This window comes from Rutidosis leptorrhynchoides, chromosome 10, assembly GCF_046630445.1.
Source record: "Rutidosis leptorrhynchoides isolate AG116_Rl617_1_P2 chromosome 10, CSIRO_AGI_Rlap_v1, whole genome shotgun sequence".
In the NCBI taxonomy this organism is placed as follows: Eukaryota; Viridiplantae; Streptophyta; class Magnoliopsida; order Asterales; family Asteraceae; genus Rutidosis; species Rutidosis leptorrhynchoides.
Genome location: NC_092342.1, coordinates 236,498,450 through 236,570,538, shown reverse-complemented (window position 1 = coordinate 236,570,538; position 72,089 = coordinate 236,498,450). Strand labels below are relative to the sequence as shown.

The following is a 72,089-nucleotide window of genomic DNA, read 5'->3' as shown; positions in this document are numbered from 1 at the left end:
TCGTCGGGACACGTATACAATGTTTTGACATATCATATTGACATCATCTATATATATTATTTGGAATAACCAAAGACACTCTATATGCGGTAATGTTCGAGTTAGCTATACAGGGTTGAGGTTGATTCTAAAATAATATATATACCTTGAGTTGTGATCGAGTCTGAGACGTATATACAATGGGTCACGACACGTATTAATTAATTCGAATATTATATATTAAACTACATATGAATTATTGAATTTCTAAATGTAGACTACTAACAGTGAACTACTAACATTAGACAATTAAAATTAATTAAAATATTGATTATAAGATATGAAACTAAACATTTCTTCAAGTTTACCACTTGATTTCATCTTAAACCTCATTTGTATCTTCACGATTACGATCTGTGTTCAAACCTTTCATGAATCTTGAAGACACCTCAATCAGGAGGATGAACCAACCACACTTCATCTACGGAAGACAAGATTGATGCATATAGTTATGCACTTGAAAACACTCGGAACCTGAGTAAATGTTTAACACGTATCTATGCTAGCTCCTTTGGCATTGTTATTACCGAAAATAACACTGCATTTTTTTTCAAATTAGCCAATTTTGTCACAGCTCCAGCAAGTCAACTGTGACGTCCTCCAGATAGGGTCTGGAAGAAAACATCACTAATATCAAATAAACTAACATATTATAATATGAGAACAATTCTATGTGATAAAAATAAACTTTATTGAGTATGCAGTGAAAAATAGAATGTCGTTACAAGAATTGAAAGTACAATAAAGTAAATGTTTCAAATGCAAGAATAATAAATGCGATTGTTCTTTGAGATCATATGTCCAAGTAAGCATCACATAAGCAGTATAATATTCTTAATCAATCGGCACCTGAGACAAACATGTTAAAGTGTCAACCAAAAAGGTTGAGTGAAATCATAGGTTTAACAAAAGTAGTTATCGTTGTTTTTAGACCACAAGATTTTTGTTTTCAAAAGTAGATCACACAGATCTTTAGTTGTCAAAGAAAATCACAAAGATCTTAAAAGTTGATCTCGCAGGGATCAAAAAGTTATGCCAATTCGTGATATTTAGACTGAACGTTCAAAGTTTTCCCCGATGACAAGTTGTGTCTATACTTCTCGGTTTAATTTAATTATTAAGTAATACAAATACTTAGTCAAATGTATCGGGGACGTTACTCCCGATAGGCCTACCCCCAATAATTAAGAATGCATTTAATGAGCAATTAAAAATATCATTGTAGGGACTTAGTCGGACATAGCCGGGTATAGCATAGTTTAACAGTTGATACTTGTGTCTAAATTGTAAATAGTAAAAGTAGCATGTGTCTCACCCCAAAAAGTTAAATAAGTTGCATGCAAATAAAGAGTGGGGCTATGAGTTCACCTTAGTAAGCAGATGAGAGAGTTATTCCTTGGAAGAGAAAGATAAATGAGTTGGATGATCATGAGCCGAATGTCAACCTAATGACATTAAGAATAGTTTAGATGATTTGCCCGCGTTAAAGATAAGTTTAAGTATGTATGTACTTAAGTATAGTTCGTTTTGCTAAGTTTCTATTCTTAGTAAGTTTCCATTTTTAGAAAGTTTCCATATTTAGAAAGTTGCCATGTCTAGAAAGTTTTCCACTTTTAGTAAGTTCCCTCTTTCAGTAAGTTTCAATGTTTAGATAGTTTCTATGTTTAGAAAGTTTTCCATTTATAGTAAGTTAGTGTTGAACACTAGTGAATTGTCCTTAATAAGTCTACCACTTATTAAGTGTGAAAGTAACTAAGTGTTTGATTACTATAGTCGGGTTGATATTGTGCACCATACCCAAACATCTATGCCACCGTCGAGTCACTAGAATGACCAATTGTTACCGGTTGGCCCAGGATTTCTCGACCAAAATATAAGTTTGGCATTCGAAATCCACAAGAGTCCCATAGTGGTACCAAGGATCACCCTAGGCCTTAAGCAACGTCAATGTTCAAGTAATTTTACGCTATCGTGAATGACTATGGAAATCGTGTGTTATACTATAAGTAGTATATTATAAGTATTAGTAATAGCGTAAGTGTTAAGTAGTAGTATAAGTGTATAAGTGTTATATAGTAGTGTAAGTATATGTTGTAGTATTTAATTAAGTAGGTTTAGATTAGGGTTTTAATTAATGTAGTAGTAATAATTAATTAATGATTAGGGTTTACTAGTATTAGGGTTTTAATTAACTAACGTTTATGTATATGTATATATATATTTCGTGTATATATGTATATATAGTATATATTTATATTTTATATATATATATATATATATACATATATATATATATAGTCGTTTATGTATATATATATATATATATATATATATATATATATATATTTTTTCTTAAATAATAAATATATGTATATGTGGTATATATTTTGTTTCCATTTTTAAACCATTAACAAATCTTAACCAAATCTTTAGGGTTTTAAAGATCAAAAATAAAAATCTTTTTTTCTTTTCTTCCAAAACCGTATGTATGTATATGTGTATATGCATATTTTTTTTTAACAATATGAATATGATTAGGAATAAGATCAAGAACACGAATTTTGTATTGAATGAATTAAAAAGATAAGATTTAGGGTTATACCTTTATTGATGATGATGAAGAATAATAACAAGAAAAAGATGAAGTTAGCTTGAAGATGAAGATCAAAACACTTGAATATTGAAGAACACACTTGAAGATCTTGATGAACACGAAGAACACGATGAAGATCCCTGAAGATTGCTTGAAGATGATGGTGGTGTGGTGGTGGCTATAATTGCCGAAATCAAGAAGAGAGAGGGAGAGTGATTTAGGGTTTTTGTGTGATGAATGAGATGAGAAAAACCTAAACCCTTGCACCTTCTTTTATACTTGAGCTAGGAAGGATATAGAATTAGTATTTAGTTAGGTTTTCTTAGGGAATAAGTTAGTTTTAGGGTTAGGTTTAAGGTGGCTAAATTTTTGAGGGCAAAAGGGTCTTTTTACCCTTTAAATTTCGGCTAGGGTTTCATGGGAGGAGGTGGAACCTTTTTCACTTTAGTCCTTGTACTTTTGGTTGTTTAAAATAGCTCCTTAATTGTTCCAAATTAATTATTTAAACACCTTAGGTTTTGAGTTATTACTTTTTGTACACCATGTTTGTAAGAACATTTTTATTACATCTTTTATTAGTTGTCATTTGTTGCACAAAGTTATTTAGTGCGTTTTATAACTTTTTAAAGTTGACAGTTAAGGATCAAAGTTAACTCATTAAGTTATAATTATTCATTTGGGCAAAATAAATAATGAAAGGATATATAAATGTTGGAAATTTGAGGGTCGTTATAGTACCTCCCCGTTATTAGAAACTTCGTCCCGAAGTTTTAGGTAGAGCTCTCGTTTGCATCAGCAGTTGAGAAGAGATGGAAGTATTTTCGTATCATTTGGTCTTTGCGTTCCTAGGTATATTTGGGGCCTCTACACGAATTCCAATATATTTTAAGAATAGAGTTTGATTTTCACATTCCCTGGTACAATCGGGGCCCTTACGTGAATACGAATGAGTGTTAACAATAAGTATATTGTTTTGTTTACACGTTTGATCTCATGATCCTTAACCTTAATAGGTCGTTTACAAAGTGCATTAAATGCGGAGATTTTTCAAGGAATAACAAGAGTGTCGTTTGGCTAGTTTTCCTTTAAAATGAAAGTTGATGCTATATCAGCATGAAATGTATTATTGATTTCGTTAAGATTTTGAGTGTTTATGCCGCCATAGTAGGGCAGATAAAATAGAGTAGAGTACGTAAAGATTTCAGTTACGTAGTTTGATGTATGGCTGGTGTTTGTTAGAGATAGTACCAGCTTCAAGTTTCGAAAGGTAATCATAATACCATTAGTTTTCAAGAGATGTCTAATAGACAAATGAGATGTTAGTTGAGGATTCATTGACCTCGGGATAATATGAGCAATTAAATGTAAGACATCTTTAAGTATACATGAGAACTTGTCCTTAGAAATAGTTTCAGAATGTAGCTTTAAGATTTATGATTTCAGTTTCATGTCGAATCATAGATTAAAACTTGACTAGAATAATATCTAGTTGCAAACCAAAAAGGGAGAAATGTTTTAGGGTATCTTCATAAATGTTTAAGTAACTCCTTCAGAGTAGGAAAAGTGTTTTCGCGCCATTGGAGAGTCAGTTTATTATTTACTTACGAGTTTAAACACGGATTCAAATAAATGTGAATCATTGTTTATAAGATATTGTTTCTATCATGAAGGAACCTCTGCTTCCTTGTTCAAAAGATCGTAGAATTGATGTTTACGAAAGCGTTGTGGTTTAGCCATGAAATACCGGAAGTAGAAACTTCTTAATGACTAACATAGAAAGGAAGATATGATATTTGTAGGGAGATATGTTTCGTTCTTGCACAGAGAAAGAAAATAAAGGTGATCCAAACATATTGGAGAGCAATACGAAAGTTTTAATAATAAGTCAAAGTAATTTTTGAAAAGTTGTGAAGTTTGATGTGTCAATATAAATGAAGCGAAGCTATTAGTAAGACTTGAGTTATGTACAACACGTATTATTTTACGTGAGATAATTTGAACATTACGAAAAAGATTTGATTAAAAGAATGTTTAATTTGATAAAACAAAGGTAAATTGATAAAAATGCGAAAGTGTTTATATAATTAGTGAAAGTAATCTTAGAGGAGGTGACAAAATGATGTTCATAGTAAAACTAGGGTTACGTAAAATTTTGTAAAGTAATTTCGATTTAATCAAAGTGGGAATTCGTAGAAGCGAAGGTATAATTTGATATGTACTAGTCAAAATATGTATAGGTAAATTTATGTATAAGATTTTATAGATCGCATAAGTGAAAAATTATTTTCTTTATAATTTCTGGGATAATTTGAAAATAAAGACACGTGTAAGAAATATTTGAAAAATAGGATATTTGTATTTAAGAGTTTATTTGTTTGTGAAAAATTGATTGAAGATTTTAAAAATTTCAGAGGATAATTGTGTAATAATTGTTTCAAGGTAGTGAAAACTAATGAATTGACTTTTATCAGGGCATGAGTTCTTGGACTCAAAATGTTAACATTAAAGTAAGAAAGAAGATAATGTGATTATCATCAAATGAGTAAATCCCTCGGATTTAGAGTTATGTATGAAAGAACTTCAAATAAGATTTGTAACTTTGAATCGTTCGAGTGATAGTGAGAGTTCGAGAACTCGGCATGAATAATCTGGCAGTCGCATAGACAAGTATAAATAAATGTTAAAGCAGTGACTTTCAACTATGTAATGATCGTTTGAATTCAGCCTTAGTTGGCTTGAGAGGAGGTTACGTTAAAGTATGATGGACTCATTTCAGTTGTTACAGCAGTTTTTCAGATGTGATGAGTTTAGCTCAAGCCACAACTTGAGATAGTGTATTTCACCTTTTTCGAGTTGACAATAATCGATTATCATTTGAGTATCACACCATTACCCGCATGGTGCCAAGTAGTCTATTATAAGTAGATGTACGAGTACAGAAGTTTCTTGACTATGCAAGTCAAAACGTTACACGTATGAAGGTTCCATTCTTCAAAAGATTATGCATATGAGATATTTATCATCTCGACATAGATAATGCAATATTGGACATGGTGTTTGTAATATCGACGTTTGAGGGTTCAAATGACATGGGTTTTTGAAAGTCATATGAAAATTTACACCGAAAGTGTAATAACAGAGAGGATTTGGATATAACAAGTGATGATTAAGTATCAATGATCAGGAGATATCCATGAATGTAAAATTTCAAGATTCGATTGTTTACAACTTTTATGGTACATGAAAGTTTGTTAAATGAGTATGAGATAGATATATATATTTTGATTAGAATGAATTCTTCGTATCTACTAATATGAAGATGATCATTTTTCTCCTTTCATACCCTTGCATTTGGGTTTTTGAACAGAGAGCTTGAGAGTTTTCTTTGATTCACTTTCTATTCCATACGTCATGATATTGGAATATTTTTTTGAATTACCGTAATATAATCACGTTGACCACCGTCATTATATTTCACTAATTCATATTTCCATTCCAAGGTCACTCCATAAGGTCAGGATATGTGATCAATGATGATTTCTAATATAGTGTGTTAAGGATAGCAGTAATCTTAGCTGGATCGACAACATGTCGGTTTTAAGCCAAAACTTGCACTTGGAAAAGTTTGCGTAGAGTTGTTTTTTTTCTTAAGAGTTCAAGAATAAATTTGCAAATGTTGCTCATGTTCTTTCTTACTCTTGGAGAAGATCGAAATGTCATCCATGAAAACAGTTACAAACTTGTCGAGTCATTGTTAGCTAGTTTTAAGTTGCAGTCTTTATAGACTTGGTCAACTTTCATATCTTTGAAAGTTATGGAAATCATGAAATGGACGTGGTCAAATAAGAAAGTTATGTAACGTCGTGGTAAGAGTTGGTGCGGTTGGACGAACCATGATTCTTCACTACATAAGGGTGTATAGAAGTTTGATAAATCGGATGGGTCATAAGTTTGAAAAATTTTAAGCGGGATAAAGATGAATGTGATATAAATGTAACACTTTATATTATTAAGATCGAGGCATTAAATAAGCCTTTATTACACGAGTTGGAAATAGGAATAGTTTAAGGCATAGCCTTTACATAGATAGGAAAATGGAAAATAAATAAATAGGAAAACAAAGAACAAGATACGCTTCATTTCTTCTCTTTCTCAGCCATCACTTTCTCCATCACTTTGTCCATGTTATTCTTCACAAGTTTCTCTAGCCTTTCGGTTTGAGAGTCAAAGGACTCTTTGATGATTTCCTTCAAGATTTTGTTTTCTTTTTCTAGGTTGTTTAGACGCACTTCTATCCGAGCAACATGGCTTCTGCTATACTCTCTATTCTTCTCATAACTACTCTGAAGGTTGATGATATCACGCTTCACCATTACGTGCTCCATTTTATTAAAAAATGATGGACTGGTTTCACCAGTAGTAGCGGGTTCGGGTTGCTTTATCTTTAGAGTTGAGTTTTCAGATGATTCTTCAATAGGCTCTTCTTCCGGCTCATAATTTGAGAAGTCACTGTTATAGTTAGGGAGATCTTGAAGAGCATCCCATTCAGGAGTACTCATCAGTTTATATACCAGTGAGTGATAAGAGCCAGAGTCAGTAGAATTAGCCGGGCTTTTTCCTTTGCTTTTAGATCCTTGAGTCGAGTGAAAATCAGGAGAAGTAGGTAGAGTATCCAGGCTATAATTTGGTGAGGGAGGACTACCAATGCCATAAGGTGGAGTTTGGACTGGTCTTTCAGTGGAAGACCTTTCAGCTCCTTTTTCAGTTAGCTTGAAAAGATTCATTTTGTTCGCTTGATGAGAGTTAGGCATCCTAACATTAGGAAATAGGTTTCGATCAGTTTTATGATAAGATTGTAACGCATATGTTTTAAGATTACAAGGCAATCCTAAGTGCTTTAAAGTCTAAGGCAGGAAAGATTATAGTTTTCTAGATTGCTAAGGCACCCTAGCTAACAAGTAAGGCACACATAAAATTGCAATCCTGGTTCTCTATAATAGCCTGGTTATGCTCTGATACCACTTTGTGACGTCCTCCAGATAGGGTCTGGAAGAAAACGTCACTAATATCAAATAAACCAATATATTATAATACGAGAACAATTCTATATGATAAAAATAAACTTTATTGAGTACGCAGCGAAAAATAGAATGTTGTTTCAAGAATTGAAAGTACAATAAAGTAAATGTTTCAAATGCAAGAATAATAAATGCGATTGTTCTTTGAGATCCTATGTCCAAGTAAGCATCACATAAGCAGTATAATATTCTTAATCAATCGGCACCTGAGACAAACATGCTAAAGTGTCAACCAAAAAGGTTGAGTGAAATCATAGGTTTAATAAAAGTAGTTATCGTTGTTTTTAGACCACAAGATTTTTGTTTTCAATAGTAGATCGCACAGATCTTTAGTTGTCAAAGAAGATCACAAAGATCTTAAAAGTTGATCTCGCAGGGATCAAAAAGTTATGCTAATTCGTGATATTTAGACTAAACGTTCAAAGTTAGCCCCGATGATAAGTTGTGTCTATACTTGTCGATTTAATTTCATTATTAAGTAATACAAAGACTTAGTCAAATGTATCGGGGACGTTACTCCCGATAGGCCTACCCCCAATAATTAAGAATGTATTTAACGAGCAATTAAAAATATCACTGTAGGGACTTAATCGGACATAGCCGGGTATAGCATAGTTTAACAGTAGGTACTTGTATCTAAATTGTAAATAGTAAAAGTAGCATGTGTCTCACTCCAAAAAGTTAAATAAGTTGCACGCAAATAAAGAGTGGGGCTATGAGTTTACCTTAGTAAGCAGATGAGAGAGTTATTCCTTGGAAGAGAAAGATAAATGAGTTAGATGATCCTGAGCCGAATGTCAACCTAATGACATTAAGAATAGTTTAGATATTTTGCCCACGTTAAAGATAAGTTTAAGTATGTATGTACTTAAGTATAGTTCGTTTTGCTAAGTTTCTATTCTTAGTAAGTTTTCATTTTTAGAAAGTTTCCATATTTAGAAAGTTGCCATGTCTAGAAACTTTTCGATTTTTAGTAAGTTCCCTCTTTTAGTAAGTTTCCATGTTTAGATAGTTTCCATGTTTAGAAAGTTTTCCATTTATAGTAAGTTAGTGTTGAACACTAGTGAATTGTCCTTAATAAGTCTACCACTTATTATAACTAAGTGTTTGATTACTATAGTCAGGTTGATATTGTGCACCATACTCAAACATCTATGCCACCGCCGAGTCACTAGAATGACCAATTGTTACCGGTTGGCCCAGGATTTCTCGACCAAAATCTAATTTTGGAATTCGAAATCCACAAGTGTCCCATAGTGGTACCAAGGATAGCCCTAGGCCTTAAGCAACGTCAATGTTCAAGTAATTTCACGCTATCGTGAATGACTATGGAAATCGTGTGTTATACTATAAGTAGTATATTATAAGTATTAGTAATAGCGTAAATGTTAAGTAGTAGTATAAGTGTATAAGTGTTATATAGTAGTATAAGTTGTAGTATTTAATTAAGTAGGTTTAGATTAGGGTTTTAATTAATGTAGTATTAATAATTAATTAATGATTAGGGTTTAGTAGTATTACGGTTTTAATTAACTAACGTTTATGTATATGTATATATATATTTCATGTATATATGTATATATATATATATATATATATATATATATATATATATATATATATATATATATATATATATATATATATATATCTTAAATAATAAATATATGTATATGTGGTATATATCTTGTTTCCATTTTTAAACCATTAACAAATCTTGACCAAATCTTTAGGGTTTTAAAGATCAAAAATAAAAATATTTTTTTTTCCAAAACCGTATGTATGTATATGTGTATATGCATTTTTTTTTTAAATATGAATATGATTATGAATAAGATCAAGAACAAGAATTATGTATTGAATGAATTAAAAAGATAAGATTTAGGGTTATACCTTTATCGATGATGATGAAGAATAATAACAAGAAAAATATGAAGTTAGCATGAATATAAAGATTAAAACACTTGAATATTGAAGAACACACTTGAAGATCTTGATGAACACGAAGAACACGATGAAGATCCCTTGAAGATTACTTGAAGATTGCTTGAAGATGATGGTGGTGTGGTGGTGGCTATAATTGCCGAAATCAAGAAGAGAGAGGGAGAGGGGTTTAGGGTTTTTATGTGATGAATGAGATGAGAAAAACCTAAACCCTTGCACCTCCTTTTATACTTGAGCTAGGAAGGATCTAGAATTAGGGTTTAGTTAGGTTTTCTTAGAGAATAAGTTAGGTTTAGGGTTAGGTTTAAGGTGGCCGAAATTTTGAGGGCAAAAGGGTCTTTTTACCCTTTAAATTTTGGCTAGGTTTTCATGGGAGGAGGTGGAACCTTTTTCACTTTAGTCCTTGTACTTTTGGTTGTTTAAAATAGCTCATTAATTGTTCCAAATTAATTATTTAAACACCTTAGGTTTTGAGTTATTACTTTTTGTACACCATGTTTGTAAGAACATTTTTATTACATCTCTTATTAGTTGTCATTTGTTGCACAAAGTTATTTAGTGCGTTTTATAACTTTTTAAAGTTGACAGTTAAGGATCAAAGTTAACTCATTAAGTTTTAATTATTCGTTTGGGCAAAATAAATGATGAAAGGATATATAAATGTTGGAAATTTGAGGGTCGTTATATCAACTTCTACTTTTCATTCGGATTAGTCTTATTATAACCTTGATATATAAGTTTGCCTTTTGTCATCATTACCGAAGAACCGATTATATCCCACCACATTAGCAGTAAACTTACCAGCAACTTCATTACTCATTGGCTTAAGTCTCTCCGAAAAACCATTATATCTGTTCATTAAAACTCTATCATATACTCATCCGCATCTTATAACGAGAATTGCCTTACCAATTACCAGGAATCAGCAATCAGTATTTTGAATCTCGCAGCGTTTCTACATCAATAAGTTATATGTATACATATAACATTTATCTCTTAGAATTATGATTTTCCATTCTGAAATTCTGAAAAAAAAGCACCCAGTCTGCGAATCAGTTCTCGAAATTTTAAAAAATGCTGATAAAGCAGCAAAAACTGTAAACGACCACTATAAGAAATATGATTATATAAGACCCCCATAAGTGTCCTAAAATGTGCCGTTTAAGGACCTTTCACTTGAAAGGACGCACCGAAATGGCGTCTCCTATAAGACGGTTGTATAAAGGGAAAAGGGTCCTAAAACGCAAATCACATTATGAAACCTATGTAAGAGTCTCATTAGTAGCATTGATAGGGTCCTTATAGATGTACATATTAGGACACTTTATTTATGGTTTAATTATCTTATAGTATTTTGAGACACACAAAATGGTATTTAAAAAGTACTTTATAGGACACTCACTACAAGAAAAATGTTATCTTAGGACACGCATAAGGGTCCTAAAATGTGCTTTCTTGGGACCTTTCACTTGAAAGGACCCTCTTCCTATTAACGGAAAAAGGTCCTAAAACTCATATATGATTATAAGACCTTTGTTTGAGTCATATAAACAACATCGAAATAGTCCTTATAGAATGACATATGATGACACTTTATAATATTTTGAGACGCACAAAAGGGTCATTAAAACACTACATGACACAAAATATGTATTGTTAGACCATAGGAGTTTCGAATATCCGGTTCTGCTAATAGGGCCCTTTGGGCTGAGTTCCGCTAATTGGGCCCGGTTGGACTTTTCGGCCCGATTCGGCTAATTGGGCTTCGAATATGAATATGAAATATATTACAAAACAAATATGAAATAAAATATAATTATATTTCAATAAAGTATTCTAGAAACATAACATCATTAAACATAAAAAAATTCATAAATAATCCTACATATAAAGACTTCGAATAACATTTAACAAGATTGTAAAATCAACAACAAGCAACGTATAACGTCTTGGGTCAGCATTTATCTTTATCAATCATCACGTACCACCTAAAAAACCATCCGTGTAACACACTAAGATATAAACATGTAAAGATATAAACAATAAGAATCTAATGGTTATAATATATACCACAACCAAGATGAAGAAATATAAACAACAATTTATATATCCCTGTATAACATTAATTTCATGTAATAGTTTGAAGTTGGATGAGCTACTGCAGGAGAGATACAAAAGGTTCTATTTTTGTTAGGACTTGGTCTTTCACAATAAACAATCGAAGAAATGATTTTGGATTGTGATGTTTCTTACATTTTGAAATAGCCGTTGTGGACTTAGAGTCGAAACCCATAATCAGGGTAAGCATGGGCATGGATATAACATTGCCTCCAACTCCACCAATACTCCCAAACGCTGCTCCGCCTAAACCAATGAAGCTGGTCACTACAATTTTCTACCCAAGTTCCATTTCCTGTGATCCATACTAATTACTAATCAATGACCTTTCATATTAATTTTTCATTTCATAAATATGTAGCGTGAATATATTCTTTCAGTTGTGTTTCATACGCATATACATCATAGTCTCAAACACTATCATATGACCTAATTCAAATTATATCAAAAAAATCAAAGCTAGAGTTCATGTTTACTTTGAATCTGTTTCACATTTATCTCCATGCGTAATTTATGACAACTAAAGTAAAAGAGACACCATTTCTTTTACATGTTCGTAAAAGTTATTTTCTAGTGTTATGTAGTACTCCTTAATTTTTATTGCATAAGGTTATAAAAATAGAGAAGACTGTTTTTGAAACAAATAATTTACAAAGTACAGTAATTTTTGTCAAAAGGATGCGATGATATGCTGCAAAGTACCAGTAGTCAAAATATAAGAGTAAACATTATGTGATCCCTAGATCGTAGGTTACTTGTTTCCGTCGATGAACATATAGTCACAATTGTATGATGCATGTGTATTTGAAGTTAAAAGCATAATCATAAAAACTTAAAAGAGTAACTAATAAAGTAGAGCAAATAATTCAAATATGTGCAAGATTCAGCTAACATTTGAAGCACCAAATGACTATCATGAAAACTGCATATAGAAACATGCTAAGTATGAGAGATGTTAGTAACTTACTTTAAGTAGACAATGTTGTTGACCCGATGTATCTTTTGATTACTGTTACCATCACTATAGTCTTTGAGATCACCAACATGCTATATGCATGCTATCTAGCCTACATATTAAAATTTGTTTGTATAAGCAACTGAAGTGTAAAGGCTACGCTACTGTGTAATTAGGATAGCTGTAAGAATTAGGTTTTTGTTCATAATTTGGTCATGTAGCTGATTGGAGGAAATGAGACTAAAGAAAATGGTTTGGGAATCCTTCAACTGCGATGGTTTCGAATTAGGTGTATCTGCCAAATCCTTGATCTGCAACCGCTATTTTGCTGCAGAACGCTATAAAAATATTTTTAATCATTGTTGTTCATTTTATGACAAGAATTGTAAGGAGTGTAATGAAAATACCTGCTCATCCATGAATATATAGTAATAACCTGTTAGGGTAGAATCTGGTGAAAATTAGTAATTGTAAAAGAGAACATAAGAACATTATGACCAATTCTGTTTCTAAAGAGCTGAGAATATAACAACAGTATGACCAATTCTGTTTCTAAAGAGCTTAAGCATAAGCATATGTCAATTCAATTTCATTCTACTCATTTTCAGCTATAAAAAATTCTTTTTTGTTATGCTGACACCGAGACGATCATAAAACCCACAAATACACACAAAATCCCCGCAAAAAGGAATATCACAACAAAAATCTAACGCATTTGAAAAAACCCAAACCCAATTAACTAACCCTAATTAAGTACATAAGAAATCAAAAAATTGCAAAAGACAACATAAAAGGTAGAAAAATAAGTTTCGAACGTCCAAAAGAGGAAAATACCTGTCGCAAAAACGGTTGTGAACGAATAACATTGACACGCTACATCACTGTAATTAGGGTTTAGTTTACCTGGTGATGGAGACCAAAATCAAGAGTCCATGAAATCTGGCTGAAGGCTGTGCGGTTTAGATTAGGAATCATTGAGACGAGATTCCAGTATTTGCGATAGCAGAGCTTGAGATATCTTCGTGGTTTGAAGAGTGTCTTTGGTAATCTGTAGCATATGAACCCTACAAAATTAAATTAAATATATATTCAAAGGAATTGAGAGTCAAATAATATACAGTAACCAATTAAAAGATGGAGTTCAAATAATTTGAAAAGTAGATTTGGTGGAAAAATATTCATCTTCAAAATTTTTGAACTGCTAATGAAAAAATAAAGCTTTTAAAAATATTTGAAGCCTGAAAATTTTGAAACTTATCAACTATTGGATCTATCCCATAATTAAAGAAAATAAATTTTAATATTAATAGAAAATAATCATAAGTATTAGTGAATTTTATTTGTAAATAATATAAATATAAACTATGGTAATAATAAAAAAAATATATCAAAATTGATGACCCATGTTGAGGGTTTTGAGGATTTGAGTTTAGAGTATAGGGACAATGGTTTAGAGTTTATATTTTTTGGTTTATGAGGTTTGGGGTATAAGTATTAGGGTGTACTATTTGGGGTTTCGGAGAAATTTATAAATTTTATGAATGGTTATGGTTTCGCTGATGGCTCTTCGTATAAAATTTGTGGTTTGGTGGTTTTCAGATGCGTTTGTGGTGGTCGAACGTTTTTTAGTCTTATTGTTTATCTGATTTAGTTTTAGGGGTGTAAATGAGCTAATGATGATGGTGTTGGTGGTACTGGATGTTGGTGGTGGGTGGTAGTAGTGGTGGTGAGCGGTAATGGTGATGGTATGCATGGTGGTAGTGGTAATGAGCATCGTCACACCACTTTGTAAACGTATCTCGTAGTGCAACTCAGTTTTCAAATGTCCTATAAAAACATAGTATAATATGACCCTTATAAATCATGTGTCATATCAAATAGGACTTTAGGACATAATTGTGTAAGCGTATCTCATAATGGGGCTTAATTTCTAAGTGTCCTATTAAAACCTAGGATAATATGACCATAAAAACTCATGTGTCACATTAAATAGCTTTTTAGGACACCACTGTAAAACCGTATAGCTCTTTAGGACACCATTGAAAAAGCGTAAAGCTTTTAAGGACATCACTTTATAAGCGTATAGGTTTTTAGGACATCTTATAGCTTATTAGAACACTTCATTACAAGCGTATCTCATAATGGGACCTCAAATATTTAACCGTCCCAATAAATGGCTCGTTAGGACCTTAATTTACGAGGGTCCTAGGGAAAGGGTCCTATAAACTGACTTTTCTTGTAGTGTAGGGACAATGGTTTAGAGTTTATATTTTTTGGTTTATGAGGTTTGGGGTATAAGTATTAGGGTGTACTATTTGGGGTTTCGGAGAAATTTATAAATTTTATGAATGGTTATGGTTTTGCTGATGGCTCTTCGTATAAAATTTGTGGTTTGGTGGTTTTCCGATGCGTTTGTGGTGGTCGAACGTTTTTTAGTCTTATTGTTTATCTGATTTAGTTTTAGGGGTGTAAATGAGCCAATGATGATGGTGTTGGTGGTACTGGATGTTGGTGGTGGGTGGTAATAGTGGTGGTGAGCGGTAATGGTGATGGTATACATGGTGGTAGTGGTAATGAGCATCGTCACACCACTTTGTAAACGTATCTCGTAGTGCAACCCAGTTTTCAAATGTCCTATAAAAACATAGTATAATATGACCCTTATAAATCATGTGTCATATCAAATAAGACTTTAGGACATAACTGTGTAAGCGTTTCTCATAATGGGGCTTAATTTCTAAGTGTCCTATTAAAACCTAGGATAATATGACCATAAAAACTCATGTGTCACATTAAATAGCTTTTTAGGACACCACTGTAAAACCGTATAGCTCTTTAGGACACCATTGAAAAAGCGTAAAGCTTTTAAGGACATCACTTTATAAGCGTATAGGTTTTTAGGACATCTTATAGCTTATTGGAACACTTCATTACAAGCGTATCTCATAATGGGACCTCAAATATTTAACCATCCCAATAAATGGCTCGTTAGGACCTTAATTTACGAGGGTCCTAGGGAAAGGGTCCTATAAACTGACTTTTCTTGTAGTGGACGTTAACAGCCAAAAGTTTGATGATAAAGAATGAAGTGTTGAAAACACTCAATGGAAAAAATTTAATGGAAAACGGATTGAGCAAACCATGAAGGAGGCTGTAGACAAATCACAGAGACTAAATCTGCCTTCAAAGAATCCAAATGATTCAGTATCTGCTGAAATCATTAACGAATACCTTGTTCCTGATTCTTCACATTTACGGAAAAAATTTCCTCATCATTCTAGAAATCAGAAATTCAAAAATATCATCGTATTTTTCATTATAAATATCCTCGATATTTCTGAAGATACTTTCATAACTATTCTTATCTGACATTATTTATCTCTAGGGATGGCAATGGGTGAGAAAAAACCCGTGACCCGATCCGTGATGGGCGGGTAAAATTATTAAATCCTACCCGCGGGCACGGGTACGTACTACTCGTCGCGGGTAAAACCCGATCCGCTAATTCATGAGACTTTTTTTTAATTTACCCACGAGTTTATACATACAATTATTAAATTTAAAAAAGATTTTACTTGTAATGCAATAATGATTAAAAATATAATATTATATATAAGTAAAAAACTTAAATTTCACGTCATTTTACACATGTAGCTTTTACATATAGGTCATAATTAATAAAATTATATAACTTTTCTAAAAGAAATTTAACCAAGTTGTATACTATTATTACCCGCGGGTTTACCCGCGGGTCATGGGTATCCGCGGGTTACGGGTATGGGCGAATATTTTTAACCCGCGGGCGGGTAACGGGTTTCAAAAAGGAAAAAAAACAACCCGATGGGCGGGTCGCGGGTATATAGAACCCGTGCTCGTTACCCGCGGGTGCCATCCCTATTTATATCCTCGCGATATCAGTGTTATATCAGAAAGGAAACTATATTAGTTTCTAAATTCTGAAAAATTCGAATTTAAAATTTGAATGTTTTGAAGTAGTGTTGGGAACTGAAGCATGAGTTAGTATAATATAATGACACTTGATCAACGTGATTATATTACAGTAAGTCATGCTGAGTTTCTAATGGAACGTGATGATTCACAGACCATACCGTTATCATGTGCCATGTTACACGACTCTCACATTTTACTTGATCTCTAATTATACCAAGAACATATTTCTTGATAGTTCTATCCTTCCTCTTGAATTATGGTAATTTAACCAATCAAAATCGTGCTAATACAATCTCTCTCTTAGAACATTAGTTATGTTCATTCAAAACTTCATACCTACGTATTCTGGATCATTATTCATTTGACTTAAAGTCAGGAAGAGAAAACAAAAGGATAGAACTCTAAAATATAAAGGAAATAATGAGGGTGAATTTATAGTGAAGTATCAGACCGAGAAATTGAGACAGATTATCGCATTTAACCAAAGAGAGTTCTAATTTCCTTATTTACCGAAAAAATCAAATCTTATAGATTACAAAGATTTCCTTTAATCCCTTGAATTCCGGAATTCAACCCTGACTCCGTCAAAAGTTAAGATGAATCTTTACTTTTCCTATTTCAATCTTTTATGACAGCTTCACTCGTACGCTGCACATAATTGAATTATTTTATCCATATTATTTACTGATGATAAAACTCTAATATCCAACTCATATGAGTCATGAAAACATACTTATTTTCAGCCATGACGATCCCAATCAAATTTCGGGACGAAATTTCTTTAACGGGTAGGTACTGTGATGACCCAGAAATTTCCGATCAAATTTAAACTTAAACCTTTTATTATTTCGACACGATAAGCAAAGTATGTAATGTTGAGTCTCAAAAATTTTGAACTGTTTCATATATTCAATTGACCTTCGACCATTCCCGAGGATTCAAGAACGTTTATTTGTAAATACAGATGTATATATTTAAATATATATTAAATGGTAATTTGTAATATTACAAAAATTTAGTTATTTGAATTAATAAAGTAATATATGATATTATAACTTAAATGTATCTATATATATAAATAAAACATATTGAATATATATATATCTGATTTCGAAAATGATATTAACACTCTTTTGTCATTCAATTGATGGTATACAAGTTAAAAATGAACTTATGTGATTCTAAAAATAAACGGTGATTCGAAAATGAGTTATATAATTTATAGACTTATTAAAAATGTATTGAGGAACTAATTGTTAAATTTGTCATTCAATGAGCGCGGACAGTGATGTAATTTTTATTTAGTAGGTAATAACCAAATTTTATACCATTATGACCAAAATAAATAAAGATAATTTCTATAAAAATTTGGAATTTTTCCGAAGACTTTTATCCGCCACTAAGTAACAACGGATTACGAAATCCAGTCCGTGAAAGAAATACTAAACTAATAATTGAAGGTTGCTAACTTAATGCACGTTTAAATTCTTTAATTATATTATAATTATTATTATATTAAATATTACTGTGTTTTTGTTGAAATTCATTTCAACTCTCTTTCTTTATATACATGTATGCATATACATTCACGGCACACATATACTTATGCTTAATCACACCCATCGCTATCACTACTACACCGGATAACTACTATCACCTCCGGACCACCATCAACCCATCAAGACCCTACAACCACCGGTTACCACCATAGATAATCCACCACCTTCACCTTAGTAACCACTGCCACCACAATCTCTCTCTCTTTTCCCATTTTTTTATTAACTAGACATAATTGCTTGTTTAAAACCACCAACGAAACCACAAAAACTGCTGCAATGTTACCTGGTTCTTTTTCTGTTTTAAACCATCAAGAAGCCCACACGAAATCATGAAACCATTACTCGAGCTGTCTTCTACTTCATTGTTGTTACATCCAACAAACTTCACCAACTGTTGTAGCAACTGCTGCGCGTAACTGCATTCTGTGAATACCCTCTTATTTTATTTCCTTCTGCATTTTTCCACTGCTTCTGTCTTCCTTCCTAACTAATTCGCTATTCTAAATTGCATGAATTATTCTTTCTATTCTTATGGCCAATAAATTACTAAACAACTAACCCTTTTGTGAGATGTTAAACAATAAAGTCATGTGAACTCCTTTCCTTTTCTTTTTTTTTTTGGCCGACAACTTCACCTCACCCAATTGATTTATTTTATACTTGCAACGAATCTTTTCAAACCCACTTATGCAACTTGCAAATTTAATAAAACGTTTGTTATCATTCCTATCTCCAGCTTCTATTCGTTTCCTTTCTTTGCAAACTGAAAACTCCATTGGGCTGTAATTATTACTTGGGCCATTGATTTAGGTTGTTTTTTGGCCATAGCAAAAACTCACTTGTTTACTCATTTGAAAGTGATACGAATAGATGAATGATGATGATTAGGTTAAGGATGATATTAGATGATGAATTGATGATATTACCGTGTCACGATATGATGATGGTCGTTGTTTTAGTCTATTAGTTTTAGGAAGAAGAAGAAGATAATGGTAGTGAACGAAGACGAACACGATCGAGATCTCCATGAATTCGTAAGTGTTATTAGAATCCGAATGATCTCGAGTGTTCTTAGAGGTGTAAGGATCACGAATTTGCACTCCATTTTAATTGATAAGCTTCCATGATGACGGTCTAAATCGATTTCAGCTTGTGAGGTTGAAGAAGAAAAAGGGAAACAGAAAATATAGAATAAATAAAATTGGTATTGGTAATTAAACAGAAATGAACGATTAGAGGAACGGTTAGAGGGGTGTTTGGGTTATCGAGAGGTCACAGGTTCAATCCTGGTATGTGGCATATTTTTTTTTTAAAGAAGAAGGAGAAATAGAAACAGAAGGAACATGTTTAAGTATGCTTGGGTTATGATTAAATACAAGAAAACATAATCAGACGAGTGGTAGAGGGTGTTGCGGGTTAGCGGGACGTCGCGGGTTCAAACCTGGACATGGGCATTTTTTTAGGGCTACTCCTTTGAGGTAGTTTTCAAAACCAAAAATTATTATTATTATTTTTATTGTTATTATTACTTGTATATTAAATATTAACTAGTATCATGATTATTACTATGGTTTTGAGATTATTATAAATTTTAGTATTATTATTATTATAATTACTAGTATTATAATTATTATTAGTATTATTATTATTATAAGTATCATTATTTTTAATATATTATTATTATCATTATTGTTATTACAATAAAAATTAATCATATAAAAACATACATAATAAAACTATATTATAATTATTTATTTAAAGTATACAAAATAAATGAAATTATGTAATTTCCATTTTATGTGTTAATAGATATATAATTGATATAGGTTCGTGTATCCGAGGCCAACCTTGCACTTGTTCAGTGCCGTCATATGCATATTTTTACTACAAAATATCGTACTGTGAGTTCATTTGATCCCTTTTACTCTTTACATTTTTGGGACTGAGAATACATGCACTGCTTTATAACTGTTTTACAACTGCTTTATTAAATGCATTTGAAATCTATATTTTTAGACTGAGATGCTTTTATAAATGTTTGACGAGATAGACACAAGCAAAACATTCCTCGAATAAATTATTATGCAGACAAAAGTTCTGTGGATTATTATTGAATTAGTTGGACGTTATAATTGCCACTAATTGTTGTGAATATTTTCCCCTGATTATTATTGCTTGGTAACCTAAGAATTAGAAACGGGTATGGCCCTAATTCACACGAATCCTAAAGGTAGCTACCGGGTTTAACACCCCCACCCAGAATGTTCACTAGACGGAAGAGCTAGTGGGCGTGGTGTTTAGTACTTCGAAGTTTATATATTATACAGACGAGATGTTCTGTTTTGGGGATATTATTGATGCGCATTATATGTTAAGGTCGGTTACCATGTTGAGCAATGAAATCAAATTGAATGTTATGTATCGAGAGAATGATTTTTATACACAGTTTATGTGTATTATTTTTGTGCACGAGATATGTGTACGGTTATTAAAAATCGCGAGGCAACCTACGGGGGAGAAAAGGATACGAACCTACTCTGCCAAGCATTATAAAAGAAATGGTTTTGTACACGAGATAGGTGTACTGTGTTTAAATCTTGTGATCTATCGAAATGATGAATTTTATTGTTTATGATAAACTTATGAACTCACCAACCTTTGGGTTGACAGTTGAAAGCATGTTTATTCTCAAGTATGAAAGAAATCTTCCGCTGTGCATTTTCTCATTTTAGAGATATTACTTGGAGTCATTCATGACATATTTCAAAATACGTTGCATTTGAGTCGTTGAGTTTATCAAGAATATTATTAAGTCATTTATAGTTGGATATATTATGAAATGGTATGCATGCCGTCAAATTTTGATGTCATGAAAGTTTGTCTTTTAAAAACGAATGCAATGTTTGTAAAATGTATCATTTAGAGGTCAAATACCTCGCAATGAAATCAACTATTGTGAATTGTTTATAATGTATATGAACGGGTCCTTTCAACGATAGAAGGCCATTGCGTATGCATCTCGTCAACTGAAGAACCATGAGCAGAATTATACAACTCATGATTTGGAGTTAGGAGCCGTTGTGTTTGCATTGAAAATATGGAGACATTATTTATATGGGACCAAGTATACCATATATACAGATCATAAAAGTCTTCAACATATTTTCAATCAGAAACAGTTAAACATGCGACAAAGATGTTGGGTAGAACTTATAACTGATTACGATTGTGATATTCGATATCATCCAGGGAAAGCGAACATTGTAGCTGATGCATTGAGTCGCAAAGAAAGGGTTAAACCTCTGAGAGTTAGGTAATTGAATATGACTATTCAGACAAATCTTGTGTCTCGTATTGAAGATGCACAATTGGAAGCTATGAAGGAAGATAACGTGAAGAATGAAGGAATTAGTGAGAAGGATAAGAACTTTGAAGTTAAGAGTGACGGAACCCGATATTTAAGAACAGAATATGGATTTCGAAGTTTGGTGGATTGAGAGAGCTTGTGATGGATGAAGCACACAAGACAAGATATTCAATTCATCCAGGGTCTAGGAAAATGTACCATGACTTAAAGGAATTCTATTAGTGGCTGAACATGAAAGCTGAGATTGCAACTTATGTTGGGAAGTGTTTGACATGTTCAAAGGTCAAGGCTGAGAATCAGAAACCATCATGATTACTGCAGCAACTTGAAATTCCCGAATGGAAATAGGAAGGAATTACGATGGATTTCATTACGAAATTGCCAAAGACTGCGAAGGGTTATGACACTATTCGGGTAATAGTGGGTCAACTTACGAAATCTGCACATTTCTTACCCATGAAAGAAACCGACAAGATGGAAAACTTGGCAGATTTATATATCAAGGAGATTGTCTCTAGACATGGAGTTCCAGTTTCTATTATCTGTGACCGAGATAGCAGATTTACTTTAAGATTTTGGCAATCTTTGCAAAAAGTCTTAGGTACTCGTTTGGACATGAGTACGGCTTATCATCCTCAAATCGATGGGCAGAGTGAGAGAACTATTCTGACATTTGAAGACATGCTCTGAGCATGTGTAATTGATTTTGGAAGTGGTTGGGATCAGTATTTACCTTTAGCTGAGTTCTCATATAACAATAGTTATCACTCGAGTATAAAGGATGTTCCATTTGAAGCTTTGTATGGAAGAAAATGTAGATCACCATTGTGTTGGAGTGAGATTGGTGATTCACAATTAACAGGACCAGATATTATCCAAGAAACAACTGAGAAGATCTTTCAGATTCAAGAAAGACTAAAGATGACGAGAAGTAGGCAGAAGAGTTATGCCGATGTCCGAAGAAAAATTTTAGAATTTCAAGTGGGTGAGAAAGTTATGTTAAAAGTTTCTCCATGGAAAGGAGTAATAAGGATTGGGAAGTAAGGAAAGTTGAGCCCAAGATATGTAGGATCTTTTGAAGTTATTGAAAGGATTGGTCCAGTTACATATAGATTGAAACTACCACAGGAGCTTAGTGGTATTCATAACGCTTTTCATGTTTCGAACTTGAAAAAGTGTTTGTCAGATTAGAATTTATTGATTCCTTTGGAAGAACTAAGTATCGATGACAAGTTTCATTTTGTTGAGGAGCCAGTAGAGGTATTGGATCGTGAGGTGAAGAAGTCAAAGCATAGTAGGATTTCAATTGTTAAAGTTCGTTGGAATGCACGGAGGGGTCCAGAATTCACGTGGGAACGTGAGGACCATATAAGGTAGAAATATCCCTATTTGTTTGATAATTGAAGTACCTCCTAAATTTTGAGGACGAAATTTTTCTTAACGGGTAGGTATTGTCACAACTCTAGCTTTTCGACTTAAGATGTCTAGTTTGACTTCTTTAAGTTACCTTTTCCGACATGACGAGTAAATTTATTAATCTATGTCTTGGTTTATTTTAGGGTTTGTATAGCCCTAAGGATACATTTTAAGCTTTACTTGATTGGGTGTTACTTCACACATTTTGCATAAAGTCATAAACCCTACCCTATCATCATAAACCCTAGTTTACTACTATGAACCCTAGTTCATTACCATAAACCCTAAAGTTGTAAATTATACTTTTATATATACATTAACCTAATAACTAAACTTAATAGCTAAGTACTTAAATTAAAGACTTGAAACATTTTCATTTGAACATAAGATAGAAACATTTCTACACTTCATCATTTCCACAACTAGTCTTGATTACTTTGTACTTAGCCATTTCTTTTACTTAACCAACCTTGATCTATCTTGATTAGAACCAAACCTTAGCTTACTTTCAAAACCCTAAACATACAAGTAAACATCTTAGAATTATACATTAGAAAGCCTACATAAGTACATGTACACTTGCAAAACCAAAAATTAACTAGAACACCTACATTATCATCATCACCATCGTTTTTTATCATCATCATGTACATCATCAAATTAACTCCCCTAATACTTCCTCCCTAAGATAAGCATCATGCAAAACATTATCATTTCTTTCATTAATGACCCATGGTGAGTCATTCCCTCCCCTCCTTCTACCTTTGCCACGTCCCAACACCACTACCACCATCACCTCTATATAAACTCACTTCTATCCTCCATTCTCCCATTTCTTCATTCTCTCTTCTTCTCTCACACTTCTCCACTCTAAAATACAGATCATAAGCTATCATTTGATCATCTTCTTTAAGCATTAGGAATATATTTCATCAAGGTATAACTAGCTAAACTAAATCTATTCATCATTTCTAGTCAAAATCAAGAACTTTCATGGTGTAAAAGCTAGATCTAGAGTGTTAAATCACTCAATGATGACTATATGGATAACCTTGATTTTGATGCTAGATCAGTATACTTAAGATCTCTATATTTCCAATGTCTTAAAATGAAGTTAAAGTAAGAACTAAAGTGGTTAAACTATGTAAAACTATTTTGTCTTTGAGTTGTCCAAATTTCTACTTGAAGTCTATGACATAAACACCAACATATGGTTTCTCTCTGGAACTCATGAATTTATATGATGTTCGTATATGTGTTTGAGACTTCTAGTAAAGATTTCATGATTTAACTCAAAGTGAAAGTCATTTTAAAATTTTATTTGTTGAAACATGTTCAGATTCATGGCAATCTGACCAAGTTTCAAAGATTCATGTATAGCTCAAATATAAAACAGATCTTGAGCCAAAGTCTTCTGATCTAAGAATTACACTTAATAATGAAACCAAGGACAGTAAAATCACCAAAATCCATTAAGAAATCATCAAAATATAGTCCTATCTATTTGACATAAGACTTTATTGTAGTCAGAAATTAGTCTAAACCCTTATCTCCAAAGATAAGGTTAATGAAGACTTGGAGACTATTCCTTTTGAGAATAAGCATTTTTATATGTTCTAAGACTTTTGTAAAGTTCTTGAGTCAAATAGATAAGTTTTGCTATTTATAAACTTGCATAAGATCTTGTAGTGTAAAACTAAACTCTTTTGCACACTTGTGAAGAAATGAACTTTTGACCAACTTACATGATTAGAACCTACACTCAAAGATATTTCCAAAGATAGTAAATTCACTTAAAATGGATGTCTAGATCAATAGAAACACCTACACTTATGTCATGATAAAATTAGTCGAAAACAGTCTATTCTTAAAACTATGAACTAGTAACTTTTGAAACCAAGAACCGAATTGGACATGTAAGATTACTTAAGGAATTGATATTAAACCAAATTTAAGTACTATATTAGATAGTATGACCTCTGACCTTACAAAATTTCATTCGGTCTCAAGCTCGGAACAACGAACACAATCTGACCAATTACCGTGAACGCTTCGCACCGCATTACTTGTGAGTTCGTAGTCCCATTTTTAATCAATCTTCTATACTTTTGGGATGAGATAATACTTGTTTACTATTTTACATATTGGAATCAAGTACTTACAACCATATTCTATGTTGAGTAACAAAGGTCAATTTAGAAAGCCCGATTTTGATATCGTTAATTACCGGTTTGGTAAATGTGAATATTATGAATAGATCTATTTGAGGATGACTCCTCACATTAGGATAGGCCTTCTAGGCTATCGGATGCATAACCTTCGACAATATGCACTTAGACCTTAAGTGAAGCTTGTTTTCGGGTACTTTTACGTTAACGTTCGATATTGAAAGCTCATGAACTAAAATATCTTTTAACTATTTTATACATGAAATCTTGATGTCAATCAACTTATGCATTGTAACTAAACCTATGAACTCACCAATATTTATATTGACATTTTTAAATATTTATCTCAGGTACTTAACTTTTGGAGCACTTTCAGGTCGGGCATCGTGGAAGTTTAAAAATATCTTTTGTTAAATCTAGTGTTGATAGGCTAGATTATAATGTATTTGTATTTGTACTTTGTCTGTACTTGTATTTGTAACGACGATGTACCAAAACTAAAAACAGAGACCGTGATGTAATAATATTTATTTTTTCGCTGCTACGTTGACTATAACCTGGGACACTATATTGAAGTTCACACCACGTCTTGGGAAATCGAGACGGGGGTCGTGACACCACTCCAGTGTATGCAATAAGCAACCAATAAGATATCAGCTAGCGGAAGCAAACCTCTAAGGACCTGAGATAAAAACATGCAAAAAGTCAACAAAGTTGTTGAGTGAATCTACAGGTTTAGCAAAACATTTATCGTAAGTTAGGCCACGAGAATTCATTGAAAACTTCGTAAAAGTATACATTTGTCATGAGTACTTGAGTATAAGACTTTAACCTGGGCATAGATCATTCGCTACGTGTCATCCTTTTACCCTTACTAAGCATACACCGATCAAGTGTGCAAGTTACAACAGAATAAGCACCCCCGTGTGTTGGGGCGAGGTTTGTCAAACCTAACGGTACCGCCCCTATAAGTCGAGCTTACGTAAATTAATTAATATAATAAAGCTAAGGGATTTATGATCAAACTCATATGTATATTGTTTAGTTACTCGCACCTAATATGTAAAGCAGTTGAAAAAGCATGTTATCTCATCCCAATAGAAAAGTAGTAGGGACTGTAGACTCACCTTGTGTGCACTTGAAAAATTCACAAGCAATAGTAGTCGAATTATAACGACCAAGTAATACAACCTAAATGTACCATTTATAGTTACATAAGTTTTAGTTTCAAAGACAGACTCATAGTTCAGTTGCCCTATTGCTCAGACTGATGTAATCGAATAATAAAAGTCAACACAGAAGTCAACTAGTCAAGCAAGTCAAACAAAAGTCAAACTTGGTCAAAGTGGTCAACCTAAGTCAAATACATCAGTAGGTCATTTCAATGTTATCATAAAGTCAAACCAATGTCAACTTATAAGTTTCACACGTTCGTTTAGCCAATTAACAATTACTAGTTTAGCTTATCGTATGTTTTAACAGCAGTAAGCAATCGGACAAGTATAATTTATAAATGACACATCCAACAATTATGAACAACTCCAGATCATAATTTAATGTTATAAGCTTTCTAAAAAAACTAAGCACGCTTTCATATGATTCCTAGAACTCACGTAGCATGCAAAACAATAAAGTTCAGTTTCTGTTTGCGCATCAGTTTTGTAAAACTTCTCATTTAATTTAGAAAATAGCAATTAATGAACGGCCAAATGGAGATGACTCTAAACACCTCCAATTATCAGTGGTAAAATAATCAAATAATTTTATGAAGCCAATTTGTATAGTTTTGACCAACTTGTCGGGCATTCTGATTTAGACAGAATTCAGACATTCGGTTTCGGCGCGCATGTAACACATAGCAAACAAAGCATTAGGAGCTTAAGATATCAACAAGATATTCTAGGTAACATATAAAATACCACATACCAGAAGCACAAAGTATAAATCAACTCCTACTTCATGCTAGACATTTATTGGTGCAAAATAGACAGATTCGTTCCTAATCAGGTAGTCATTTTCGGGGTCGAATATACGAATATATAGAAACATTTAGCACATGATGTCTACATGAAATTTCAAGTACTAATCAATCAATTTACATAAAACAAAATCTTGGTCATCAAAAAGCATGTTAAGTAGTCGTTTGGTCCATGAACAAATTCCTAGTCAACACGTTGTAGCACGAACATTCGAGTATCATAAAAAAAATTTTAAAAAACCATTTACTATGATATCTTAGTCCATTTTATGTGTTTTTAAATTATCTATCCAACTATCATAAGTTCATAAGCCAATTCATAACACACAAATTGCAGTTTTCGCTTTGTTGCATAATTACATACCGAAACTTCAAACGATCATAACTTAGGCTATACTAAACGAAATCATACGATTCAAGCGAGCAAATTCAATAGTTTTTCGATGGTTATACATCTAAACACATTGAAAATACAGAAAATAAACTTGCAAAACCAGTAAAATAGCAATTGAATTCGTTTTAAAACCTTAAGACGTAAATCGAACAAAATAACGACTACTTACGTATACGATTGCGACCAATTGATCAATAGAACAACTAATTCATCATAATAGAAATAAAAATCAGATTTATAAATTCTAGGGTTTATGATTTTACCTAAATCAAGCAATTGCAAGTAGTATTAGATAGCCCTTCTCGCATAGATGAAGAATATACGATTTATTTTTCGATCGGGCAAGAGATGAGAGAGCTAGATGATGATGAAGATGGAGATGATGATGTTTTTGTAGGCTGGTATGTCAACCCAAATAAAGGTAAAAGAAAGAGTGTGCAGTATATTTGGTGATTAGGTCTAATTATGCACTAGTTTATATATGGCAGCAAGTTTAATTAAGCAAAAGCCCACAATTTAACAAGGAATGGGGGGCCCCCCCCATGGATATTTTAGCCAAGAGGCTAAAAATGGTTCATTGAGCTCACAAAAGTTGCTAGTTAAGTTTCTATGGTGTTTCATTAAGTGTCGTTAATCGAAACCGAAAGCTGGAACGTTAATCGAGCGTTTTAGCGAATTCTACGCGTTTTAAATTTATAAAACTTCTGATAAATTAAAAGTATCTTTAAAGCATAATAATTATATAAAATAATTATTAAAAGTGGATTATCAATCGTTTCGTTGTTTTAAAGACTTTTTTCTGGTTTTCACTAACCGTACGTTTTTATTGCGTTTTCTAAGTTTCTCGCATACTTCTAAACCAAATTATGAAATCATTTAATATGTAGCACATATTAAAAATAGTGTTTTCTAAGAAAAAAATTTGGCATATAATTTCATAGCATTTAACTAACGGTCAGTAAGTATTTAACGGAAAGTTAACGGAAAAAGTCGGGTTGTTACATAAGTATTCTTGAATGTATTTATAAAAAAAATCCTCGTATGAAAATCGTATGATTTAACTAACAACCGTCTAGTAATTAGCGAAAGTTTTAATGGAAAAGTTCGGGTTGTTACATACGGGAATATAAAAGTAAAAGTACCTTAATTAAATGAAAAAAAAAAACCCTTAAATTGAATTGAAAAGACTTTGATTATAACTTGAAAGAAAGCTGAAAACACTAAAAAATTCGTAACTTTTTGTAGCTAAACCCTAAAACTGAATGTACATTAAAAACTACCGAATTCGACCTCTATTTATAAAAGCCTAAAAATACATCTTAGCTGGAGGCTCCAGTGGGTCTAGCCGGAGGCTCTGAAAGTCATGTAGCATTTTTTGTACGTTTAACTTGTTATTCAAGCACACCGAAACTGCCTTTCTGCAAGCCTAATCGGCGGCTCTAGTGTCTGATATACGATATAGATTCGTTTCCTTATTTATCTCTGACTTGGGCTTTATGTACAAGTAATAGAATTACCAGCCGCGGCTTTGAGTATCCCAGTCGGTGGCTCTGGTGTATTTCACTTGAGCTCCAAGTTCTTCAGATTCTGGCTTAATTTTCTGTAACATTCTGGAATTCTTTGATTTAGTTAGCGGCTTTAGTGCTTCCCAGCCGGCGGCTTTAGCTGCTTTTCTGAATTTCTCATTTTTATCATATTTAGTCACATTTTTTAAACAAACACATCAAAATAACTTTTTACACAAATTATTAACTTTTTCATATAAAAGTAGTAATAATTATGTTTAAATACCAAGATAACGCCTTAAATTGTCTATAAAAATATGCATAATTTGAGCGTTATCATATGTACAACGATTTTAAGGAATTCCACACTTGTTCTTGAGTTGGTCATCTAGCCACATCCTCCAAGGCAGTCATATAGACACATCCTTCGTCATTCAGACTAGTGAGTATTTAAAATCCTCCTCAAAAGTTGCAATTTTCAACAATTATTTGTTTGGATGAGTTAGATGTGAAAGATCCGATTTTGCATTGTTATGTGTGCAAAAGTCATTTTGGATTTTTTGAAAATCTTATTTGAAGTACGGGTCCCACACTGTACCTTATGTGAGAGCCATTTTGAAATCCTTTTATCTCCGCCTCAAAGTATGACGAATTAGATTTGGATAACTGTCATTTCCCTCCTTTATTTCTCCCCCTAGGCACATGCATTACTCCCCCTACGCACATGCAATGAATCTATATGTCTGAGAAATCTACCATTCCTAGTTCACCGATGAGATATTTGAATGTGGGTTCATCTAAAGCCTTGGTATGTAGGTCAGCTAGTTGATTTTTGGATGGGACAAAATAGAGTCAATGTTGCCTTTTTCAACATGGTCCTTAATGAAGTAGTAGCGAAAATCAATGTGTTTTGTTTGCGAGTGTTGAACGGGATTGCTAGTGATAGCAATGGCACTCTGAGAGTCACAGTAGATCGGGATTTTGTCAAAATTAAAACCATAGTCAAGAAATTTGGTTTTCATCCACAAGACTTGTGAACAACAACTTGTAACCGCAATGTATTCAGATTCGGCTGTGGAAAGTGAGATGCAGTTCTGTTTGCGAGATGACCAACTGACTAGCTTGCGACCTATAAATTGGAGACTTCCTAAGTACTTTTATGGTTCACCTTGTCACCACCATGATCAGCATCCGTAAATGCAGTCAGGTTAAATCCCTTCCCGAAGGGGTACAAGGTTCCTAGGTGAGTACTATTTAAAGGGTAGTACTCACCTAGGAATTTCTAACCCTTCGGAAAATGGATTTAACCTGAATACATTTACGGATATTGATCATGGTGGTACCCAGGTGAGCCACAAAAGTACCTCAGGAAGTCTCCAAATTTTAGGTAGCAAGCTAGTCTATTGGTCATCTCGCAAACATAATTGTATCTCACTTTCCACAGCCGAATCTGAATACAATGCGGCTGCGAGTTGTTGTTCACAAGTCTTGTAGATGCAAACCCAACTTCTTGAGTATGGATTTAATTTTGACAAAATCCCGATCTACTGTGACTCTCAAAGTGCCATTGCTATCACTAGCAATCTGGTTCAACACTCGCGAACAAAACACATTGATATTCGCTACCGCTTCATCAAGGACCATGTTGAAAAAGGCAACATTGAAATCTATTTTGTCCCGACCAAAAATCAACTAGTTGACCTACTTACCAAGGCTTTAGATGAACCCACGTTCAAATATCTCATCGGTGAACTACGAATGGTAGATTTCTAGGACATATAGATTCATTGCATGTGCCTAGGGGGAGTAATGCATGTGCTGAGGGTCACCACCGTGATCAGTATCCGTAAATGCAGTCAGCTTAAATCCATTCCCGAAGGGGTACTACATTCGCTAGATGTGTACTACCCTTTAGATAGCTAAAGATTCGCATCACATCCTTGTAATGGGAATATCTAGGGTTAGCTTGAAATCGGGCACTGAGGGATACGTCATACTTGATATTAGGTCTACTAGCGTCAGATACGTTAAGGAACCTATCATGCTCCGGTAAAGGGTTTGGTCAAACGGTTGTCCGTCGGGATTAGCATGTCGGGTGTTGTTAATAGACATCGGGGTTGGGCTTATTTTCATTTCAAGAAAGTTAATGTTTTTAATCGTATATAAGATGTACTTAGAATGTCCGATGAAAATACTATTTGGAAGTTGTTTAACTTCTAACCCCTCAAAGGAGTGTAATTCTTCAAAGCATACTCATCCCGAAATTTCTTTTCATGAGTTCAGAAAACTCATAGCACAGGACGGGGGATGTGGAACCAAATGTGATATCATCAACATAAACTTGGATCAACAAAATGTGTTCCTTTTGTTGTCTTATGAAAAGAGTTGTGTCGATGGTTCAACGTGAAAAACTGTTTTTGAGCAGGTATGCAATCAAGGTTTCATACCAAGCACTGGGTGCCTGTTTAGGTCCGTAAAGGGCCTTTGACAATAGGTACACATGTTTGGGTAGTTTACAATCTACAAAACCTTCAGGTTGACCAACATAAACTTCTTCTTGGAGCACACTGTTCAGGAAAGCTGTTTTCACGTCCATTTGATATAAGCTAAACCGCTTGCGGGCAACATAAGACATAAATAGTTGAATGGCTTCAATTCGTGTGATGGTAGCAAATGTTTCATCGTAGTCAATCCCTTATTTCTGTCAATATCCTTTCGCAACCAAACGTTCCTTGTTGCGAATGACAATCCCATCAGCGTCCCTCTTATTTTTTAAGATCCATTTGGTGTCGATAATGGTTTTGCCGAGCGGGCGTGGAACAAGTTCCCAAACTCAAAGACGATCAAATTGATGGATTTCTTCTTGCATGGCGACATCCCAATCAGGATCTTGAAGTGCATCATGAGCCGTGGAGGGTTCCACTTAACTCTGAAATGCAGCGAAAATGCATTCATTGTATTTTAATTTTATCTTTTTAGATTTAATATAAGACAACTACCACTACTACTTAAATTTAATACATTCATTATAAACATTACTCTTAATTAAACCCTCACAAAGCCTCGCGAATTCGCGGGTCTTCAGCTAGTCATCCATTAAAAGAAAAACTGAACGCTCCGGGCGCACCAAAGGGTTCACATGAATACACGAGTTTAAACTTAGGAAATAATACGTAGTTCACAAATATTTTTTTTTTTATTAACTTGGGTATCCAACTATTTTTTTGAACTGGCTAATCCCAACCCGGAGGTATTGCGGGCGAACCTCCGTGGCTATGAGGGAGAATAACTTTGTGAGTGGTAGGAATCGAATCCATGACCTCCACATTAAAAAAGTGAGGGTCTTACCATGCCACGACTACCCTCATGGTTTACAAATTAATTGATGACACAAATTAGATAGGATTCAATTAATTGCATAAGTCAATATATCGAAATTTAAATTTTATGGTATGCGTCATTCCTTGTATACACACTTTCAAAGTAAGTTTAGCTATAAGTCAAACACTACCTATATTAAGAGTCCTTCCATGAGGCATAACTCAGCAATTATTTTCCAATCCTACACATTTTCTAGCTGGTAACATTATGTCAATTTTCCCATCTGTAGAAAATTTTCTCCTTTCATTATTTTCATTAATAACTTTGGCATGGTTTATCATCACAAAATGGAAATCTTACCTTATCAAAAACAAGAAAAACTTGCCACCATCACCAAGGAAACTTCCAATCATCGGAAACTTCCATCAGCTAACCTCGAGCCCAAATCGTTCCCTTCAAGCCTTATCTCAGATACATGGTCCAATCATGCTTCTTCACTTTGGCAGTGTACCCACACTTGTAGTGTCGTCTGCTCAAGTTGCTAAAGAGATCATGAAAACTCATGATTTATCATTTGCTAGTCGTCCAAGTTTAACTATTCCAAAAATATTACTGTATGGATGTAAAGACTTGGTGTTTTCTCAATATGGTGAATATTGGAGAAAGTTGAAAAGTATTGTGGTAATTAATCTTCTAAGTAACACACAGGTAAAGTTGTATCGAAAAGTTAGAGAAGAAGAGACTAGACTTATGATTGACATTATTGAAGAGAGTTGTGGTTCGAAGTCTTTGGTTGATATGACTAAATTACTTGGTCTGTATACAATCAATATAGTATCTAGGGTGGCTCTTGGAAGAAAATATGACGCTATAAAGCTTCAAAATTTAATGAAAGAATTGGTTGATACGTTTACGAGTTTTAATATAGGAACATATATAACATGGTTGTCGTGGGTTGATCGAGTAAATGGTTTAGAGGCAAAAGCAAAAAAGATTGCTAAGGAGTTTGACGAGTTTCTTGAAAATGTTATTGAAGACCATGTAAACAAGGAAAAAGGTGTAAAGGATGCTAGTGATCCAGATCGAGATTTTGTTGACATATTATTAGATAATTCAAAAATATAACACAAGTGACTTCATCCTCCACAGAGATAATGTCAAAGCTATCATTCTGGTAACTTATTGTCTCATTTATTTAATTTCTTTTACATATCATGTCATAGAGTTGTGACAAAAACAAAAACGCAAAAATACAAAAATCCAAAAAAGAACATAAAAGATCAATAAATAATTCATAGTAATCTAAATACTCTCCATTCCAAAACTATTGTCGCGAATAAGAGAAATACTTCATTAAAGGATGACAATGAATTAGATAGGATAAGATCGGATCCGATCGTATATCCATATCAATATTCATTTAAATTTTATCAATCCATATCTATATATTTTAAATATAATTCATCCATCTATATCCACATCCGTTGGATTTAGTGAGTTATTGAATATCCGTTGCATGTTAATTTGTTGAAGAAATTCCTACTATGAAACGAAATCTTTAAAGTATTTTTTCACAAATATAAATACGTCAACTAATAAACACTGTACACAAAAATGTGTACCCGTTGTAGTCTATGGAACAAAATATGTTACAATTGTAAAAGTAAATGTATATGTATTAACTAATGATATGTGTACACTTGAACTAGTTTTGATTGTTATTATAGTTTATTAAGACTAATGCATGCATATTGATTTGCAAAATGTCAGATAATAAAAAAAAAACTCAAATAACATTAGATATGTAAAATATTTGAATTCAGTAATATTCACATAGTAATATCTTTACAATCTATTTTTGACAACATTTTAATAGTTTATATCGTATATTATATGTATGAAGATATGTAAATATATCAATAAATTCGAGTATATATATATATATATATATATATATATATATATATATATATATATATATATATATATATATATATATATATATATATGGAGAAGATCCAGAGCTAAGCACCCCTTTTGGAGATAAGTAAATTGTTATCTTTATACTACACATTAAATTAGAGTTTTTTTTTTTTTTTAATCCGGGTATAGTATTCATTGCATAGATTCAGAAAGAAATAAAAAATATATTTTATTACAGGACGTTAAGATACATCAGATGTGTGATAACTGGAATTCATACATCAGATCAGATGTATGATAATTTGTTTTCATACATCTGATGTACGTTTTCGTGTTGTCGAAATTTTTTTTTTTTCCTTAATCTACACAATGAATACTAACTCCAGAAATTAAAAAATCTAAATTTTAAACTCTAATTTTAATGTTATAAAAAAAAAAAAATTACTTATCCCCTTATTCCCAAAAAGGTGTTTATCCATTGATGTCCCCATATATATATATATATATATATATATATATATATATATATATATATATATATATATATATATATATATATATATATATATATATATATATCCACTTATCATTCTAGATCATCCATATTAACTTTTCAATTTTAGTTTTGCTTTTTTGCATATTCTATAAAATATGTATACTTTAAGGATATAGAAAAAAAAACTTTATCTCTGTTATAATTTTAATACTTTATATGGCATATATTTTACTAATATGAAAGAAGATACTAATATGAAGAAGATAGAAGAGATTAAATTCTTATTCAAGAATGGTGTACATACTAATTACAATCGATAGCATATTTATAGTACAATAATTCACTGTGCAGTTAGGTGGAACAGTAATATCCGTGATCCACCAAATATATTGATTCACCAAATTTTACTTTATCAAAAGTGTCGGCCACTACACCATGACACTTGACTTATAACACTCCCCCTTGGACGACAATTTTGTTTTACTATAGATCAACTACAAGTTACTGCCTCGTTAAAAACATTGCTAAAGAAAAACCCAGTGGGATAAAAATTTTAGCCAAGGGAAAAAGAGTGCAGCATAGAGTTGACTCCCCCTCAAGTAGACATCGCTGAGTCGTCACATCTTTTGATCTTGCCTCATGCCAATATTGTGAACATGTGTTCTGAAAACAGTAGTTGACAGTGTTTTGGTATAAAGATCTGCATAGTTGTTGATTGAACGTATCTCATTTTAATCTGGTTGTCTTTTATAAGATCTTGAGTATATGAGAAGAATCTAGGAGGTATGTGTTTTATTCAGTCACTTTTGATATATCCTTCTTTCATCTGTGCTATGCAAGCTGCATTATCTTCATAGATAGTTGTTGAACTTTTATCGCGTTCTAGTCCACAAGAATCAATAATGAGTTGTGTCATTGATCTTAACCAAAAACATTCCCGAGTGGCTTCATGTAATGCAATCACTTCAGCATAATTTGATGATGTTGCAACAAGTGTTTGTTTTTGAGAACGCCATGATTTTGTGGTACCTCCATTTAGGAATACATATCGAGTTTGAGATTTATCTTTATAAGGATTTGATGAATGACCTGCATATACATAATAAACCAAATCTTGTTTTGAAGCATTAGAATAAAATAATTTTAAATCGGCAGTTCCTCAAGGGTATCAAAATATGTGTTTGATCCCGTTCCATTGTCATTTGGTAGAAGTTGAGCTGAATCTTGCCAACAAATTAACTGCAAGAGAAATGTCAGGTCTTGTACAATTTATAAGATACATAAGAACCTCAATTGCACTAAAATATGGAACTTCCGATCTGTTAAGATTTTCATGATCTTCGCAGGGATGAAATAGATCAGTGTCAATATTGAGTGATCTAACAACAATGAGTTTGTCTTTTAAAAAAATGTTTTAAAATCTTTTCGGTATAAGTTGTTTGATGTACAAGTTAACCATTAGGCATATGCTCAATTTGCAATCCAAGGTAATACTTGGTTTTTTTCAAGATCTTTCATTTCAAAATAATTCTTTAGAAGTTGAATGATTTCATAGATCTCTTTATTTGTTCATATGATGTTAAGAACATTGACATAAATAACTACGATATATATCCGATCATTGTTTTTCATAATAAAAACACATGTGCAAATAAGTTTATATGTATACACTTTTCTTATCAAGTAATCACTTAATCAGTTATACCACATACGTCCCAATTGTATAGACCCATATAAAAATCTTTGTGATTTAATAGAATATATTCCCTTGGGTTTTGCATTAGATGCTTATGATACCTTAAACCCTTCAGGTATATTCATGTATATCACTATCAAGTGATCCATACAGATAAGTAGTAGCAACATCCATGAGATGCATTTAAATAACTACCAGGTTGATTAAGTATCTAATAAGTAATTGTATCCATTACAGGATGATAAGTTTTCCTCATAATTCATTTCTGGTCTTTAAGAGAAATCTTGAGTTACAAGTCTAGCTTTACCTTGTAACTTCATTTTTTCTCATTTCTTAATTTTTTTCGGATAAAAATTCATTTGTATCTCATACGTTTCACATCTTTAAAAGTGATAACGATTGATCCGAAAACTTTTATTTTATTGAACGATTCTAATTCAGATCGCATTGTTCTTTTCCATTGAGCTTAATCATGTCTATTTTGATATTCAATGACAGATTTTGATTCCAGATCATCATCTTTATTCATGATGTCATTGTAACATTATATGAAAATATCTCATCAAGATTTTTCATTTCATTTCGGTTCCATAATATTGCATAATTTATTGCAATTTATGTATTTTCATTTATCAATATCCTCTGCAGAAGGAATATTGATTTGTGGTTCTTCTTGAACACTTTCTTTTACCTCATTATCAGCTGATTTTCCTTTTCTATGATTTTTTATCTTTGGAACCAATTGGTCTTCCACGTTTCAGATGTGGCAAAGACTCATGAGTGACATTATTGCCAGCTTTTGGAATTTCAATTCGAGCTGGAGCATTTCCTGCTATTATATATGATTTAGTCACTCTTTTGTATCTTTAAATATATAAAGTAATTAATTTGCAAGTTCTTGCATATGCATTATTTTTGAACTTTCGTTTTGCATTCTTTTGTGCGAGTTCTATATACTTTAATTGATGTTCACATCATGAAGCATCTTTTTCTTTATTTTTCATTTCTCCCCCTAATATAGGGAACAATGTTTCATTAAAGTGACAATCAGCAAAACGTGCTGTAAAAACATCACCCGTCATGGGTTCAATATATCTTATGATTGAAGATGTTTCATATCCAACATATATTCTCATCCTTCTTTGAGGAATCATTTTAGTGCGTTGTGGTGGTGCAATTTGAAAATACACTGCACAACCAAATGTTCTATTTTTGGCTCTCGACCAAAATTAAGTTGGTAGGGGAGAATATTTATGACTTGCACTTGGTTTAATGCGAATCAATGTCGCATTATGTAAATTTACATGTCCCCATATAAATATTGAGAATTTTGTACTCATTACCAATTGTCTAGATATTAGCTGCAAGCATTTAATTATTGATTCAGCTAAATCAATTTTGTATGTACATGAGCAATAGGATGTTCAACAACAATCCCTATAGAAATATAATAATCTGTAACGACCCGACCAAAACCGTTATTGACGGCGCCGCTACTTAGGTCCCGTTGCGTGGTCGTAGTCCCTATATGAGACTCGTTTGACCAAAATTATGTCGCATTCATTTGAAAGGTACAAGACTTGCAAGTTTAGTTTTCAAAACCGTTCGACAACAAGTCTAAGATTACAAAAATTGTAAAGTATAAATGACATAACTGGCGACATAATATAAGTTGAAAATCACAGTTGCTATAAATAGCGTAAGTATGTAAACAAAAGTTTGAATCCAAAGGTGCTATCACTAGCGTATGTATGTATGTATGCTTGACTCCAAGCAAGAAATCAGAGTGTATGCATGTATGCTTGACCCCAAGCAAGTATGAATGTACGCGGAAGCATGTATCAAATAGCCATGTATGAACCTGAGAAACATATAGAAAACTGTCAACGAAAAACGTTGGTGAAATCATAGGTGTATTAGTAAACGTTATATTTTGAACCACAAGAATTAGTATTTCCATAAATTGATCATCCAAAAGTTGCATTCCAAAAGTTGGTTCGCGAGCACCCAATTATCAAAGCTTAACATTCCTTCCATTGTATACCCCATCACTTAGTGCTAGAACAAACACTGATTCTCGAAAATATATTTCATCCGTAGACGGTAGCGAACCGTCAAAGATGAGGGTTGTCAACCCATATGGCCATATAACATAAGTTCTCGCTTACACCCGGCAAGTGTAACTAATGATAATCGAATTGAGGATTTTTGTTCTAAACTCGCTGTAGAATGTTTGTTTTCCTTGTACTTGTGTTCAAAGTATAAAAGTAAGTAGTACAAAATGTAACAAAGTATATGTTTCTCAGCCCACAATTTAAAAGTATAAAAAGTTGTTGAAAAGGTGGGACTATGATCTCACCTCGAGTGCACGAGTATAAAGGTACTTCACAAAGTAAACGTGTGCATGAAAGTTGCTTAGTCTTGACCTAAACAAGTAAATTGTATCAATTAACCGGTTACGACACATGGTTGGGTGAAATGTGTTCAATTAGTCCTATGGCTCGTTACGACTCGAATAGTATAGCATGTGAATCACGTTGTCAAGTTTCATGCAAGAATCAAGTATAAAAGCATGTTAGAACGATTGTAATAAAGTTTGAGTTGACATTTCAAAACCTTACCATTAGAAAGGAAATCTCATTACGTTTCCAACGATATTTGATTCATCGAAAACGGAGTTACGGTCAAAAAGTTATGGCCAAAACAAGTTTGCTGAAGTTCGGATGAAACAGGCAATTGTCACGGCGCGACAAATTGCTCCGCGGCGCGACAAATGCCTATGTTGAAGGTCAGAAAGCTTGAAAAACATGTTCTAAAATCACCCTTTGGGCCACGGCGCGACAAATTGCTCCGCGGCGCGACAATGGCCGTGGCCTGGTCCCTGGCCTGTTTCACTTGTTCAAGGCTTGGTAAAATTTCAAACAAACGCAAAACTCAAACCGTAAACAATTAGGAAGCGTATCTTATACCGTTGGAAAGCTCTTTTGACAAGGAACACAACTAAACACAAATCCTCAAACAAAAACATCATTTACAACAATCGAATTCTCGTCATGTGATCAATAAACGCTCATTTCAAAGCCTCAAGTTCATCAATATGCATTTTAAGTTCCGGGAATCAAATTTACACATATGATATGCCGTTTTGAAGGTAATGAAGCATACATTACAACTAATCACTAACAATTAGCATTCCATGGCATTCAAGCATCCAAAAATTCATTTCAAGAACTAGCAAACCCTAGTCAAGCAACACCAAAATCAATAATCACGTTTTTGAAGTTTCTTTGATCAATCTATATATCAATATGAAGCTAATGATGCTAGTAACACTTTTAAAACATGCACTTTAACAATCTAACAACATTAACTCATCCAAAATCAAGGATTAAGCAAACCCATTTCAAATGTTCAAACTAGTTACTCAAAACAACGAATCGAGCAACAAAACATATATTCATGTTATACACGAGCCATAGACACTAACTAACACCATTTCAAGTCAAAAACACGAATTTATAGAAATCTAGAGTTTTTAGAAAGTTACCCAAACGAGATGAAGTTGGTATCAAATTGTAGAGGATGAAGAGAGGATTCCAAATATGTAATTTGTTTTGAAGTTTGCTTCCCGATCCGAATTTAGATGATGAATCTATGAAGTTGGGGTTTGTGTGTGTTCTTGCTAGAAAGAGAGAAAGAGAGAGAGAGGGAGATGATGGAAATGGTGGAAAAATGGGTTGACTAGTTGACCTAGTCAACTAGTTTGCCCATTTGGCAACTCCGGTCCCTCGAGTTTCAAAGCGGGTGCGGGATTTAACCGATCGAATATTTTTAAAACGCAAGTTAACGAGAGATGTTATAATTAAATGACGGAATTATTATGAACGTTAGTCAACGGAAACTACGAATTTAAATAACGAAAGGTATTATTTAAAAGAAAAAGACGGTGTTAAAATAAATTTAACGGAAAAAGGCGGGATGTTACATTATCCACAACTCAAAAGAAATTTCGTCCCGAAATTTAGTTGGAAGTAGTAGTTGTTAAATCTTCCTCGAGATTTTGCGTTGTAAATTCTACGAATAAGTGAAGGTACTCCCTTGGGCATTTCACGTCGTCTTAGAGTTTGGGTTCACGATTCATGGTTTCGACCGGCCCTCCTAGGAATGAAGTTTATCGTCGATAGTGAGTTCATCAAAGAAGATAACAAGTTCTCGTTTCGCAAAACACGTCTTTGAGTTGATACATCGAATGTAGGATAAACGGAGACTCAAAATGGGTCGGAAAAGTCTAAACGGCTAGCGACGGGTCCAAAACACCCCAAGAATTTAAAGGATCAAAATATCGCGGATTTAGCTTCCTACGTTTCCCGAAACGGATTGTACCTTTCCAAGGTGCGACTCTTAACGTGACGCGGTTTCCCACGCGGAATTTGAAATGTTTACGTCTAACATCGGCGTAGCTCTTGGTGAGTACGAGTCGCGTAGGGTTTTACCTGAATATGAACAAATTTTCTCGGTTGCTCATGAACAACCTCGGCCCCGGTGAATTGATCATCGTTTACTTGGTTCGACAAAGGAGAATGACGTTTCCGGTCACATGTGGTTTCAAAAGGAGTGACGTTAAAACTTGAATGAAAATCATTGTAGTACGAGGGTTCGGTTAAAGGAAAATACTTTTCTCAAGTAAATGTGAAGTTGGTAATACAAACTTGTATTATGGTTTCCAAGGTTTAAATCGCATGTTTGTTCGGTCCGTCGGGTTGTGGATGGTACGCGGTACTCATGTCTAAACGCGGTCCCGAGGCTTTTTGTAAGGTACTCCAAAATCTAGAAGTGAAACGAGGATCTCGATCCGAAACGGGGTACATTTCCCTAAGGCATATTGAACAAGTTTGCTAGGAATTGAAAACGTTAGCTAGGACAAGTTTCTCAAGAAAATTCGCGTCGCGGAAGATTTATCGGTTTCCAAAAACGTTCGTCGGAACAAGTTCTCCTCGGTTTCTGAAAGAAAAACGTTCGTCGGAACTATTCACCCTCGAGGTGAATACTAGTATAACGTGGAGAGTCTCTCTCCATTGGGAATTTAGAATAAGGACCTCCTGAACCGGAAGTACGAGGGTGATGCAAAAGAAGTTCCCGCCCCGATGTGAGCATAACGAGTAAATTGTAGTTAGTCAATAAGACTGCGCGAGGACGAGCTAGTATACCCGCGTGACATACGGTTGAAGTCGAATGGAATCGGTAATTCATTCGGAAGCATAAATATAATTTGACAATAATTGAAGGTGTGTCCCCGGTATGGTTGTTATAAATATTCTCGGAGTTTTCGGATGTCCAAACATGAAAAGATGAAGTCATGTACATGGCACATGGTGGTGTTTAGGTTGATCGAGTCTAACCACCATCACGCGTCACTAGAACTTTGGTATGTCTTACCGTAATATAACCACGTTGATCGAGTGTCGTTATATTACGCTAACTCATACCTCCATTCCCACATCACTCTATAGATTCAAGTTCGTGTCATCGCGAAAATCTAAAATGAACAAAATGTAACGACGTCTCAAACGTGACTCGTATTAAATCGAAAGAATTGGTGCAACTCTGAAGATGCGTTCCCCGAGGGAAGTGTATAGTTGATTGTTCACGTCAATGTGGTTCGAGTCAGACAATATTGTATTTAGGTATGAAAAGAGTAACGAGTCATGATAACAAGTAATACGCAACCGTAGCGATAAATGGTGATGACGATACTCATCTAGAGTAGTGACAGTGACTTTACAATATTCATGGATAGTAAGATGAGACGGGGAAAATAACAACCAAGGAGTCAGAGTTCCCGAACTAAAGTGGCAGGATACGAGTTCGTACAATGAAGGTTGGGTACCATTAAAAAGTTTTCCTAAGAATGATTCAAGTATAATGCACAAGTAGTCAAGTAAGTGCTATCTATAGCAAATGTATGTCAGAATGCATTGATTAACTATCCGGTTGTAGTCTAGACTTACTAATGCGTCCTAACGACTCTGTTAGACACACTAATGCATCCTAGTTCTCTACAACCAACGCTCTGATACCATCTGTAACGACCCGACCAAAACCGTTATTGACGGCGCCGCTACTTAGGTCCCGTTGCGTGGTCGTAGTCCCTATATGAGACTCGTTTGACCAAAATTATGTCGCATTCATTTGAAAGGTACAAGACTTGCAAGTTTAGTTTTCAAAACCGTTCGACAACAAGTCTAAGATTACAAAAATTGTAAAGTATAAATGACATAACTGGCGACATAATATAAGTTGAAAATCACAGTTGCTATAAATAGCGTAAGTATGTAAACAAAAGTTTGAATCCAAAGGTGCTATCACTAGCGTATGTATGTATGTATGCTTGACTCCAAGCAAGAAATCAGAGTGTATGCATGTATGCTTGACCCCAAGCAAGTATGAATGTACGCGAAAGCATGTATCAAATAGCCATGTATGAACCTGAGAAACATATAGAAAACTGTCAACGAAAAACGTTGGTGAAATCATAGGTGTATTAGTAAATGTTATATTTTGAACCACAAGAATTAGTATTTCCATAAATTGATCATCCAAAAGTTGCATTCCAAAAGTTGGTTCGCGAGCACCCAATTATCAAAGCTTAACATTCCTTCCATTGTATACCCCATCACTTAGTGCTAGAACAAACACTGATTCTCGAAAATATATTTCATCCGTAGACGGTAGCGAACCGTCAAAGATGAGGGTTGTCAACCCATATGGCCATATAACATAAGTTCTCGCTTACACCCGGCAAGTGTAACTAATGATAATCGAATTGAGGATTTTTGTTCTAAACTCGCTGTAGAATGTTTGTTTTCCTTGTACTTGTGTTCAAAGTATAAAAGTAAGTAGTACAAAATGTAACAAAGTATATGTTTCTCAGCCCACAATTTAAAAGTATAAAAAGTTGTTGAAAAGGTGGGACTATGATCTCACCTCGAGTGCACGAGTATAAAGGTACTTCACAAAGTAAACGTGTGCATGAAAGTTGCTTAGTCTTGACCTAAACAAGTAAATTGTATCAATTAACCGGTTACGACACATGGTTGGGTGAAATGTGTTCAATTAGTCCTATGGCTCGTTACGACTCGAATAGTATAGCATGTGAATCACGTTGTCAAGTTTCATGCAAGAATCAAGTATAAAAGCATGTTAGAACGATTGTAATAAAGTTTGAGTTGACATTTCAAAACCTTACCATTAGAAAGGAAATCTCATTACGTTTCCAATGATATTTGATTCATCGAAAACGGAGTTACGGTCAAAAAGTTATGGCCAAAACAAGTTTGCTGAAGTTCGGATGAAACAGGCAATTGTCACGGCGCGACAAATTGCTCCGCGGCGCGACAAATGCCTATGTTGAAGGTCAGAAAGCTTGAAAAACATGTTCTAAAATCACCCTTTGGGCCACGGCGCGACAAATTGCTCCGCGGCGCGACAATGGCCGTGGCCTGGTCCCTGGCCTGTTTCACTTGTTCAAGGCTTGGTAAAATTTCAAACAAACGCAAAACTCAAACCGTAAACAATTAGGAAGCGTATCTTATACCGTTGGAAAGCTCTTTTGACAAGGAACACAACTAAACACAAATCCTCAAACAAAAACATCATTTACAACAATCGAATTCTCGTCATGTGATCAATAAACGCTCATTTCAAAGCCTCAAGTTCATCAATATGCATTTTAAGTTCCGGGAATCAAATTTACACATATGATATGCCGTTTTGAAGGTAATGAAGCATACATTACAACTAATCACTAACAATTAGCATTCCATGGCATTCAAGCATCCAAAAATTCATTTCAAGAACTAGCAAACCCTAGTCAAGCAACACCAAAATCAATAATCACGTTTTTGAAGTTTCTTTGATCAATCTATATATCAATATGAAGCTAATGATGCTAGTAACACTTTTAAAACATGCACTTTAACAATCTAACAACATTAACTCATCCAAAATCAAGGATTAAGCAAACCCATTTCAAATGTTCAAACTAGTTACTCAAAACAACGAATCGAGCAACAAAACATATATTCATGTTATACACGAGCCATAGACACTAACTAACACCATTTCAAGTCAAAAACACGAATTTATAGAAATCTAGAGTTTTTAGAAAGTTACCCAAACGAGATGAAGTTGGTATCAAATTGTAGAGGATGAAGAGAGGATTCCAAATATGTAATTTGTTTTGAAGTTTGCTTCCCGATCCGAATTTAGATGATGAATCTATGAAGTTGGGGTTTGTGTGTGTTCTTGCTAGAAAGAGAGAAAGAGAGAGAGAGGGAGATGATGGAAATGGTGGAAAAATGGGTTGACTAGTTGACCTAGTCAACTAGTTTGCCCATTTGGCAACTCCGGTCCCTCGAGTTTCAAAGCGGGTGCGGGATTTAACCGATCGAATATTTTTAAAACGCAAGTTAACGAGAGATGTTATAATTAAATGACGGAATTATTATGAACGTTAGTCAACGGAAACTACGAATTTAAATAACGAAAGGTATTATTTAAAAGAAAAAGACGGTGTTAAAATAAATTTAACGGAAAAAGGCGGGATGTTACATAATCATTAAATGCTTGAGATGTTAACTCACCAGCATTATCAAGTCTCATCCTTCTCAGTTTAATAATTTGTGCAAGAAACTTTGCAAATGCCATATTACGGCTTGATAACACACAAACATGAGACCATCCGCTAGATGCGTCTATTAGAACCATGAAATATCAAAATGGTCCGCATGATGGATGAATTGGTCCATATATATAACCTTGAATTCTTTCAAGAAACATTGGTGATTCTTTCTCAATATTCTTTTCATTAATCACCATATGTGCTTTTCATTAATCACCATTTGCGCTTTTAATCATATGCGCTGCGCTTTTCATCATATGCACTTTTCATCATATGTGCTTTTCATCATATGCGCCTTTCGGTGCTACATAGTTATTTCTCATTTCCAGTTTTCATTGACTGATAATCATATCCATTATGATATATATTAGAGAAACTTAACAAATTTCTCTTTGATTTGGGAGAAAACAATGCATTGTTTATCAGAAAATTCGTACCATTTGGTAATATGAATTTTTGCCTTTTTCGTTCCTTATATTAAGTTTGCAAGACCTGATATAGTATTTATGATTCATTCATTTGATTTAAATCAATGAAATATTTCTTATATTTGATCATAGTATGTATGCTACCATTATCTACAAGTCTTTACACTTTACCCTATATTATATGCAAAAAAAATTGAGAGTGAAATTAATCAAGGACTTGTGGATCTAACTTTAATCAATGATACGGAGTATATTATGAGGACAAAGGCTACTGCGAAGAGGGATCGATTAACGCACACACGAAGCAACAATACTTTGCTCATGTGTTTTCTTATTGTTGAAAAATGTATGGTTAAATGGGTTTATGTGTTTCAAGTTTTATCAATATTTTATTTTGGAATTTTTTTTATTTATTTGGACAGCCCTCTTAAACCATGTACACAATAAATATTTGTGCAAAACTAGTGGGAAAAACTTCGAAAAACAAAAAACACAACTTTTTAATTAGTTGTTTTAGTTAGTGGATACTTTTTTAATGATCAAACGTGTTTATGGACCCAATTTAATGATTATATTATTATTCTTCTTAGTAACGAATAATTTTTTTATCGGTAACATTTATGAAACTTGTAGAAACCAATCAGTTTTTTTTAATTATTTATTTATTCATCTCAATTTTTTTAATGAAGTATGTACTATGTATTTTACAAATTTATGAAACTTGATAATGGTGTTTTCATTATTGTTCTCGGCCCAAGCTATAATCGAAAACAGGAAAAAGAACAAACTAAATTGCTAACAGGTCACTAAAAAATAACTTGGGTTATTCATCATCAGGGGTAGATTTGTAATTTTAATGGCCACCCGTTTTCATTCGTTTATTGGTCACGTACAACTTTTACATATCATCAAGTTTTTTTTTAATTAGTGGGTAACCCACTATCTAAGATACGTGGGCCTCTTAAATTTAGTCTCCCTTTATGTCCAATAATAATGTAACACTCCATTTACAGTAATCACTTCATACTTCTAATTAAACATCATTATCTATAATCAATCATCATGATCTTTGCATTATGAGTTGTAAATTGGTCTGAAAATGTATTTTTTATTTTTTTTCTTCTGCCGAAACGATAATATTTAATTAAAAAAAAAATCATGAAGGCAGATAATAAAGTTAAAGGTAGGGCAACTAGTTTTCTTTGTTTTCAAATTGGCAGGCTGTGGATGAACTGTATATTTTGTTCACATCAACGACGAGTAATATTCTTTTGTTTTTTAACCTTTTTTTTAATAAATTATCTTCCTTCATATAAATATACAGTTGTTATAATGCATCAATTATTGGAGGTGGCTAACAATCAATTATTAAATGTGGCTAAATGAAACTTAGGATTCGGTTTCTAATTGATTGAGCGGAACGGTTTAAACAAAACAAAAAAATGCACTGTATACGCATTGGATACTTCTAGAGTATGTTACAACAAACAAGACAAAAATAAAAAGTCAAGTGGAACGTCCTTTTTTTGGAATTCTTCTTGGTTGGCCACGATGCCACCTTGTTCCCCATGATAGTTTTAATAATGCTCTATAAATTATCATTCTATATCTAAGTTGATAATTCATCAAACTTGTAAACATATAATATTACTTTCATTGCGTTAGCTTGCTCCACAGAAGGATACGAAGCAATAGTAACAATCGGTTTTTTGGTTTTATGTTTTTGGTTGTAACAGGGGTGGTACAAGGTGGTTATGGTGTTAGTTGTTGTACACGATTAAAACAGAAACGGCCACGTAAGCAGTAGCAATTATCACGATGAAAGAATGATTCAAAGAAGATTCAATCTAGATGGTGGACAGGAATAATGGTTGGTGGATTGTGTGGTGTCATATATGTGTAAGTAATATATGCTTATGTTTATGTATCTTATTGTTTCTCTTTTTTAACTATCCCTCTCAAAACAAGTTCATTTTATGATCGTTGTAAAGTCTTAGTTTTGTTGTTAATTAATTAATTCAAAGTAATTTAAATTAAATAACGTCAACAATTTTTGGAATACCTGATGAGTATAACTTAGTGATAGGAAGAATCCAAGCTGATAACTTCTTGATGAGAAGACACATCGGAGGTTTTAGGATCTTCCGACGGTTTCAGCGGCGGAGGACGGTGGCCGGCAGAAATCTTGAGAGGTGGAAGTGGTGGTTGAGCGACTAGAAGAATCACCATGATTATACTGAGCTCTTCGTGCTGATAACGTGTTATAATTTTAATACTTTATATGGCATATATTTTACTAATATGAAAGAAGATACTAATATGAAGAAGATAGAAGAGATTAAATTCTTATTCAAGAATGGTGTACATACTAATTACAATCGATAGCATATTTATAGTACAATAATTCACTGTGCAGTTAGGTGGAACAGTAATATCCGTGATCCACCAAATATATTGATTCACCAAATTTTACTTTATCAAAAGTGTCGGCCACTACACCATGACACTTGACTTATAACAATCTCTTAATTTTTATCTATCTAAAAAAGTGAATAATTATTTTGTCTCACATTTACTATTGCGTATAAAGAATTCTAACAATATCAAATTTATCCCTATCATTATTTCGGCATCAACATAGATGCCACTTCATCAAATCCAATGAGGTGGCATGCGATTGACCCTTTTCCTGCCAACATAAGCTGTCCAAACTGTGATATCACATCATGTAAGATATTTTCAATTAAAATTGGTGACATTATAATTGGGATAAATTAAAATTAAAATTAAACACTAATAGTAGAATAATAATTTGAATAAATTAAAATTAAACATTAATAGTAGAACAACTATCATTCAAGGGGATAACTAAAATTCAAAGAAAATAAGATTTTTTTTAAGTTTATTTTTAATTTATCTGACTGTGATTGTGTGCATATAAGCGTTTCTCTATGGACATAAAAATTTGTTTATTAGCAATGATGTATTAAATACTGTTGTTAATCTCATATGTTCAAACAATTTAAACGGTGAACGATCTTGTAATGTGGTTTTGAATAATGTGATTGTTACAAAATCTGTTATTGAGGTACCAATCGGTTCACCATAAGTTCAATTGACTCAGCGACCTCTTTACAAGGATATCTTAGTTGGTTGGTTTCATCTCCCATATTAGAAGTTGATTTAGTTAACATTCTTGATGACTTATCCGATGATATTGGGCCGAATGGAGTAGATTTTGAGGGCCAACCATCAGAGACGAATTTGGTTGAGAAGAACCATGAGTAGCCCGAGTTAGTGATGTTGAGGTTAGTAAGACGAACTCGATCGACTTTAATTCGTTTACATATAAATTTGAAAAAAGTAATGGCAAGAAGCCGGTGGTCGATGCTTTGAATGAGAACGTTTCTTCTTCTGTTTCGGAATCTCCTTTTGCTGCTTTTGGGGAGATGATAGATAACATGGGTGTCGGGAATTTAATTAATTTTAAGTCCGTAGCTGCCGACTAAAGGGAATGAGGCTACATAAATCTTTGCTATTTTTATGTTGTTTGTTCTAGTAAAAAAATTAGTATACAAAGGGTTTGCTTTCCATTTTAGTCTCACCTATTCGCATCTCCATTTTGCTTCGTCTTCTTCTATACTTCTAAGTGTACACACAAACAAAAGATAGATGCTTTAATTTTCAAAAAAACAAACGAAAGATAGATTTTTATAATCGGTTGCTCACCTTTGAGGTCCCACTGTCATCATCCTTCCTGCATCAATTGCAAAATTATGGGATAAGGACGAAGGTCAAAACGCGCTAGTGCCTGTTACATCCTTTTGAAGACAGCGCGAGAATGGAGAACATAATAATCAATACGGAGCGGCCTAAGACCACTCATTATCATTTTCATTATTATTATATAATTGAACTTTATAAATGTTACATTAGCATCACATCAACACCATCTCAAGTCACTAATTCATAACTAAGTGATAAATAAACACTCTATGATTACTAACATCTTGAACGTCTCATCACCACATCATCATTTTGTTAAAATACAATGCAAATTTTTTTTTTTTTTTTTTTTCAAAATATTTAAACTTTTGAAAGAAGTTAACTTGCATAGGCAATAACAACGCAAAGAGTCATCTAGTTCCCCCCATTTTTTTCCGATCTCCTCCATCACTTTCTCCGATCTATCTCCGTTTTCTTCTTTCGAGTATCGCGATGTGAGGCTACTCCATGTCATATGGCTAAGAGTGTGTACGAGAATACACACTCCGATTCGAATATGAACGAAGCTCGTGAAAATTGGGTTATCTCGTTTTTGTTTTTTAACTTCCCGGAACATTGGAGTCGGTCTGACTGTTAGAGGTTTTTCGATGAATATGGCTCAGTCATTGACGTTTATATCGCTAGGAAACGATTATCGGGTGGACAACGTTTTGGTTTCGTGAGGTTCGAGGGGGTTCGAGACGTCGGTCACTTCACTAGAGTTTTGCAATCTGCTCGCTTCAACGGTGGAAAGATTCGAGTATACAAAGCTATGGATAGAAAAAAGAATCGTGCTGCTCGTTCTGAAAATGGCATGTCTGCGGAGATGCTGAAGACTGGTACGATTGAACAGAAGGTCAGATCTGGGACTTATGGATTATCTCAAGGGGCAAGTTGGAATGGGAGAAGCTTCGTGAATGTAACTACCGGTAACAATTGTTCTCCGACTACCCTTCAGTTTCAGTCTTCGAAAATTCCTTCAAACCTTAGATATTCCAGCAAGAATCATGGAGGTCCAAACCATATCGAGATTAAAGTTAATGGCAAGGTTTTCGAGATTAATATTCAAGGGTCTGTAAAAGATCACAAGCTCGTTTTCAGCTTTAATAATGATAGATATTCTTGGTCTTTGATCAAAGAAGGTATTAAGAGGTCATGTATTGTCGAGAATAATGAGTTCAATGTTCATGATGCTAAAGGTGCTGATGCCTCTGCTCCACCTCCTCCATCATCATCTAAATGCGAAGATGCTTGTGGCCTCCTTGGAAAAATTCCGGTCACCTCGAACCCGTTTTCCGATGATTCCGCGGCGGCCGGGGAACGAGAGTTTCAAGGTTGGCTGGGTGGGGCATCGACCAGTTCATTCGTCATAAATTCTGCCTCGAGCTCGCAACCTCTCAAGCATGCGTCTGATACGTTGGACGAGGTGCAGGTTCCAAATTCCAGGGAGTCCTGTGCGTATTCTAATTTAAAATGTGATAATTTGGCGGGCTCCTTTGACCAAATTAATAAAAAAGCAGACACCAAAAAGTCATTGGATCCAAATGATGTTTGGCCTGTTAAGGATAGTGTGGAACTACATGTTGGGCCGAAAGAAAATGTATTTATTAATTCAAATAAAGTTAATGAAGCTTTGAATCCAAATAATGATACAGATGGGCTTGATAATATAATTATATCTAATGATGTTGGGCCACTTAAAGATGAGGAGGAATCTAAATGTGAGATAGAGGTGGAGACTACAGTTGGTGCGTTGCCAAAAGTCTCCTATGCAAGTAATTCGGTTGATAGTTCTACAAATTGCTTTTTGACTCGTTTTCGTCATAAGAAAAAGATTAAGAGAACGTCAGGAAAACATCATTTCTTTAATTACATTCGGGATAGGAAACGAATGAAACACAACAAATATCGTGATAGATTTAAGTGGTGTCTTCGGTTCGTTGGTACCATGGATAACATGCAAGAAGAAGACGAGGCTGGCGAAGATTATTCATCATCTGATTCGGAAACTTAGAAGAATTTGTTCGTACCCTAATTTTCGAGCCTGAATTTTTATCCATTCGTATTGCATTTTCCGTTTTTACACTTCTAGTATTAATTTAGTTGCGGTGTCGTTGCTTTTGGAGTGTGATTGTTGGGTCCGTTTTCGCGATTGTTTGAGTGATGTGTTGTTTTTTCCGCTAGTTTTAGTGTCGATGTATCGAGGTTCGTTTGATGTCGTTGTACTTGCTAGCTTCTGGCTAGTGTTTTAATTTTTTCTATAATATAATTGTTTGCCTTTCGAAAAAAAAGAAAAAAAAATACAATGCAAATTTAGATAATACGGAATTAGTAATGTATATAAATATCTAGATATTAAAATGTAAAAAAATATCTAGATATTAATATATATATATGAAGAAAAATCTAAATGTTAAAATGAAAAAAAATCTAGATATTTTTATGTGGTAAAAATATCTAGATATTTATCCATGGAAAAATTTAGTGTGTAGAAGTTTCCATGGAGTAGTATAAATATGGGTGGTGATTTCATTTGTGGAGTAAGGAGTGAGTGAGAGTTGTGAGGAAGTAAGAAGAGTGTGAGTTAGAGAAGAGAAAACTTATAAGTAAGTAATATTGTAATTGTATTTTGTATTAATAAAAGTGTTCTTTGTTAAGTTTCCCGGTTAATCCTTAGTTCGTGTTTAAGTTCTTAGTGCACTTGTGTTATTTTTATTATATGGTCGGCTCTGCCGCCTAAGCGATATATGGTTGGTTATACCGCCTGAATGATATATGGTCGACATTGTCGCCTAAATATTATTGTGCACTAAGGATTTATAAAATTAAAGGCTAACCAACGTCAAAGTGTTGGTCTAGTGAGTGAGTATAACCTAGGTCCTCTATAGTGGGTGTGTTGGGCTCGTCAAAGCTTTCAACACATGTTTAGTCTTGGATCGGGAGTAATATCATGGTGTAGTAAGAGACAACCAACTGTATCCTTATCAAGCACTGAAGCAGAATATCGATCGGCATCATCAGCAACACAAGAAATTACTTGGTTGAAGCAACTAATGGAAGATCTTCATCAATCAACAGATTATCAAGTAAAACTTTTCTATGATAATCTATCAGCTATTCTATTAGCAGAGAATCCAGTCTTCCATGCAAGAACAAAACATATAGAAGTGCACTATCACTATGTACGCGAGAAGGTCCTTGAAGGGGAGATCAAGATGATGCCAACAAAAACAGATGAACAGGTTGCAGATATTGAAAGGACCCGTTCATATACATTATAAACGATTCACAATAGTTGATTACATTGCGAGGTATTTGACCTCTATATGATACATTTTACAAACATTGCATTCGTTTTTTTAAAAGACAAACTTTCTTTACATCTAAAGTTGACGGCATGTATACCATTTCATAATACATCCAACTATAATTGACTTAATAATAATCTTGATGAACTCAATGACTCGAATGCAACGTCTTTCGAAATATGCCATGAATGACTCCAAGTAATATCCTTAAAATGAGCTAATGCACAGCGGAAGATTTCTTTAATACATGAGAATAAACATGCTTTAAAGTGTCAACCAAAAGGTTGATGAGTTCATTAGTTTATCATAATCATTTATTTCCATCATTTTAATAGATCACAAGATTTCATATATTTAATTGTACACGTAACCCGAGTACAAAATAATACGCGTAACACGCGAATTAAAAATCATTCATATAGATTGAACACCTGGTAACTGACGTTAACTTTAATGCATAGAATATCCCCAAACAGAACCTCTTGTCTGTATAATAATAATCTCGAAGAACTAAAGCATTCGTACCCCGAATGGGACTTGTCAAGGTCCATAGATCTATCTTTAGGATTCACGTCAATCAGGGGCCATTTCCCTAAATTCTTAGGTTACCAGACTTGAAGGGCGATATTCGGTTTAATAATCCAACCATAGAATGTAATTTTAAGTACTCGTGTCTATTTCGTAAAACATTTATAAAAGCAACGCATGTATTCTCAGTCCCAAAAATATATATATAAAAAGGGAGTAATGAAACTCACAATACTGTATTTTGTAGTAAAAATACATATGACGTCATTGAACAAATGCATAGTTGGCCTTGGATTCACGAACCTATATTAATTATATATATATATATATATATATATATATATATATATATATATATATATATATATATATATATATATATATATATATATATATATATATGTTTGATCAATATCTGTCCAACATTTTAGGTCAAGTCGTAGTGTATCACAATCATAATGCTCGAGACTAAATATGCAAAAGTCAACAAAAATCATATTGACCAAAATGTCTTCCAAAATTTATACATGATTATTATATAGTTTAAATATAGTCGTTTTATATATTTAAATATTTTTAACAGATTTTATTAAAGTAAATAATATAGTTCTTTTATTAATAAATAAAATTTTATATTAAAATTTATATAATAAAAATATACTTTTATATATCTTAAGTAATAAAATTTATAAAGTTCCTTTAATATCATAAAAATAATATGATATGTATTATTAATGTAATTATATTATACGTAGTAAAATATCTTTGTATCACATATTTATTTGATAAAATAATATTGATAATAATAATAATAAGTAAAAGTTGTATTATTTTGTAATAATTATTATTATTCTACTAATAAAAATAACAATAATTATATTTTCTAAAAATGATAATTTTTATTAATAATAGTATTAAAATGATAATAATAATGATGTTTCATATTAACAATGATATTTTTTATTAAAAATAATAATTTTAGTAAAAATGATAGTTTTAATATTAATAATACTTTTAATAATAATAATAGTAAAATAATGAAAACGATATTTTTCCTTTAAATCAATATCTTACAATATCTTAATTTCATCATGATACTCATACTCATTATTTCTTAATTGCTTCGTTTAATAGCTTTTAGTCGTCTTTTATATCGCGTTCATATTATTAATAATAATAGTAATCATAATAATTAGATATTACTAATATTAGTTTTAATTATAATAATACTAAAAATAATAATATTAATGATAATACTAATAACTATTTGAATGATGATGATGATGATAATAATAATAATAATAATAATAATAATAATAATAATAATAATAATAATAATAACCTTAACGATAATAACGATAGTAATAATAATTAAAATAACAATAATATCTTTTATTAATAAAGACAATGATAATAATAATAATAATAATAATAATAATAATAATAATAATAATAATTAGATTATAACGACGATAATAATAATCATTTTAATAATAATAATACAAAAATTCAATTGACTATAACTTCTTTAAATGAAAAGTTCTCAATTTTTTGCTAGCTTTCCAACGACATGCATATCATATACCTTATCTTAATAGCATATGTATTTAATTCAAGATTTGACATAACCTATCTAACGACAATAACGAACGTATACTCGAGCACTAGTCAGGGATACACTAATAATATATAAAAGTTAAGTTATGAGTGCTCACGTATCAATATTTAGATTCAATATTGCAGGAAAAGTACGTAGACGCAACGGAGATGATAAACACTAGTTTGACTCACAAGCAATACTCCCGAACCATACCCATAACCTCCATAGCTATAACCCATAATTTTCTTAGCTCTATCCCGCTCGAAAAACAATTTCGAAATCACTCGGACAGCACTCCGTCGTAATATTTTATGTATACTAATAATATCTTGAAATAATACGGAGTAAATATATATATGTAAATTTATTGAGAGAGTTTAGAGAAAAATATTTTCTAGTTTCTATGAAATAATGAAACCTATTGAATTCTATTTATAATAGATTTTTGAATTATTAAAGTATGAATTATTAAAGTATAAATTATTAAAGTGAATTATTAAATTAAATTATTAAAGTGAATTATTAAAGTATGAATTATTAAAGTGAATTATTAAAGTTAGTAAAGTAAAAAAAAAGTAAAGGTAAAGTTTAAATATAGTAAAAGTATAAAACTATGTACGTATAATACGCGTATAAATATATATAATATTAATTTAAATCGTTATATATATTTAATAAAATAAAATATAAATATCGTTATCTTTATCATACTGGTTAAGTAATGAGTTGTCAAAAGTGGTTCTAGATATTTATAAAAGTTATATACGTTTTAATAATAAAGTTCTTTTTAAACTGAAAACGTTTTTGTACGTTTGAAACTAAATCAAATAAATATGATAATTTTGTTTTTCAAAAATAAATATATTTAAGAATCATTTTGTTTAAAGGTTAAAATAATGGAAATCGTTATATCATAAAACGTTTTAGAAAAGTAGAATCATATATATTCATAATAGGTTTCAAGTTTTTAAATTACAGTCTGTTGGTGAAGCATGGGATAAGTCCAAAGGTTAAATAAACGTATGAAATCATCTTAATGAAAAATGTCAAGTTACTTAACTTGTCGATATCCAACATCTAAGTTATTTACACTCCACGTTCTTACTTATAAATCACTTTACCATTTTCCGAATGTTGTCAAAAAGAATAGATTTCTTAAATCACAGTGGACCTCATAACATAGACCCGTAATCATATCACAATATATCTGATAAATCAATCATTTGATATTATCTTCTAATTCCATCGATAAACATATTGAAACAAATACGTTCGTGTAAAGTATTATACGATTAATACTTTATTAATATTCTCAAGTTATAATATATATATACATATATATATATACATATCTATTTATATATAACGGTTCGTGAATCGTCGGAATTTGGTCGAGGTTATAATGAATGTATGAACACAGTTTAAAATTCTTGAGATTTAACTTAACAAACTTTGCTTATCGTGTCGGAATAATATAAAGATAAAGTTTAAATTTGGTTGGAAATTTCCGGGTTGTCACAGATATATTCACCAAGAGCCTAAGTAAAACGAAGTTTACAAAATTCAGAGAAGCACTTGGAATGGTCTGCAAGACATCGTTGGAAGAAAATTTGCATTGAAGGGGAGTGTTAAAATACAATGCAAATTTAGATAATATGGAATTAGTAATGTATATAAATATCAAGATATTAAAATGTAAAAGAAATATCTAGATATTAATATATATATGAAGAAAAATCTAGATGTTAAAATGAAAAAATCTAGATATTTTTATGTGGTAAAAATATCTAGATATTTATTCATGGAAAAATCTAGTGTGTAGAAGTTTTCATTGAGTAGTATAAATATGGGTGGTGATTTCATTTGTGAAGTAAGGAGTGAGTGAGAGTTGTGAGGAAGTAAGAAGAGTGTGAGTTAGAGAAGAAAAAACTTATAAGTAAGTAATATTGTAATTGTATTTTGTATTAATAAAAGTGTTTTTTGTTAAGTTTTCCGGTTAAGCCTTAGTTCGTGCTTAAGTTCTTAGTGCAATTGTGTTATTTTTATATGGTCGGCTCTGCCGCCTAAGCGATATATGGTCGGTTATACCGTCTGAATGATATATGGTCGACACTGTCGCCTAAATATTATTGTGCACTAAGGATTTATAAAATTAAAGGCTAACCAACGTCAAAGTGTTGGTCTAGTGAGTGAGTATAACCTAAGTCCTCTATAGTGGGTGCGTTGGGCTCGTCAAAGCTTCCAACACATTTATTTAATTTTTTAATTTGTTTTGTCAAATAAATGTGTTATAATTAATAAATGTATTTATTAATGATACACTTATCAAATATCTTTTTCTATAAACGCATTTATCAAAAATCTCACAATTCTTTATTCCTCGCTCCATCATATATTTGGATTTTACAAGCCGCATCACAACATCTATTAAACTCACAAGATTTTTCCTAATCTCGCGGTAATAAAAACATGGTTTCCCGAAGTGGAACGCCTTTTCATGCACTGTCTGCCGAAAGAAATCACATTTGTTTATTTCATGCCACTTCTTTGGTTTTCTTCAAGACGATGTATGGAAGGCACACTTGAGTGGAATTCAAGGGTAAAGGAGAAACCTTGTGTGCATTATTGCACTCACAGGAATTGAACTCCTGACCAGTCGTTAAGAGAGGCAGGACAGTATCACATGAGCTACAACCCAAGATTTCGAACCATTTTTGATCGTTTTTTTGACTTCGTAGCTGACTCGAAATCATCACGTAAACCTTCACCTATCTATTTCTGTGTCCATATTCGGTTCATCACTAGATTCTTTTCGCATAATGAGCAGATGGATTTTCCCTTACCTTTTCCTTCTCCGTGATACGGTTATAATCGGAAAAAGATAAGACTGCGAAAAAAAAAGTTCCCAAACTCTCTATTACGCCCAGCCGTCAACGACTTCTTCCCTTCCACTCACTGATTCCTTGACTTTAGCAGGTTGGTTGGCATAGTCTCATTCTCACAATGGTTTAGCTGATGCTTTTATTAAGTTTGGTTCCATTATTGACGTTAAATGTTGGCCTGATCGACGTTATGCTTTCATCAGGTTTGAGATTCCTTCAGGGCGGCTCCACTTGGGTCATGTTGCTAGTCAATGTTCCAATAGTTTATTTTCGCATTGGATCGAGTTATCGATTGTTTTTACTGACCAAGTATTGATCTCGGAGGCTACAATTTTTAAAAATATTTTGGAATGTGGTGTTCTTGCAGCCCATTAGGGTGCTTTCGGTTGTGTGGTTCCATTTATGAACATGGAAAACTTGGAGAAGTTGCTTGCTTCCTTTTCTCAGGCTAATGGCATTTTTTGATTGATTTCTCATTTGGCCGACCGTTGTGATAGGTTTTGCAGGGTGACTTTGTTGGAGATTCATTGTTTTCAGGTGAAATATGCCTCCGTGGATAATAATAAGAAAGTGGCTAGTTATTAGGTGAGATGTAATGTGTGGTAAGACCTCTGAAAGTATGACAAATTTGGCTCTTTCATTTCCTTTATTGAGAATTCTCTTGTTGGAGGTTTGGTTATTTTGTTGATGCGTATTTCTCAAGTTCGAGTAATATTCATACCCAAGTTCGGATCTAAGAGGTGAATAAATTATCTACTACCGATCAGTTGGATGGTCTTCGGAGATGGTGGTTGTATCCAATCGGAGCGTGCTCATAGGTTTGTCTACGGGGGTGTCTTGTGGCATTGACATACATGTAGTTGGTGCTTTAGCTTCGAATGTACTTCGAGTTTTGATCTTTGCATCGGCAATGTTGGTGTTAATTCTAGGTTGTTGTGTTTCCCACTTTAAATGGGTAAGCTAATCAATTTAGGGTGATTTAGAAAGTTCGGGTGTCATGGGTTTGGTTGACAGGTCTAAGGGTATGTCTATAATCAGATGGTTTGAACTTGTTATCCTATAAGGCTTGTAGTGATAGTTGTTTTCTAGATATTTGTTTTGATGTTGGTGCTCCTTCGTGTGATGGTGGTGGTGTTTCGAATGTGTTGGATGTGAGATTAGGAAAAGAGTGTTCATGCTGTGATACGTTTAGGAAAAATGTTCGAGCCCATACGGTGCTTTGGGATTTGGTTATTGATTCTTGTGGCGAGGATGTTCCTCATGGTTTTTTGCAAGAACATAAACATGGCAGAGCCTAAGGATTCGCTTGGTGCTAGTGCGATTAAGAATGTGGTTTCTTCATCGTATGTGTCAGCTATGGAGTTTTTGTTCTCTTCTAGGTAGAGAAACTCCATTCGGTTTGTCAATATGGATGGGAAGCTCATCAAACCGGTCTTGAAAAGTGAAAACGTGAGCTTTGTTACAGAGAAGATCGTTTTATCCATGGGTGGTCTTGGTGATGGGGTCAGCCCTTCGGGATAGTCGTCTTCGAGAAGTCTATTTTCGTCATAGGTTTTTCATTTTCTTTTGGTGGAGTGGTTTCTTTCTTTGTTGAGATTGTCTTATTTGTGCTTTACTTTCTTGTTAGTCTAGTTAGTTTTAGAAAGGTAATTTTTTTCGGTGGTGGTTCAGTTTCGATGTTTGTATTTCCGGTTCTTATATCGCTCTTTAGGGTCCATTCATTCTTGGAAGAAAGTTTTCCTCATGTTTTTATATGTGTTTGTTCTCTAAAAAAAATCAAAAAAACTTTTGAAAATATAAATATACATTAATGAAAAAAATTTATAATTACAATTACCTACCCTTATTATATCAATTTCAACCCACCATATCTAACCTCTTTCTTCCACCACCATAAATTAAAAAATAAAAAAATAAAAAAAAATAAAAAAATAATAATAACATTCATCACGAAGTGTCTTTTCTAAATGTTCTTATTTTCATCCAATCTATAATGTTCGTGAACAAAGTTTTTTCAAAAAACGAAAAAAAAAAAATTGCTTCCCCCCGATTGGTTACTTCCCTCTTGATCCTACCACTATATATATATATATATATATATATATATATATATATATATATATATATATACACACGATGGAAATGAATTAATTATTATGAGTATTTCAAAAATTTTGATCTGTTTAAAATTTAAGCCTTGTTCGATAGACACTTTGCTCATGCTAAAAGATGGCTCTGATTATATACAACCTTAACATATTGTGTCTCCTGTAGGATACGTTCGCAGCAGGAACTGATACTACATCCACAACTATAGAGTGGGCGGTGAGTGAGCTAGTAAAACATCCACGGGTAATGCAAAAGTTGCAACAAGAAATTACAAAGATAGCAAAAGGAAGATCCATAATTGTTGAGGATGATTTGGAGGAAATGAAGTACTTAAAAGCCGTCTTAAAAGAAACGTTTAGATTGCATCCACCACTCCCACTTCTTTTACCTCATATGGCGATGAAAGATGTCAAAATAATGGGGTTTGACATTGCAGCTGGCACTCAAGTGCTTATTAATGATTGGGCAATAGGGAGAGATCCTGATTTGTGGGTGGAACCGGAGCAATTTTGGCCAGAGAGGTTCTTGACCAATACAATTGATTATAAGGGACTTCATTTTGAGTTGATTCCGTTTGGTGCTGGCCGAAGAGGATGCCCTGGTATTCAGTTTGGTACATCTGTTTTCGAACTTGCATTAGCGAATATCGTACACAAGTTCAATTTAGCATTGCCCGATGGAACCAAATATGAAGATTTGGACATGAGTGAGGTCTGTGGGATAACACTCTATAAAAAGTCATCTTTAATGGTCATCCCAAGTACTCGGATGTGATGATTATATATTATATATAAACTTCCCTAGCTAATGCTTGAAGTTTATTATATTCATTGAGTGTCTCAAGTGGATAAATAAAGGGTTAATATTTTCAATGCTTATTAGTCATTGATATGTTAAACGTGTATTACTGTTGCTGCATATTTGTAAGTCCCCAGTTCATATGAACTTGTAACATTTAAATTTCCGGTCAATGTATTCAAACAGTTATGTAATGAACGTTTAATATTATCATATTGCAAGTACCGAACGTTTTTTTTTTATTTATCAAAACACAACATAATAACTCTAAGACTTAGTAATACGTGTGCATATCTCACATACACATATATGACAACACTTATACGCACATATGAGGCTGAGTGTAAGTCTCACGTTCATGAGACTCTCACGTGCATGAGAGTAAGTCATACGCATGTAGGACTGACTCGCGCGCGTATTGAAGTCTCCTAAGTCCACTGAGACTCACACGCACGTATGAGAATGTCTCAAGCATGTGAGACTGAATCACATGCGTGAGTGCATATCTGTATTACAAATAGAAGCACTTTGTGCCAAATTTGTAGGTTTTGTTAGAACTCCAAGAGTGTATTTGGTAACATTATAGATTGTAGAATGCCTAACTGTAAGGGGTATTGAAGAGGGCTATAAATACAACCCATAGACTACTAATATCAATATTCATTGCATTGTAATAGAGTTAAAAAGTGAGTTTTTTTAACTAACCACCGTACTTTAAAAACATATTTAGGAAAATGAGTAGTTTTAGAAATATTTATAATTTACTAATCTCTTTTATTTTTAAACAATAAATTAAAATCTAATACTAAATACTAAAGGCAGAAACGGCTAAACGCCCTCCTCTTATACGATCGTCGCTCTTACTCTCCACCCAGCAAATCGTCATCTTCTTCTTCCTCTCCCCATCACCGATGACGATAATATCGTATATGATTTGATACGATTAGTCTCCATCATAAAATAAGTAACATTGATATGTAATTGGAGCTTGAAGAAAATGAACTACAAGGGATATCACAAGGGTGTAATTAATTGATGTGCAAAAGTGTGCAGTACTTAATTTGCCTTTCAAACTTTTAAATTTATATAACCTTTATTTAATACACTTTAACACCCTAACGAGCAAAAAAACCCGATCAGATGTAGTATTTTAAGTTATCGTCCCAAGAGAGCGTGGAAGCAGATAAGAGTTGTTTATTAAATAGTTTAGCTCTTATTAAAGAACTAATTAAAGAATGATTTTTATGTGTTTTTAAGGTTGTTGATTCTTATCTCTTAGGAAAGAGATGATTTAAAGCAAACAAAATAATAAAATAATAAAGCAAGAAAGTAAAGATTTAAATTAAACAATTATAAATAAAAGCAGTTACATGAACGAATAACTCATACGAGAATCATATTAGGCAAGTTTCATAACTTATATTAACACAAATTAAGATAATAATCATAGACCAATTATTATCCCTAAACAGGTTAAGACAAGTGTTGCATATCATTCAATATGTATGAAATGTCCCGTTCTTATTGATTAAAAACGTTCCATATTAATTGATTTCGTTGCGAGGTTTTGACCTCTATATGAGACGTTTTTTCAAAGACTGCATTTATTTTTAAAACAAACCATAACCTTTATTTCATAAATAAAGGTTTAAAAAGCTTTACGTAGATTATCAAATAATGATAATCTAAAATATCCTGTTTACACACGACCATTACATAATGGTTTACAATACAAATATGTTACATCGAAATCAGTTTCTTGAATGCAGTTTTTACACAATATCATACAGACATGGACTCCAAATCTTGTCCTTATTTTAGTATGCAACAGCGGAAGCTCTTAGTATTCACCTGAGAATAAACATGCTTTAAACGTCAACAAAAATGTAGGTGAGTTATAGGTTTAACCTATATATATCAAATCGTAACAATAGACCACAAGATTTCATATTTCAATACACATCCCATACATAGAGATAAAAATCATTCATATGGTGAACACCTGGTAACTGACATTAACAAGATGCATATATAAGAATATCTCCATCATTCCGGGACACCCTTCGGATATGATATAAATTTTGAAGTACTAAAGCATCCGGTACTTTGGATGGGGTTTGTTAGGCCCAATAGATCTATCTTTAGGATTCACGTCAATTAGGGTGTCTGTTCCCTAATTCTTAGATTACCAGACTTAATAAAAAGGGGCATATTCGATTTCGATAATTCAACCATAGAATGTAGTTTCACGTACTTGTGTCTATTTTGTAAATCATTTATAAAACCTGCATGTATTCTCATCTCAAAAATATTAGATTTTAAAAGTGGGACTATAACTCACTTTCACAGATTTTTACTTCGTCGAGAAGTAAGACTTGGCCACTGGTTGATTCACGAACCTATAACAATATATACATATATATCAAAGTATGTTCAAAATATATTTACAATACTTTTAATACATTTTGATGTTTTAAGTTTATTAAGTCAGCTGTCCTCGTTAGTAACCTACAACTAGTTGTCCACAGTTAGATGTACAGAAATAAATCGATAAATATTATCTTGAATCATTCCACGACCCAGTGTATACATATCTCAGTATTGATCACAACTCAAACTATATATATATATATTTTGGAATCAACCTCAACCCTGTATAGCTAACTCCAACATTCACATATAGAGTGTCTATGGTTGTTCCGCAATATATATATATAGATGGGTCGACATGATAGGTCGAAACATTGTATACGTGTCTATGGTATCTCAAGATTACATAATATACAATATAAGTTGATTAGGTTATGGTTGGAATAGATTTATTACTAACTTTCACGTAGGTAAAATGAGTAGTTTTTATCAATCTTGTTTTACTCGCCATTTCTTCGTTTCTAATCCGTTTTGAGTGATTCCAGTGGCCACGGTTTCGTATTGAACTTAACTTTATGAATCTAAATAGAAAAAGTATAAGTTTATAGTCGGAAATAAAAGTTACAAGTCATTTTTGAAAGAGGTAGTCATTTCCGTCGAAAGAACGACATCTTGATGACCATTTTGAAAAACATACTTTCACTTTGAGTTTAACCATGATTTTTGGATATAGTTTCATGTTCATAAGAAAAATCATTTTTCCAGAAGTATAGCTTTTAAATCAAAGTTCTTCTTAGCTTTTAATTATCCCAACCAAAACAGCCCCCGGTTTTACTACGACGGCGTATATCCAGTTTTATGGTGTTTATCGTGTTTCCAGGTTTTAAATCATTAAGTTAGCATATCATATAGATATAGAACATGTGTTTAGTTGATTTTAAAAGTCTAGTTAGAAGGATTAACTTTATTTGCGAACAAGTTTAGAATTAACTAAACTATGTTCTAGTGATTACAAGTTTATAACGTTGAATAAGACAGCTTTTTATGTATGAATCGAATGATGTTATGAATATCATTACTACCTCAAGTTCCTTGGATAAACCTACTGGAAATGAGAAAAATGGATCTAGCTTCAAAGGATCCTTGGATGGCTTGAAAGTTCTTGAAGCAGAATCATGACACGAAAACAATTTCAAGTAAGATTTTCACTCGAAATAAGATTGTTATAGTTATAGAAATTGAATTAAAGTTTGAATATGATTATTACCTTGTATTAGAAAGATAACCTAATGTAAGTAACAAAGGTTTCTTGATCTTGGATGATTACTTGGAATGGATTTAGAAAACTTAGAAGTAAACTTGCAATCTTGGAAGTATTCTTGATTTTATGAAACTAGAACTTTTGGAATTTATGAAGAACACTTAGAACTTGAAGATAGAACTTGAGAGAGATCAATTAGATGAAGAAAATTGAAGAATGAAAGTGTTTGTAGGTGTTTTTGGTCGTTGGTGTATGGATTAGATATAAAGGATATGTAATTTTGTTTTCATGTAAATAAGTCATGAATGATTACTCATATTTTTGTAATTTTATGAGATATTTCATGCTAGTTGCCAAATAATGGTTCCCACATGTGTTAGGTGACTCACATGGGCTGCTAAGAGCTGATCATTGGAGTGTATATATCAATAGTACATACATCTAAAAGCTGTGTATTGTACGAGTACGAATACGGGTGCATACGAGTAGATTTGTTGATGAAACTGAACGAGGATGTAATTGTAAGCATTTTTGTTAAGTAGAAGTATTTTGATAAGTGTCTTGAAGTCTTTAAAAAGTGTATGAATACATATTAAAACACTACATGTATATACATTTTAACTGAGTCGTTAAGTCATCGTTAGTCGTTACATGTAAATGTTGTTTTGAAACCTTTAGGTTAACGATCTTGTTAAATGTTGTTAACCCATTGTTTATTATATCAAATGAGATGTTAAATTGTTATATTATCATGATATTATGATATATAATATATCTTAGTATGATATATATACAGTTAAATGTCGTTACAACGATAATCGTTACATATATGTCTCGTTTCGAAATCATTAAGTTAGTAGTCTTATTTTTACATATGTAGTTCATTGTTAATACACTTAATGATATATTTACTTATCATTTAACATAATTAACCAAGTGTATCAATATCTTAATATGATTCATATGTACCTAGTAAGACGTTATAACGATAATCGTTATATATATCGTTTTCGAGTTTCTTAATTTAATAATCTCATTTTTATGTATATAACTCATTGTTAAAATACCTAATGAGATACATACTTATAATAAAATCATGTTAACTATATATATAACCATATATATGTCATCGTATAGTTTTTACAAGTTTTAACGTTCGTGAATCACCGGTCAACTTGGGTGGTCATTTGTCTATATGAAACCTATTCCAATTAATCAAGTCTTAATAAGTTTGATTGTTTAACATGTTGGAAACACTTAATCATGTAAATATCAATTTCATTTAATATATATAAACATGGAAAATTTCGGGTCACTACAATGTAGGACTTAAAGCATATGCTAGACACGTGATGTTCATGGCTAACATCTCAATTCTTAGTATTCAACTCAATTACATGATACATATCAATCTTATGATGAGGATCAACATGCAAATAAACTGACAAATTATATAAGCTATTAAACATCAAGTAGATCAACTCAAGTTACTAGCTGAAAGTCAATTACTACTTAGTTTTCATGCAATCATTAATCAAACACATCCAAACAGAGGTTCTTCTGTAGTGACCCGAACTTTTCTATGTTTATATTAAATGAAACGTATATTTACATGATTAAATGTTTCCAACATGTTAAGCAATCAAACTTGTTAAGACTTGATTAATTGAAACGGATTTTATGTAAACGTCTGACCACCCAATTTGTTAAATGATTCACGAACGTTATAACTTGTAAATGACATGATAATATATATATGAACCTATATATATACTTAACATGATAAAATGATTATTAAGTATCTCATTAAGTATATTAACAATGAATTATGTACATAAAATGAGACTACTAACTTAAGGATTTCGAAACAATATATATATATATATATATATATATATATATATATATATATATATATATATATATAATGTCTATATATATATATAATGTCTAACGATCCCACTTGGATCAGGAATTCTGATCCCACCCAAGAAAACGATCCCACTTGGATCAGCAAACGATCCCACTTGGATCAGCAAACGATCCCACTTGGATCAGGAATTCTGATCCCACCCAGGCAAACGATCCCACTTGGATCAGGAATTCTGATCCCACCCAAGCAAACGATCCCACTTGGATCAGCAAACGATCCCACTTGGATTAGCAAACGATCCCACTTGGATCAAAAATTCGTTTTGTTTAAACTCTCCATACTCCAATGATATTAATACACTTTTGAAAGACTTTAGTACATATATCAAAATACTTATACTCAACAAAGATAACTACACTCAAATTCGCATTCGTTTTCATCAAGAATTCTACTCGTATTCGTCCGGTATTTGTACCCGTATAATACTCAGCTTCTAGATGTATATACTATTGGTATATACACATAATAATTCAGCTCTTAGCAGCCCATGTGATTAATTACTTGGAGTTTAGCTTGTGGGGTTTGAACTTTGTTATCTAGCTTGAATAATTGCACAAAATAACAAAGAATGGTGACCTCTTTTGTCCTATAAAACTTATAGCCATATGGTCAAGTTCTAGCATCAAATTCACCTTCATTTTTCAATCACTCATTCATTCTCTAAACACTATCTCAAAGTACTAGTAGCCTTCATCATCTTGATCATAACCTACTTTCAAAAACAATACATAATCACCATAAGAAAACCTAACAAGAACACTTCAAGATTACCTCTAAGTTTGTAATCCATTCCAAAAACTCTTCTAAGATCAAGAACTTCCATTTAATCTCAGTAGCTTATCATTCTAAATCAAGGTAATAATCATATTCAAGCTTTGATTAAATTCTACAAACATAACTATCTTAAGTCAAGTAGAAATCTTACTTGAACTTGTTTTCGTGTCATGATTCTACTTCAAGAACTTTCAAGCCATCCAAGAATCCTTTGAAGCTAGATCATTTCTTGTCACTTTCAGTAGGTTTACCTACTAAACTTGAGGTAGTAATGATATTCATAACATCATTCGATTCATATATATATATATATATATATATATGGATTCATATATATATATATATATATATATATATATATATATATATATATATATATATATATATATATATATATATATATCTATCTATCTATCTTATTCGAAGATTTAAACTTGTAATCACTAGAACATAGTTTAGTTAATTCTAAACTTGTTCGCAAACAAAGTTAATCCTTCTAACTTAACTTTTAAAATAAACTAAACACATGTTCTATATCTATATGATATGCTAACTAAATGATTTAAAACCTGGAAACACGAAGAACACCGTAAAACCGGACATAAGCCGTTGTAGTAAAACCGGGGGCTGTTTTGGGTTAGATAATTAAAAACTATGATAAATTTGATTTAAAAGTTGTTCTTCTGGGAAAATCATTTTTATTATGAACATGAAACTATATCCAAAAATCATGGTTAAACTCAAAGTGGAAGTATGTTTTTCAAAATGGTCATCAAGACGTCGTTCTTTCGACTGAAATGACTACCTCTTACAAAAATGACTTGTAACCGGTAACTCCAACTATAAACCATCACTTTTTCTGTTTAGTTCATAAAGTCAAGTTCGATACAAAACCATAGCAACTGGATTCAATCAAAACGGATTTAAAACGAAGAAATGATGGGTAAAACAAAATTGGTAAAAAAAATTACTAGTTTTAGCTACGTGAAACTTTGTAACAAAATTATACTAACCATAACTTAACTAACTTATATTATATTGTACATGTATTCTAACATATATTATGTAATCTTGATAGATCATAGACACGTATACAATGTTTTGACATATCATATCGACGTCATATATATATATTATTTGGAACAACCATAGACACTCTATATGCGGTAATGATCGAGTTAGCTATACAGTTGTGATGACCCGGGAATTTCCGACTAAATTTAAACTTAATCTTTATATGATTTCGATACGATAAGCAAGGTTTGTAATGTTGAGTGTAGAAAAATTTGAAACGATGTTCATAGATTCAATTACCCTTCGACTACTCTCAACGATTCACGAACATTAATTGTAAATAGATATATATATATATATATATATATATATATATATATATATATATATATATATATATATATATATATATATATATGTGTGTGTGTGTGTGTGTGTTTTATAAATTAATAAATATTGATAAAACATTAGACGATTTGACTGATATGAAAATAATGAAATACATTATGATTTATGATTTAGAAATATTAACTATGTATTAAATGTATAAAGTCATACTTATTTGTTTCAGACAAATATCTAAATAGTGAAATGTGTTATATAAAATGTATATAGACAAAGTATTATCGTGGCTATGTCTTAATTGCTTGTAACTTTGTCTTTATAATTTCGATGTTTATTAATCTTTAAATTAATCTTTATTTTTATATTTTTATTTTTATCTTTATAACATCACTATTCACCAAACCAACTTTCTTATAATAACAATCCAACTCGTTTCAATTTTCTATAGTGTCAAACTCGAAATAAATCAACCAACTTGTTAATTATGATTATATTTTTTTGTTTTTGTTTTCCCTTTTGTACAAGTTGATCAAGTACTATCTAGCACCTTCATTATACCATTTGATTTTAAACCCGAATCTATATTTAAACTTAACTATCCCGGTAAATATAAGTTTTAGATTTCGTACAGTTGAATTCACTCACCATGATATCAATTCCTTGTGTTACTCTATCTCGAATTTATCATATAAGTCCAACAAACTCGGCCTCACTTTCCATTCTTTAGAATTGAAACTTTGGATGATAAAGTTACAACTAATAATGTTAACCTACTTTACATCAACTCGATCATTATCATAAATCAATTTATTATATGATATAGGTTTCGGTATATAATAATAGATGAATGACAAATAGTTAATGTCTTGGTATGTTGCAATAATTAAAGTGTAAATGGATATAGATAGATATGTATGTCATTTATCTTTTTAGCTAGAAAACAATTTCATTTGGTAGTGTACGACAAATACAGATAGACTTGTTTATTTAACAGTATAGTTATTATTATGATTATAATGATTATTACTATAAGAATGATTAAAATTATAATTTAGTTACAATTCAAATATTATTAGTTATTATTATTAATATTATCATATTATTATTAACAATTATTATTATAATAATTATTATTATTATTATTATTATTATTATTATTATTATTATTATTATTATTATTATTATTATTATTATAATTTATTATTTATTATTTATTACTACGGAGTATATATTATCAGGTATAAATTTGCACGCGAGATCTTAAAATCCTGATATCACTATCATCTTCGTCCTTATATTATTATTTTTTCTTCTTACCCGTGAACTCCTGTCTACCATCAACAAGTTGATCCAAATTTTTTCAACTGCATCAATTATTTGATTTCAATATATGGGTATCATCTATCACTAATCAAAACCAAACAAAAATACTGGAAACGTATTATTTATTTATTTATTTAATTTTTTTTTTTCTTTCTTCTTCTTTCTCTCTGTTCGTGGTTCTCTGTAGCCAAAAATCGAATTCTAAGCTTTTGTAAAAATATATGAACGCGGTTGTATTAGGAATCTTATAATGAAACTATCTGCGAATTCTCAAATGCTAATTCGCTATATCAAGGGTTAATTTTTGAGTCAAAGATTTTAGATTAAAAAGTCAAATTTTGTTCTTCAAGTAAATTCGAAATTTATGATATGTTTTAAGTTCAATTGATGAATTAGAAAGATTATAGGAAGTATTTAGCAACTATTTCATGTTATAATCATTGGATAATACATGATAAAAATCAAAATCAAATTTTTTTTTTGTTAAGTAAACTGCGACGGCAGGTTGTTCAATATATATAATTTTTTTTTTCAAATTAGCTAAATTAAAACACAATTAGAAATCATTTTTTTTCCTGATTTTATTACAAGTTTTAAAACAAGCTTGCTGTTATGATTATTAAAATTATTTTGGGAATCGAATTGAGTCTGTGAAGAAGATGAGATATGGACAGAGAATATATGGGATATATTTTATCGCGTGTAACATAATTCAGAAAAGTATAAACGGAGCATTGGTTAAGTCTGAGTACAATTGAGCGAGAGAGGTCTCGGGTTCGATTCCTGCCGGTGGCATATATTTTTTAAAGACCTTTTATTGAGGTAGTAACCTTATTATTATCATTATTTTTATTAATACTATTGTTATCATTTTTTTTATTATTATTATATCTATTATTGTTATTATTGATTATTATTATTAGTACTAAATATTATAATTGTTATTATTATAATTATCATTAAGTATTAGTTATCATTTAACATTATTATTATTACAATTATTGTTATAACTAAAAGTATTGTTATTACTACTAATATTATTATTATTTTTAACTACTAATAGATGTATTATTATTATGATCATTATGTTAACATAACTACTATGACTAATATTATTATCACTTTGACTAAATAATGTTATTTAATACTATTAGAGATATTATGAGTATTATTAATATCAATGTAAGTATTATTATGACTAGAATTATTATTATTGTTATTAAGAAAATAATACAAACCACCACAATTATCATTAATATTAGTATTAATATCAATATTACTATTTTTATCAACAACTATTAATATTATCATTATTATGAGATTATTATTAACACTATCATTAACAGTAAAGATTTATATTTTTATAGTTATTATTATACCATTATACTTAATAATATTAACATTAATTACATAAATACTTAATTATAACAAACCAATGAATTTTAGATATAATACTAACCATACATATATTTATATATATATAAAATTAATAAATAATATATAAGGATATAGTATATGAAATTGTTCGAGTATGGTTATATGTATTAATGAAAATACAAATGATATAGGTTCGTGAATCCGAGGCCAACCCTGCATTTGTTCAGTTATTTAATGTCGTTATATGTATTTTTACTACAAAATACATTAGGTGAGTTTCATTAATCCCTTTTTAAATGCTTTTGCAATATATATTTTTGGGACTGAGAAATACATGCGCTGTTTTTATAACTGTTTTACGAAATAGACACAAGTACTCGAAAATTACATTCTATGGTTGGATTATCGAATCGGATATGCCCCTATATAGTCTGGTAATCTAAGAATTAGGGAACGGACACCCTAATTGACGCGAATCCTAAAGATAGATCTATCGGGCCCAACAAGCCCAATCCAAAGTACCGGATGCTTTAGTACTTCAAAATTTATATCATGTCCGAAGGAGGATCCCGGAATGATGGGGATATTCTTATATGCATATTGTTAATGTCGGTTACCAGGTGTTCAATCCATATGAATGATATTTTTTTGTCTCTATGCATGGGACGTATGTTTATGCGAAATGGGAATATGAAATCTTGTGATCTATTAAAATTATGAAATGATTATTTATGTTAAACTAATGAACTCACCAACCTTTTAGTTGACATTTTGAAGCATGTTTATTCTCAGGTATGAAAGAAATCTTCCGCTGTGCATTTGCTCATCTTAGAGATATTACTTGGAGTCATTCATGACATATTTCAAAAGACGTTGCATTCGAGTCGTTGAGTTCATCAAGATTATTATTAAGTCAATTATAGTAAGATATATTACGAAATGGTATGCACGTTGTCAACTTTCGATGTAATGAAAGATTGTCTTTTCAAAAACGAATGCAATGTTTGTAAAATGTATCATATAGAGGTCAAGTACCTCGCGATGTAATCAACTGTTGTGAATCGTTCATAATCGATATGGATTTCGTCCGGAT

The 72,089-nt window shown here is 32.3% G+C and overlaps 1 long non-coding RNA gene and 1 pseudogene across 1 annotated transcript; one reads left to right on the top strand and one right to left on the bottom strand.

Annotated features, from left to right (window-relative positions):
* Positions 1-11,496: 11,496 nt before the first annotated feature.
* Positions 11,497-13,914, bottom strand: LOC139873315 (uncharacterized). The gene is made up of 3 exons (XR_011767304.1): positions 12,740-13,914; positions 11,908-12,067; positions 11,497-11,642 (listed from the first exon to the last, which is right to left on the bottom strand). It is a non-coding gene; the product is annotated as an uncharacterized lncRNA (long non-coding RNA).
* An 18,739-nt stretch (positions 13,915-32,653) lies between these two features.
* Positions 32,654-60,575, top strand: LOC139873352 (cytochrome P450 Tp4149-like; annotated as a pseudogene).
* Positions 60,576-72,089: the final 11,514 nt, after the last annotated feature.